This window comes from Leucopleurus acutus, assembly GCF_964270905.1.
Source record: "Leucopleurus acutus genome assembly, chromosome: 5".
NCBI lineage: Eukaryota > Metazoa > Chordata > Mammalia > Artiodactyla > Delphinidae > Leucopleurus > Leucopleurus acutus.
In genome coordinates this window covers 140,755,977-140,828,065 of record NC_139147.1, presented here as the reverse complement: position 1 = coordinate 140,828,065, position 72,089 = coordinate 140,755,977, and positions in this window count along the sequence as shown.

The window sequence follows — 72,089 nt, the reverse complement described above, 5'->3', positions numbered from 1 at the left end:
AACTCAATAAAAATATTTTTAAAATCCATGGACGTAGCCATTAAAAAATCCTGAGGAGGGAGTTGTGGGGGAAATAACAGAGAGGGAGGTCAGAGATGGTGCAGATACATTTAAGGTAGACCCAGCATGGACCCACCATCCGTGGACTCTGTGGGTGGGTGATAGAAGCCAGCATGAAGTTTCCCACTGTTTGGATGAACATATACACACTGCTATATATAAAATAGATAACTAACAAGGACCTACTGTATAGCACAGGGCACTCTACTCAATATTTTGTAAAAACCTATAAGGGGAAAGAATCTGAAAAAATAGATATATATGTATGTATATATATATGTATATATATATCATATGGATATATGAATCACTTTGCTGTACACCTGAAACTAACACAACACTGTAAATCAACTATACTTCAATAAAAAATAATTTAAAAAATTTTTAAAGGGAAGATATTTAAAAATTTTTTAAATTTTAAAAAATGGAAAAGGAAAAAAAAAGACTTCACCTACATATCCTCTAAAACCTAACCAGCCTAATTGTGAGGTCACAACTCTAGTGCCCAGAGAACTCAAGATATTCAACATTGTTCCAAAGTCAAGATTTTAGTAGCAAAATCAAGCATAGCAAATGCTGAATTCTGGAATTAAAAAGAAAACAACAACAGCATGAACAGTGACACACATCGCATGCAAAATTTACCTACATGACAACAAAAAATTGATGAGGCTGACGACCCTCTGATTTTTTTTTCTGTTTTTTTAAAACAAGACAGAGTAAATTTCTCAAGCACAGGAGTCACAGAAGCTTTGATGTTACAGACTAATCCAGGCAAAAGCCCACACCACCTCACCTCCTTCATGTACAAATCCATATTTTCCTCTAGGTTAAAATGCAGTGTCTTTCTCAAGTATTCTGCTCCTCTGAAGTCTATAGAATAGAAGGGAATGTAGTGGGTCAGCTGGCAGGAGACGTGACATTCTGAGGCTTTTAGAGCCATTTAATTAGATGAAATGACAGTCAACGCCACAGACCACTGCTTGGGTGATTTGCATTCTCCATAAATTATGGGGCAGATATTTATTCTTTGCAGAGAGCGGTTCCTTTTCTCCCTTTTGGCTCAAATTCCCTCTGATTTTTCAGAATGATCAAGTGCTTGGAAATACATTTCGTGTGGTTTGTTTTATTTTTAAAGATGGGGGGGGGGTGTATGTGTGGCTGAAAAGCCAACTCCAAACGTGAAGTTCTTTCCTGACATCTGTACATGAAGCTCGCATTTCCATGCATTTTCATGGCTGGCATTTCGAAGAGCATCATGCTTATGATTCTTTACAGAAGACCCGAGGTTGGCTTAAAGAGGGCTCGAAAAGCACAGCTTGTTTCCTTGTTTCAACAGAACAGAATAGCTCATCTAGTTTGCAGTCTACCGCCATCCAGAACTGGGTAGCATTGTGGTAAGTGGTACTTTAGCTCCTAGCTTTAGAGTCCCTGTAGGCTTCCTCTTTGGTAGCCCTGTTTTATCAGACCTTTCTTAAGTATAAGCCACGTTCCTACTACCCTTTGTCTGGGTTTCTCCAGCCTGTGCTTACAAGTGAAGCTATATTATTAAGAATCAGCTGGTTCCTCTGGCTTTTGCTCTTCCTGTTCACATAGGATCTTAGGTTCCTCAGGTGAGGTATCCCTCAAGTATTAGGTGTTCCCAACAGGTATCTCATATGTGCTTATAAACCAGCCAGGCTCAGCTGGGCAGCACTGCATCAACAGACAATTATGTGTCTGCCACCATGAGACCCAGAAGCCCTTGAGATAGCATGGCCAATGTGGTGAAGAATGAGTGATGCTTTTAAAATATGGCTCTAATAAAGAAGATGTGGTACATATATACAATGGAATATTAGTCAGAAAAAGGAATGAAATTGGGTCATTTGTAGAGACATGGATGGACCTAGAGACTGTCATACGGAGTGAAATAAGTCAGAAAGAGAAAGACAAATATTGCATATTAACGCATATATGTGGAATCTGAAAAATTGGTATAGACGATCTTATTTACAAAGCAGAAATAGAGACACAGAGGTAGAGAACAAACGTATGGATACCAAGGGGGAAAGGGGAGGGTGGGATGAATTGGGAGATTGGGATTGACATATATACGCTATTGATACTATGTATAAAATAGATACCAAATGAGAACCTACTGTACAGCACAAGGAACTCTTCTCAATGCTCTGTGGTGACCTAAATGAGAAGGAAATCCAAAAAAGAGGGATATATGCATACACATAGCTGATTCACTTTGCTGTACAGTAGAAACTAACACAATATTGTAAAGCAGCTATACTCCAATTAAAAAAATAAAATAAAATACCATATGGCTCCAAATTCTGTGATGTTCCTTCAGTCAAGGTCATGTCTGTGTCCCTTCCCTTAGAATCTGGGTGGGGCAGCCGTCCTTTGACCAGTAGAGTATGGCAGACACGATACTATGTGGCTTCCGAGGTCAGGTCTTAAAAGCCATGCCACTGCCACCTGGCTCTCCTGGAACATGTCCTCTCCAGGTGGTCTCTCTTGGGACACTGTCTCTCAGAACCCAGCTGTGAGAAGACCAAGCCTCATGGAGAAGCCACATGCGGGTGCTTGATCAGTAGTCCTGGCTAAGTGCACAGACGTGGAGTCATCCCAGCCCAACATGTGAGTGAAAAGCCTGCAGATAATCTCAATGCCCAACAGTTTGGATGCCCCCCATCCCTCCCACTCTTCCCAGCTGAGGCCCCAGACATTATGGACCACAGACAAGCCTTTCCCACTGCCAACCTGTCCAATCTCCAGACCTTCCAAATTGTGGGATATGATACAATGGTGGTTTTTATATCAGTTTGTGTTGGTTCCCCAGCAGCAGATAACTGGAGTAGAATGCTTTCCTTTCCTTTTGGAGTTTGTGCCCTGCTGTGTCAGAGTGGTCCTGAGGAGGGCTATTTGTCCTCTGAGCTCACTCAGGCTCAGAAGCACCCCTTACATCTTAGAGCTCATTTATATGAAGGCAGAAAGCCTCTCTACCTACAGAGACCCCTTGGGCCTGTCCCACATCTTCCTCAGATGTCTTTCTCCTAACGTTCTGCAGCACCTCTGTGTCAACAGGCCCCCAGCGGGCACCGTCCATCAGTTTTCCAAATGAGCCGAGACAAAAGTTAATCCTCATTATCCTCAATCTATTGATAACCATGATGCCATGTGCAGCAACATGGATGGACCTAGAGATTGTCATACTGAGTAAAGTAAGTCAGACAGAGAAAGACAAATATCATATGATACCGCTTATATGTGGAATCCATAAAAAAATGATACAAATGAACTTATTTACAAAACCGAAACAGACAGACTTAGAAAATGAACTTATGGTTACCAGGGGGGAAGGGTAGTGGGGAGGGATAGTTAGGGAGTTTGGGATTGACATGTACACACTCCTATATTTAAAAGGGATAACCAACAAGGACTTACTGTAGAGCACAGGGAACTCTGCTCAATATTCTGCAACAACCTATTGGGACTAGAATTTGAAAAAAAATAGATACATGTATATGTGTAACTGAATCACTTTGGCGTACACCCGAAACTAACACAGCATTGTTGATCAACTGTACTCCAATGTAAAATAAAAAGTTAAAAAAAATTTTAAGTGGCTGATGTTTATGAGTTGGAGTGACATGTGGAGGTACACGGACAGAGAATGAAACAGGATGCTTTAAAATATTTGAGTGTCTGAGATGTTACTGACACAGTCAGTGAGCAGAGACCTTAAGAAAGTGAGTGAGGAAGCCCTGTGGATTTCCAAGGGACGGCTTCCAGGCAGAGGAAAAGCAGTGACAGCAGCCCTGAGGCAGCAGCAGCTGGGGTGTGTGAGTGATGGGGTCGGAGAGGAGAGCAGTGATGAGATCAGGGAGGAGAGCAGTGATGAGGTCAGAGAGGAGAGCAGGGGCCAGACCATGGGGGGACCTGGTTGGACTGAGATTTTATTGGCAGTGGGAGGAGATTTTATTTGGAGGGATTCAGCTGAAGAAGGACAGGCTCTGGCTCACCAACATAGAAGATTCATCCTGGCTGCCTTGTGGAGAATAGATCGTAAACTGGGAGTCCAAGTGGGAGGCTATCACTTGGCAATATTTTCACCTACTCTAACTGGAGAAGCAGAGCATATTCTAATGAACTTTTAGTTCTACAAGAAAAGGCTGGAAAACAATATTTTCTGAAAACATGCTTCATGAAGAACTATGGATGAAGATGTTGGTCCATAAACTGTTGGGAAATCAGATAGAAAGACATCTACTACATTTCTGAGAAAATCGAAAAGGAAACCACGATATGGTAGAGGCTTGGTCAGCCCAGATGTTACCGGACCAAACTCCAAACAGGGAGTCTGGGTCTTTTAAGCACTAGGTGCCTGGACTCCTTGCTTGGTGCCCTGCAATAAATGCTGCACTTTTCTTAGCCACCACCCGGTGTCAGCAGATTGGCTTGACTGCCCTCAGGCAAGTGGACCCAAGTTTGGTGCAGTAACAGTTTGAGTTGAGTTCCTATCATGTATACCCAAAGGGTCCTGATTGATCTCCTGAACTACACTGGGATCACATTTACAACAGTCCATTCATGATACTATAGTTTCACCTCCCTTTTGAACTTTTATATCCTTTTGTACACCGTTATTCAGAGGATTCAAAATATCTTGTCTAGTCATCTGCAGTGATTTGTGTCTTAATTTCATATTTTCAGTACATTTAAATTACCATGCATTTCAGTGTCAACACCTTCATGTTAACTCAAGAATCTCTGTGTTCTCTGGTTTTATTTTTGTTGCAAATGTTTTCACATTTTATGAATGTGCTGTGTAAACCAACACTACAGAAAAGTGATTCCCAGTTTTTAGTGAGCTATTACTCTTTTGATAGAAACAACACAATGACTGAAATGTTCCCCATTTCATACATCATAAAGCAATATTGTATCATGAATTAGTAATCGGCATTCCCAATATTATAGATACTCATCTGTAAGAAATTGCAGGCACTTGTAAATTTCTTTCCGTTATTCCCACCCTCCTGGGTTCTGACCAGGAACAGAATTCTGTAGCGGTTTTTTGCCTTATTGCTATTTCAAAGCAGGTCTTTGTGGTTAAGTACAATTTTCTACGAGAATCACACCCACCGTGGTCCAATGGGCTGGTCCAATGGGCTTACAGCCACGTGTAAGGAGTGTGACATTAGTGGAAGTTTAACGTGGTTTTCTACCTTAAATAGTAACTGGCTGTCATTCATGCTCTGAGGACGTTTTTAGGCTTCAAAACAAGATCCATCAGAATATTCCTACCCGGGCTGGTGCCACTGCCATGATTACCTGCTGGCTGATTGGCCCCATAGAGCTCATGGCATTTTTCAGTACACGCCAGCCCAAGTGCCTCTACTTGGAAATTCTAAACACACTGGAAATACATTAGGAATAATAAGTAGAGCTAAGAAAAGAGATACGTAAAATTAAAGCGGTAAGGTGTTAACTCCAGCCTCAGGTAAGGCATCCCAGCTCTCCAGGGCTGAGTTGGTTCCCCTGCTTGCTCTGGTTCACATCTGCATGGGGTAGCTCATGGCACGAACATGTTCTCACATCAAAATGGGTTGAAAATGAGATTTTTTTGGAATGGATGTGCCTTCTGAGAGCAATTTTCCCAAGCTGTAATTCTTAGTAAGTAAGGGATACAATCGTTAGAAAGTCCCTAATGCCCAACTGGTTGGGATTCGCTCCGATTCAAGTTGTCAGTCATCAGCTGTATGTGTGTGGTGATGAATGGAGAAAACGATTACTTTTATCCACATCTTCCATAGTAGTTAAGTATGTCCCACTTCATTTTTTACTCTGGGGATGAAACATTATGATTTATTCCTTTTGCTCTGTTGCTTCAGATTTGTTAAAGACATTCTGTTGTTTGATGAAGTTATTTCTGAGGGGAGGCAAATACCTTATTTCTTACCAGATTTGATGTTATTTGTACCAGCTGTTGGCAAGAATGTTTTCGCAAACAACAGGGTTTGGTGAGAACGTAACCATGTGATACCATGTACCACGCAGTACATAGACAAGCACGAATGGGTAATAGCTGATTATAAACTTAGGCACTAATGACATATCAAACCTACATTTTAGACTTTGTACTTTTTTATTAACAGAGGTAGGTTTGAAAAAAAAGAAGATTGCCGGTCCCTAGTCCCTGTGTGCAAGTGGCGTTGCCAAGGGCGTCACAGTCAGACAGCCACAAGGAGGAGCCCAAGCGTCAAACTGAAAATTAACACACGCTCTTAAGTGTGGCTCCTGCTGCTTTTGCCAACCTATTAAGACACTGTTGATTCTTAAATGGAGGTGAGGTGATGTGTGGGCCTTTTGCCCAAATTAATATCACTCGGGGGTGTTTATATTGATTTGCTGGTACGTATCCGAATATTTCAATACCTGTGATAACATAGGCATCATCTATTCTTCACCCAGGAAGCAGAGGGATCTTTAAAAATTGCAAAGGAGATCATGTCACCCGCTGGCTTAAAGCCTTCCAACGGCTGCTCTTCACTTTGGGAATTAACTACGTGGTCTTTTCCTTGGCCTCAAGGCCCTGCTTTGTCCGGTTCCCATGTCCTCTTCTGGATCCATCTCACACCTCTCTCCCCACAGGCCTGATGCTCCCCACATTCGCTGGCCGACAGGTCCTAGAATGGCTCTTTTTCCGCCTTAGGGAATTCCGGTTTCCTCTGTTATTCCCCATCTTGGCATGCATACCTCCTTCTCGTCGTTGGAACTGGGCTTCAGGGTCACCTAGAGCCTTGTTTCCTGACACAGAGAGTAAGTTGGCCTGCCCACCCTCCTCCCATTCGGTGTCTCTTCATTCCTTCTTAGCATTTATCACAAGGTAATTCTCCTGGTCACTGATGTGTTCCCCATTTATCACCTGGCTTCTAGTTTCGAATATATATTAGGGCAGGAATGTTGTCTATTTTAACACTGCAGTATCCACAGTGCCTAGAACAATTCTTGGCACCCTGTAAGTGTGCAATAAATATTGTTTGAACGAATGAGGTTTTATAATTGGAACTTACAGAACGTGACTGGGCCAGTGTGTCCCTGAAATAACAGCTGTGGAAAACAGTTTTAAAAAATTAGTCTTTTATCTCAATGACGTTTATTCACGGTTTCAAAGCCCACTCATTTGTTCCCCAACTGTACACATGCTGTTCCTACTGACCCCCAAGAAGGGGTAGCAAATGCCACACAGTGAAATCTAAAGCCCCCCGCCCCCAGAATAAATCACTAGCAGCATTGCTGGACAAACAAAATTAAAATTAAACAAAACATACAGACATCTTCCACTGCCATCAGTATTATTTGAACCGTGATGACACAAGCTTGTTTCTAAGCAACAGCATCTTCGGCCCCATTCATGGTACTTCCCTCTGGTGGTGTCACCAGCATCACGGTTCAGAGGTAGTGATAGAAATGGCTTTCATTGACCACATCTGTCAAATGCAGGAGGCTATTTGGCCTGTTTGGAGCTTTTGTCCTTCCTTCGAGAAGGCCCTGGTGCCTTCCCTCCTCAAGGAGCTCGCCTTAGAGTCCGGGCAAGCAGGCTCCTTTAAGACAGATCTCGCGTTCTTGTGAATGCTCCCAGAAAATTCCTGGCTCTGCTAAAACTGTAACCTAAAACTCACTAAGCTTGAGTTTCTGCCAAGTGTATTATTTCACTACGTATAATATATTTCACCTTATACTTGGGTTTTAAAAATAGCTTGTGATTCTTCTAGTAATGACCAGTCATTACTCAACCTTGCTCATTTTCTCCATCTTCCCAAGAAACTTTTTCTAGGTAGTACATTTATTTACCTAGAAAAGAAACACTTCCTTTCTGGAAATGTACTCAGGGAAGATTCCCCAAAGAAATATATTTGATCCTTTCACAGGAAGAAAGTTGACACATTATCTGTTAGAATGACCATTCCAAAAACCATGCTTACATATTTTAAAATTTGCAGAATAGCAGAAGATGTCAATGCTGGCATATATTTTGTTTATTACTCTCTGCGGTCACTTCGTTAGGATATGGCATTAAAAATGCTCTTGTAATGTCTTAGAGAGTTGGGAAAAATAACTGCAATTGAAATAGAGTCGTGATTCCTTCTCACAGGTCACCACTTAATAGGGAGCACAGATACCCAAGCCTGCATGACTTGTTTGCAAGGAGAGAGGGGTCTTTCACTCAGGTGTCTTAATCTGTAATGTGATACACAGGATTATGTTGATAAGATGTATACTGTTTCTGGGTGACCTGTGACGGTGACATACTTGTGATGTTAATGGGTGTCGTGACTTTAGCTGTTGGTGTCACTTTTAGTTCTAAGTATATACAGTGCTATGTTCCAAGGTATCTGTGGTAGTTTGATTACAAAAATGGTCTTAATTCTCCAGGCATCCCTGAGCACGTATCCTTTGCAATGGAGCTTTGCAACAACTACCATCAGGAGGTGGAGTCTATTTCCCGCTCTTTGAATCTGGGCTCATCTTATCAGCAGAAAGTAGCTAAAATGACAGTATGTCAGTCTCACCCTAGACCTCCAGGCTACTTGTATATTTCTGCTCATGCTGGTATCCCTTTTCCTTCCACATGAACAAGCCTGGGAGAGCCTGCTGGAAAGTGACAGATCATTTGCAGCAGAGCTGAGTCATCCCAGCTGAGGACATCCTAGCCCAGCCAGCCCCTGGCTAACCTACCAAACCAATTGCAGCCAATGAACAAGTCTGGCTAAGGTCAGCCACACCTGGGCCAGACCAATGAACTCTCTGGTCAACCTGTAGAATCATGAGCAATAATAAATCGTTACTGTTTTAAAGTCACTTAATTTTTAAAAATTTTGATAACTTGGACATATTACGTTTTGTAAATTTAAGTTGTCCAGCATGTTACTTGGATACATTTATATAGTCATATGATTGCCATTGAAGCAATAGTTATCACATTACATCTTTATAGTACAACATAATTGTCTATATTCATTAGGCTGTGCATTAGATCTCTATGGCTTATTTGCATGTTGTTACAAGTTTGTACCATGAAACACCATTGTCCCTCTTATTCCCCCACCCCACATTCCCTGGTAACCACCATTTTACTCTTTTTTTTTTTTCAGGTTTAACTTTTTTAAGTTCCACATATAAGTGATATCATAAGTATTTGTCTTCCTCTGTCTGACTTATATCTTGCTTAGTGTAATGTGCTCATGGTCTATTCATGTTGTTACAAATGACAGGATATCCTCCTTTCTCATGGCTGAATAATATTCCATTGTGTATATATATCACATTTTTAAATCCATTCATCCATTGATGGGGATTTGGGTTGTTTCCATATCTTGGCTATTGTGAATAATGCTGCAATAAACATGGGTGTGTACCTATCTCATCAAAATCCTGTTTTCATTTCCTTTGGGTATATACCCAGAAGTAGAATTGCTGGATCGTGTGGTAGATCTATCTTTAATTTTTTGAGAGCACTCCATGTTGTTTTCCATAGTGGTTGGACTAATTTTTATTCCCCCCAACAATGTATACCACACCCTCACCAGCACCTGTTGTCTCTTGTCCTTCTGATGATAAACATTCTGACAGGTGTGAGGTGATAGCTCATTGTGGTTTTGAATTGCATCTCCCTGATGATTAGTGATGTTGAGCATTTTTTCATGTGCCTGTTGGCCATTTTCATATCCTTTTTGGAAAAATGTCTATGTAATTCTTATGCCTATTTTTATTTTTATTTATTTATTATTAACATCTTTATTGGAATATAATTGCTTTACAATGGTGTGTTATTTTCTGCTTTATAACAAAGGGAATCAGCTATACATACGCATATATCCTCATGTCTTCCCTCTTGTGTCTCCCTCCATCCCACCATCCCTATCCCACCCCTCTAGGTGGTCACAAAGCACCGAGCTGATCTCCCTGTGCTATGTGGCTGCTTCCCACTAGTTATCTATTTTACGTTTGGTAGTGTATATATGTCCATGCCACTCTCTCACTTTGTCCCAGCTTACTCTTCCCCTTCCCCATGTCCTCAAGTCCATTCTTTAGTAGGTCTGAGTCTTTATTCCCATCCTGCCCCTAGGTTCTTCATGAACTTTTTTATTTAGATTCCATTTATATGAGTTAGCATATGGTATTTGTTTTTCTCTTTCTGACTTACTTCACTCGGTATGACAAATGCTAGGTCCATCCACGTCACTACAAATAACTCAATTTCTTTTCATTTTTTTTTTAACATCTTTATTGGAGTATAATTGCTTTACAATCGTGTGTTAGTTTCTGCTTTATAACAAAGTGACAGTTATACATATACATACGTTCCCATATCTCTTCCCTCTTGTGTCTCCCTCCGTCCCACCATCCCTATCCCACCCCTCTAGGTGGTCACAAAGCACCGAGCTGATCTCCCTGTGCTATGTGGCTGCTTCCCACTAGCTATCTATTTTACGTTTGGTAGTGTATATATGTCCATGCCTCTCTCTCGCTTTGTCACAGCTTACCCTTCCCCCTCCCCATATCCTCAAGTCCATTCTCCGGTAGGTCTGTGTCTTTATTCCCATCTTACCCCTGGGTTCTTCATGACATTTTTTTTTCTTAGATTCCATATATATGTGTTAGCATACGGTATTTATCTTTATCTTTCTAACTTGCTTCACTCTGTATGACAGACTCTAGGTCCATCCACCTCACTACAAATAACTCAATTTCTTTTCATTTTATGGCTGAGTAATATTCCGTTGTATATATGTGCCACATCTTCTTTATTCATTCACCTGTCAATGGAAATTTAGGTGGCTTCCATGTCCTGGCTACTGTAAATAGGGCTGCAATGAACATTGTGGTACATGACTCTTTTTGAATTATGGTTTTCTTAGGGTATATGCCCAGTAGTGGGATTGCTGAGTCGTATGGTAGTTCTATTTTTAGTTTCTTAAGGAACCTCCATACTGTTCTCCATAGTGGCTGTATCAGTTTACATTCCTACCAACAGGGCAGGAGGGTTCCCTTTTCTCCACACCCTCTCCAGCATTTATTGTTCATAGATTTTTTGATGCTGGCCATTCTGACTGGTGTGAGATGATATCTCATTGTAGTTTTGATTTGCATTTCTCTAATGGTTAATGATGTTGAGCGTCCTTTCATGTGTTTGTTGACAATCTGTATATCTTCTTTGGAGAAATGTCTATTTAGGTCTTCTGCCCATTTTTGGATTGGGTTGTTTGTTTTTTTTTGATATTGAGCTGCATGAGCTGCTTGTAAATTTTAGAGATTAATCCTTTGTCAGTTGCCTCATTTGCAAATATTTTCTCCCATTCTGAGGGTGCTTTTCATCTTGTTTATGGTTTCCTTTGCTGTGCAAAAGCTTTGAAGTTTCATTAGGTCCCATTTGTTTATTTTTGCTTTTATTTCCATTTCTCTAGGAGGTGGGTCAAAAAAGATCTTGCTGTGATTAATGTCCAAGAGTGTTCTTCCTATGTTTTCCTCTAAGAGTTTTATAGCTTCCAGTCTTACATTTAGGCCTTTAATCTACTTTGAGTTTAATTTTGTGTATGGTGTTAGGGAGTGTTCTAATTTTATTCTTTTCCATGTAGCTGTCCAGTTTTCCCAGCACCACTTATTGAAGAGGCTGTTTTTTCTCCATTGTATATTCTTGCCTCCTTTATCAAAGTTAAGTTGACCATATGTGCGTGGGTTTATCTCTGGGCTTTCTGTCCTGTTCCATTGATCTATATTTCTGTTTTTGTGCCAGTACCATAGCATCTTGATTATTGTAGCTTTGTAGTATAGTCTGAAGTCAGAGAGCCTTATTCTTCCAGCTCCGTTTTTCTATCTCAAGATTGCTTTGGCGATTCGGTGTCTTTTGTGTTTCCATATAAATTGTGAAATATTTTGTTCTAGTTCTGTGAAAAATGCTAGTGGTATTTTTACAGGGATTGCATTGAATCTGTAGATTGCTTTGGGGAGTATAGTCATTTTCACAAGGTTGATTGTTCCAATCCAACAACATGGTATATCTCACCATCTATTTGTATCATCTTTAATTCTTTCATCAGTGTCGTATAGTTTTCTGCATACAGGTCTTTTGTCTCCTTAGGTAGGTTTATTCCTAGGTTTTTTCTTCTTTTTGTTGCAGTGGTAAATGGGAGTGTTTCCTTAATTTCACTTTCAGATTTTTCATCATTAGTGTATAGGAATGCAAGAGATTTCTGTGAATTAATTTTGTATCCTGCTATTTTACCAAATTCATTGATTAGCTCTAGTAGTTTTCTGGTAGCATCGTTAGGATTCTCTATGCATAGTATCATGTCATCTGCAAACAGTGACAGCTTTACTTTTTCTTTTCCAATTTGGATTCCTTTTGTTTCTTTTTTTTTCTCTAATTGCTGTGGCTAAAACTTCCAAAACAATGTTGAATACTAGTGGTGGGAGTGGGCAACCTTGTCTTGTTCCTGATCTTAGTGGAAATAGTTTCAGTTTTTCATCATTGAGGATGATGTTGGCTGTGGGTTTGTCATATATGGCCTTTATTATGTTGAGGTAAGTTCCCTCTGTGCCTACTTTCTGGAGGTTTTTTTTTTTTTATCATAAATGGGTGTCGAATTTTATCAAAAGCTTTTTCTGCATCTATTGAAATGATCATATGGTTTTTATCCTTCAATTTGTTAATATGGTGTATCACATTGATTGATTTGCATATATTGAAGAATCCTTGCATTCCTGGGATAAACCCCATTTGATCGTGGCGTATGATCCTTTTAATGTGCTGTTGGATTCTGTTTGCTAGTATTTTGTTGAGCATTTTTGCATCTATGTTCATCACTGATATTGGCCTGTAGTTTTCTTTATTTGTGACATCTTTGTCTGGTTTTGGTATCAGGGTGATGGTGGCCTCGTAGAATGAGTTTGGGAGTGTTCCTCCCTCTGCTATATTTTGGAAGAGTTTGAGAAGGATAGGTGTTAGCTCTTCTCTAAATGTTTGACGGAATTCACCTGTGAAGCCATCTGGTCCTGGGCTTTTGTTTGTCGGAAGATTTTAAATCACAGTTTCAATTTCAGTGCTTGTGATTGGTCTGTTTATATTTTCTATTTCTTCCTGGTTCAGCTCAGAAGGTTGTGCTTTTCTAAGAATTTGTCCATTTCTTCCAGGTTGTCCATTTTATTGGCATAGGATTGCTTATAGTACTCTCTCATGATCCTTTGTATTTCTGCAGTGTCAGTGTTACTTCTCCTTTTTCATTTCTAATTCTATCCATTTGAATCTTCTCCCTTTTTTTCTTGATGAGTCTGGGTAATGGTTTATCAATTTTGTTTATCTTCTCAAAGAACCAGCTTTTAATTTTATTGATCTTTGTTATTGTTTCCTTCATTTCTTTTCATTTATTTCTGATCTGATCTTTATGATTTCTTTCCTTCTGCTAACTTTGGGTTTTTTTTGCTCTTGTTTCTCTAATTGCTTTAGGTGTGAGCTTAGGTTTTTTATTTGAGATATTTCTTGTTTCTTAAGGTAGGATTGTACTGTTATGACTTCCTTCTTAGAACTGCTTTGGCTACATCCTATAGGTTTTGGGTTGTCGTGTTTTCATTGTCATTTGTTTCTAGGTATTTTTTGATTTCCTCTTTGATTTCTTCAATGATCTCTTGGTTATTAAGTAGTGTATTGTTTAGCCTCCATGTGTTTGTATTTTTTACAGATTTTTTTCCTGTAATTGATATCTAGTTTCATAGCATTGTAGTCGGAAAATAAGCTTGATATCAATTTTCTTAAATTTACCAAGGCTTGATTTGTGACCCAAGATGTGATCTATCCTGGAGAATGGTCCATGAGCACTTGAGAAGAATGTGTATTCTCTTGTTTTTGGATGGAATGTTCTATAAGTATCAATTAAGTCCATCTTGTTTAATGTGTCATTTAAAGCTTGTGTTTCCTTATTTATTTTCATTTTGGATGATCTGTCCATTGGTGAAAGTAGGGTGTTAAAGTCCCCTACTATGATTGTGTTACTGTTCATTTCCCTTTTTATGGCTGTTAGTATTTGCCTTATGTATTGAGGTGCTTCTATGTTGGGTGCATAAATATTTACAATTGTTATATCTTCTTCTTGGAGTGATCCATTGATCATTATGTAGTATCTTTCTTTATCTCTTGTAAAAGTCTTTGTTTTAAACTCTATTTTGTCTGATATGAGAATTGCTACTCCAGCTTTCTTTTGATTTCCATTTGCATGGAATATATTTTTCTATCCCCTCACTTTCATTCTGTGTGTGTCTCTAAGTCTGAAGTAGGTCTCTTGTAGACAGCATATATACAGGTCTTCTTTTTGCATCCATTTAGCCAGTCTATGTCTTTTGGTTGGAGCATTTAATCCATTTACATTTAAGGTAATTATTGATATGTATGTTCCTATTACCATTTTCTTAATTGTTTTGGGTTTGCCCCGCATTCCATACCCCTCCCTCCCCCCAGCCTGAGTGAACCAGAGCCCCCTAATCAGCTGCTCCTTTAACCCCATCCTGTCTGGGCAAAGAACAGACACCCTCAGGCGACCTACACGCAGAGGCGGGGCCATATCCAAAGCTGAACCCCAGGAGCTGTGCGAACAAAGAAGAGAAAGGGAAACTTCTCCCTGCAGCCTCAGGAGAAGCGGATTACATCTCCACAATCAACTTGATGTACCTGCATCTCTGGAATACCTGAATAGATAGCGAATCATCCCAAATTGAGACAGTGGATTTGGGAGCAACAATATTTATATTTTTTTCCTTTTTCTCTTTTTGTGAGTGTGTATCTGTACGCTTCTGTGTGTGATTTTGTCTATACCTTTGCTTTTACCATTTGTCCTAGGGCTCTGACTGTCAGTTTTCTGTTTTAGTATAGTTTTTAGCACTTGCTATCATTGGTGGATTTGTTTTTTGGTTTGGTTGCTCTCTTCTTTCTTTCTTTCTTTTTTTTAATACTTTTTAAATTTTTAAAAATTTTTAATAATTATTTTTTATTTTAATAACTTTATTCTATTTTATTTTATTTGAATTTTTCCTTTCTCTCTTTTTTTTCTCCCTTTTATTCTGAGCCATGTGGATAACAGAGTCTTGGTGCTCTGGCCGGGCAACAGGCCTGTGCCTCTGCAGAGGGACAGCCGAGTTCAGGACATTGGTCCACCAGAGACCTCCCAGCTCCACGTAATATCAAACAGCAAAAATCTCCCAGAGATCTCCATCTCAATGCAAAGACCCAGCTCCATTCAACAACCAGCAAGCTACAGTGCTGGACACCCTATGCCAAACAGCTAGCAAGACAGGAACACAACCCCACCCATTAGCAGAGAGTGAGTTTGGGGGTGATTCATCACGCAAGAGGTGTTTGCCAGGAGATTAAGTGGCAGGATGCCTGTTTCCTTGGGGGTCCCAGACTATGGTACTAGCACATTGACAGAAGTGTTGTCTAGGTAACTTGCCTAAATGCAAGACCCCTACTCTGACTAAGACAGAGGACATGGAGAAGGGTTTTTTGGGAGGGAGGCTAAAGACCTCGGGGGGATGATTATGTTGCTGGTAGTAATGGCCAAAGATGGCTATTCCTGGTTAAAACCAAAGGGCGCTCACAACATAGGGCTATCAGGAATCACATGGCTGGTCACAGGAAAGGCTGTGAACCCCCATCTGAGGCATGCCTCTAACCAGAGCAGGGCCTTCTTTAGGGGGGCCCTAGGCAAGTCCTGGCCACACTGCCATGCCTGCCCCTTGTCTAGAGAGAGCAGGCAGGTCTGCGTAGGATGAGTCAAGTGCGCAAGCAGCAGCCTCTGGAACCTTCCTCCATCTCAAGGCTCTATTCCACTCTGTGTTGGCTTCATCTTCAGTTGGCTTTTTCCTAGAAAGAGACAGCGGTTGCCACTGGCAGCTCCAGGCTTCCATTTTGCCGCCTTAGCAACCATAGAGGGAAGAGCGTCTTTCTTTCCTTCCCTCCAGCAAGTACGCTGTGGCTGACGCTGCCAGGGCTTGGAACCCATGAGCTTCCTGATCACAGAGGCCGGGGTGATGGGGGCTCTCATGGGACTGCCTAGGATCTGGCTGTTCAGGACATTTGAAACACGTAGCCTGTGATTGGATCAAAGTGGTTTCCCAAAGGAAAACTGGAGGGCTGGGATGCAAGGGAGTGGGGAAGGAACACTAGGAAGCCTAAACAATAGTGGTTCCCAACAGTATCCCTGAGCATCTAGGAAGAGTATGGAAAAGTGATGATTTGCATTCATTTAATATTGTCTTGATCACCTACAAGCCCCTGAAAGGTACAAAGTCAAAGACAAGGGCAAATACTGGGGCTTAGACACGGAAGTACCTTAATATATGATGGAGTGTGGGTGAGACAGCTGTGTGAAAAGTGATACTCAGGGAGAAAAGTGATAAATGCCATGACGCAGACATCAATCCAGAGTTTATAGAAACTGGCAATGATCATGACAGCTCAGAAAATACTGGAGAAGAATTCTGGCATTCTCGACTTCCAGCCAGTAGAAACTCCTCAAACTTCAGTGTGCTACGTTGTCACCTGGGGATGTGCTTAAACGCAGGTTCGATGCAGCCGGTCTGGGGAGGGGGTCCAAGATTGTGTGTTTCTAATGAGCTCCCAGGTGTCTCTGATGCTGCGGTCCAGGGACTGCGCGCTGACAGAGCAGGAGAGGGTTTGGTCACCGCACAGCTGGTACTGATGCTATTCCTAAAGAAAGAGGTGTTAGCAGCTGCCTCTGAGACGTTTGGGGAGCATTAGGATAGCATCCCAGGTACAGCAGGGAGCGTGAGAAGGCTTGTTGAGGGATCTCTTCTCAACGACTAGGCCTAGTGGGGCAGTTTGCATGACCCTGCAATGCTAATGTTGGCAGTCTTTCTTCGTGCTGTGGCAGCACTTATGAAAGTACATTATGCTGTGAAATGAATTATATACAGTGAGATAATCACAGGGGTCTCCTGCCAATGGATAGCTCCCACTGGAATGAATCTGGAGATGGAGGGTGTTAAAAAAAAAAAATAGCCACATGGCAGGATACTGTGTAACCAGAACTGTTTTCCAAATGAGCCATAAAAGGATGTTTGGAGAAAGTTAATCTTTCAAAGTCTGCTCCCACACTGTTGTCTGGATTCCTTAGAAGACAAGGAATACCATTCCTTTGCCTTACACGCTTCTCTCCCAGGGTTGTATTCAGAAAACATCGATTTATCTCCTTGAATTGTTAAGCAGCAAATCCAACAACAGGTTTTAACTTGCTGACTCGAATTTCATAGATCAGACCCAGCTTGCTTATACCAGGGAAACTAGTTGTATTCTAAATTGGATCCTTCTTTTCTGTTAGAAGAATAAATGGTGGTACTCCTCAAAATATTTAAGGACCAAACGTTTAAGCCTAGAACTAAAAAGATAAATAAAACAAGCAAAAAAATTATAGAGGAATTGAACTCTGGGAATTCAGGACATACTGCAATTTAGGACCTAGCATTTTTTCTGCAAGTCATTAATTATTTTGACTTTGAAGTCATTGGTCAAAGGCAGAAATTAGATAGACCAGTATGTGTAAAAAGGAATTGTTTAGTAGTATTTTGGATAGTTTCCTCTAGCATCTGTTTTTCTCTTTTCATCTCATTCAACTTAAATGACAAATACAATGCAGTTGGCACAAAGGACATTAGATTGTTCCAACAAACAGATGCTCAGTTGTAACTCACCTGACCTGTCCTTGAATCTGTCTTTGGAGTGGGGTGGGGAGCAGAAGGGGTTATTCCATAGTAGGGTCAATACCCATATATGCCTGTTGGTTCCTGACACTGGAGCAGAGTGAGAAGGGAGAGAGTCTTTGAGAAAAGAATAGCGGTTCTGTAACTCAAGGGCTCCAGTGCCAAGCCCTGAGCTTTGTTTATGATGGGTTGATATTAATGGGTTCCTCTCTTTTCCACTTGATTTTTCTCATCCAATAAAAATGCAAAGCTATCTCAGTGTTTATGTCTCACACATACAAACTACAAATACTTTGCAAATAAGGTTAAGAAAATGACATGGCATCTGGTCTTCGTAACTAGACAAGATGCGCTTCTCCAGGCAGCCTCCCCTGACCACCTTATGTAATATATCCATTGTGGCTCCGTCTCCGGCCCCTCCCCTCCCACTGAAGCCCTGATCTCATGACTCTCATAGCATTTCTCATCACATAATTCATCATTTATTTCTTTGTTTTGTTCACTGACTGTCTCCCTCCTCTAGAATATCAGATCTACAAGAGCTGGAATCTTTGTATTGTTCATGGATATATCCTGCATCCCTGGAACAGTGCCTGTCTGGCCCTTGCTAGGTTTTCAATGAAGCCATGAATAAAATTATATATATATATATATTCTTATTCTAAATGCGAATGTATGTATATATATGTGTGTCTATATGTATAAATATATGTGTATATATGTATATATATACATATATGTGTAAATATATGTATATATGTATAAATAAGTAGATACATATATTAGCATTTAGAATGTTAACTCCCATATTCATAGGGCAGGTTGAATTTAAAACAGCAATACAGCCATCTACTTATACCATGTCTCAAACACAATAAGGATACCATGGAATATTATCTCATACTTTTTTTCCAGTGGAAAAAAAACCATTTTTTCCTGTCATGGAACAAAAGAGATCACTTGATACAGCATTGATGAGAGTTCATTGGGTAATAATAAAAATTTCATTTCTATGTAGATGAATGAACTTTTCCCAAAGTGTTCAGGTAAGCTAAGGTTTCTCCATCTTGGCACTATTGACATTTGGGGCTGGTTAATTCTTTGTTGTGGAGGGTTGCCCTGTGCTTTGTTAGATGTTTAGCAGTGACCCTGACCTTGACCTACTAGGGACCAGTTTCACTCCCCTTCCTATGGCTATGACAACCAAAAATGTCGCCAGACGTTGCAAAATGTCCCCTGGTTGGAACCATTTAGTCAAACCAATCAATCCAACATTATTGTAAATCATCTCATTGGCTTGCAAAGGTTTTTCTTTAATCATTAAAGAGATAATAGCTGTCTTTCATCCAGCACTTACGTGGCAGGCAGAATAATGTCCTCGCAAAGGGTCCACACCCTAATCCTGGGAACCTGTGAATATGTTACCTTGTATGACAAAAGGACTTTGCAGATGGGATTCAGGTTGAAGACCTTGAGATGAGGGGATTATCTTGGATTATTCAAGTGAGACCAATCTAATCACACACTCCTTTACAAGAAGAGCACTTTAGGCCGTGGTCAGAGAGGAATGCCATCACAGAATAAGGGCCGGAGAGACGTGATATGACAAGGACTCCGTCCTCTGTTGCTGGTTTTGAAGATGAAGGAAGGAGGCCACAAGCCAAGGGATGGAATGACCCCTAATGCTGAGAATGACCTTCAAATGATGGCTAGATGGGAACATTGGTCCTACATCTGCAGGGAACCTGAGTGATCAAGGAACAGAGAGAGCTTCCCCTTGAGCCTAGGGAAAGGAATGCAGCCCTACTGACATCTTAATTTCAGCCTAGTAAGATCCATGTGGGACACGAGACCTGCAGAACTGCAAAATAATAAATTTGTATTAAGTCGCTAAGTTTGTGGTCATTTGTTACAGCAATAGTAGAAAACGGATACAATTTATCGTGCTCAGACCTTCATATATTAACTCTTTCCATCTTCTTATGTTATAGATGTTATTGGCTTAATTGTATCCTTGCCAATTTATACGTTAAAATCCTATCCCCCCAGTTCCCAGAATGTGACTGTATTTGGAGATAGGGTTTTGATAGAGGTAATTAACGTTAAATGAGCTCGCTAGGATGGGGCCCTCATCCAATGACTGGTGTCCTTGGACACCACAGGGAGAAGACACACACAGGGAGAAGACCATGTGAAAATACCCAAAAAAGGTGGCCATCTATAAGCCAAGGAGAAAGGCCTTTAGAAGAAACCGGCAGCCAACCCCTTGATCTTGGACTCCTAGCCCATAGAACTGGGAAAAAATATTTCTGTTGTTTAAGCCACCCGGTCTGTGGTACTAGCAAACTAATATAATGCATGAGGAAACAAAGTCAGAGAATACAGATAAATTTCCCTAGGACACACAGCTCACACAGAGGGATTAGAGTCTCCCAAATCCGTGACATGTACACACTGCTATATTTAAAATAGGTAACCAACAAGGACATACTGTAAGAAAAAAATTAAAAATTAAAAAAATGAAATAAAACAAAATTCCTGTAATACCAAAACCAAAACAAACAAACAAAAAAAAAAACAAATTCAATATAAAGTAAAAAAAAAAAAAAATCCGTACACTAAGTGATTCCTTTAGGTGGTCAAGATCATGGATGACCCAGAGGATTCCAACTAGTGCCAGTTTGTAGAGGAAAAGCCTGAATCATGCATTCAAATTCGGAATGACTTACCAGCAGTTGTGTCTTGAGTATCATGTTGACCTCAGAAACTCATATGTAAAAGTGTTATTTGCTCATATGTAAAAGTGTTATTATTTTCTTCCCAAGATAACTTCAGTAATTAAACTGGACAAACTTCAGTAATTAAGCTGGACAATGAATGGAAAAGGACTTGGTCAAGTGCAGGACGCTGCAAACATGAGGTGGTATTTTTAAAGCGTTACCTCTACTGGAAAAAGTGAGTGTTGTTCTGACAGTACCCTCCAGACCTTCTTTTAGGTGTGTTTGGTGAATGCCCATTTTGGAACCTGAGAAGCAACATATGAAGGATTCTTCAACTGAAGGGGAGCAAGAATGTACAAGACTCAGTATTTTCTTTCTATAATTCCTTCTAAAAGGCAATTCACGTTGCTTTTTTTGTTTGAAATTCCCAGCGGAAGTCTTATCAAGTACGGTGTTCAGAAAACCAGTGGGAAGAAAAACAGCTGTTTGAAAAAGAAGGGGAACGGTCCACTTTGGTTAGCTTGTCGGGTTTATGATGGGATAAGAGTAAAAACCGAAGAGAAGAGGACTATTTACCTGTGGTAAAGTTAACAAGACAGCTTTCCCACAGGACGGCAACGGGTTCCACAGGTCTGTGGGTCCATGTAATGCTCTGCCAGTGGGGAAAGCATTTGTTTTGATTTGAAACTCCACAAGCTTCTCTTTCATAATATCTACTCTCAGAAAGGATAGTCCTTTTTGTATAAGAGGTAACAGAAGCTTCAAGTGCTCAGAAGGTTCTACCAGCCCCATGAAGCTTGCTTCAACCGTGCCCTTTAGGAAGGGACAGTACAGCCACTTCCATCCAACTTTCAGATTCCAGATGAGGACAAATTTGGTGCCGACACGGGCAGCTGACATGCTTTCTTGCAGATGCTACCAAAATAACATGACCTACTCATTCTGGCGTCAGTAGGATATACCTATGCCATTCGTTTAAGGTACTTCTCGTCAAACTTCAAGTCCTAGCTCAAATTTCATCTCTTTTGTGAAACCTTTTTCTTCTTTTTATAGATACTGTAAATCCCTCACTCATCTGTGTGTCACTAATACCTTATTCAGATCTCACATATGCTATTTATTCTCTTATATAATGATGATTTGCTTACCATTTGGTATAATAATGATCTGTGAGGTTTTCAGATGAAAGCTCTACTGTGTTCCCAGCGGTGGTGAAACATAGCAGGTGTGTGTGATGTATTAATGAATTTCAGGTCAGAGGAGGGGTTTTGAATAGCTTTTACAATTTGTTTATTCATTTTTAATTTTTAAATTTTATTTTTTCTTCCAGTTTTATTGAGATATAAGTGACATACGGCACTGTATAAGTTTAAGGTGTTCAGCATAATGATTTGATGTACATACATCATGAAATTATGATAACAATAAAGTTAGCGAACATCCATCATCTCATAATCTATATAAGATCTAACAAGATCTGTGTGTATCTAACAAAATGAAAGAAACAGAAAATATTCTTTTCCTTGTGATGAGAACTCTTAGGATTTCCTCTCTTAACCATTTCATATATAACACAGAGCAGGGTTAGTTGTATTTATCATGTTGTACATGGCATCCCTAGAACTTATTTATTTCATAACTGGAAGTTTGAACTTTTGACCGCCTTCATCCAATTCCCCCTCCTCCCACCGCCCAACTTGGATAACCACAAATCGGATCTCTTTTCCTATGAGTTTGCTTGTTCATTTTTTAAGTATAATTGACCTACAACGCTATGTTAGTTCCTGTTATACAACATAGTGATTCAACATTTCTGTACATTTTGAAATGACCACCGTGATAAATCTAGTTACCATCTGTCACCACACAAAGATATTACATAATTATTGATTCTATTCCTCTACACTGTGCATTTCACACCCGTGACTCATTTATTTTGCAACGAAAGCTTGTATCTCTTCATCTCCCTCAGCTACTTCTTTCCTCCTAGCACCCTCTTCCCTCTGGCAACCACCTGTTTGTTCTCTATATCTATGACTCTGTTTCTGTTTTGTTATGTGAAAACTGGACAGAGACATGCAAGACAATCAAATTGGACTACTTTCTTACACAGTGCACAAAAATACATTCAAAATGAAGTAAAGATTTAAATGTAAGCCCTGAAACTATAAAACTTCTAGAAGAAAATATAGGCAGTCAGCTCTCCCCTGGAGAGAGGTTGGAAGTGTGGGAGAGATTCAGTACCAGGAAGATTCTAGGCCACTAGCTTTGAAGACGGGGGTGGTGAGGGGAGAGGCATATGACAAGCATCTGAGGGTGGCCCGCTGGAGCTGAGAGCGACGCCGACAGGTGCCTGCAACCACAAGGACCTGAATCCTTCCATCAGTCTGAATGGGCATGGAAGCAGTCTTTCCCAGAGCCTCCAGAAAGGCAAGCAGCGTGGCTGACACCCACATTTTACCCTGAGAAACCCTGAGCAAAGAACCCAGCGCACCATGCCTGGATTTCTGACCCTCAGAAGTGTGAGCTAATAGGTGGGTTTGTTTTAGCCACTAAAATACAATTCCTTATGCAGCAATAGAAAACAAATACAAGTCATAAGAGACTGAATTTTATCAGTGGCCTGAATGGGCTTGGAAGAGGCCTCTCATTCTTAGCCGACACCTTGATTCAGCCTGGGAGACCCTGAGCAGAGAACCCAATTACTCTGTGCCCAGACTTCTGGCCTACAGAAACTTGGAGCTGAGAAACTGTGAGATGCTTTACATTACTAAGATTGTGGTAACTGCTATGACTGCTATAGCTAACACCCCCCCTCACCCTCATTGGCTAGCATGGATTTATTCTCACTGCTGTGTGCCCAGTGGGATCCCAGCTATGAACTCACTTCCATGGTCCAGATGGGAGATGTGGGTGGCTTGGGTGAAGAGAAGAAGAGGGGATTCCCTCAAGATCTTAACAATCACCAAGGCAAGGAGCGCTTTGAAATGGGAGTGTACCAGTCCAAAAATCATTAGAAAGCAAATTAAATAAGCTTAAGTCAAGTGGGACATGAGTTCACATCTTTCATTATTTCTTCCTTGGGTCTGCAAGCCTGTGACATAGAAAAAGGCAGTGTTGATCGTATCAGCGAAAGAAGTTGCAGGCAGTAATCCAAGCAGGGTGTAAATCACCACTGATGTCAACAAGTGAAAAAAGGTAAGTAACACTAGCTTCTCCAAGTTCTAGTGGCTTTTGATAGTAAAAGTTTCTCCTTCCAGTTCGCATGTATGGACTTTCATGCTTTGCCTCTATCATCTCAGAGTTCTAAGCATCCTCAGAGGGAGATGCTGGGGAAGGTCATGTGCTTGTGGCTCATCTCAGGTCTGTTCCACATTTCACTAGTAAGGACCCAGCCGCATAAACACACCTCACTGCAAGGGACTGGGAGAACTAGGGTATGGTGAGTGCTAATCATCTCAGTTCCAGAGATCGGGCTCCTGCCACACCCTGTTGGCTTATGACTGGATTGTTCAAGAGGAAGCTGGGGTGTTTCCTCTGTTCTCTTAAGCAAATGAAATAAGAGAATCTCTCTCTGTGACATCAGTTTGCCTCAATGGTGGGCAGTTTCTTTTTTCTGTTTGTTTTTGTTTTGTTGGTTGTTTGTTGAACTGCAGCCTTCCTGCATCAAAACAGTATTCTCCAGTTTTTAGAAGTAGAATCCTTATCTATTTTCTTTTTTAAAGACCATGCTTCCTTTTGGCCTCTTCACTAATTGGGTACCTGTTTGGGGTTTCCCTGTACCCAATCATACCTGTGAAATGCACAGTCATATTTTGTGTCCTGAGATCAGCTTTGTAAAACCAAAGTAGTTTATAAGATAGAAGAGTTAATTGCTGGATTGAGGGTCTATTATCAAAAATCAAAACTTGTGTTGTCTATTTACAATAGCCAAGACATGGAAACAATCTAAAAGTCCATCAATAGATGAATAGATAAAGAAGATGTGGTACATATATTCAATGGAATACTACTCAGCCATAAAAAAGAATGAAATAATGCCATCTGCAGCAACATGGATGGACCTAGAGATTATCATAGTAAGTGAAGTAAGTCAGAGAAAGACAAATATCATATGATATCACTTATATGTGGAATCTAAAACAAATGATACAAATGAACTTATTTACAAAACAGAAACAGACTCACAGACATAGAAAACAAACTTATGGTTACCAAAGGGGAAAGTGGGGGGAAGGATAAATTAGGAGTTTGGGATCAACAGATACACACTACTATATATAAAATAGATAACCAACAAGGATCAACTCTATGACACAGGGGACTATTCCCAATGTCTTGTAATAATGTATAGTGGGAAAGAATTTGAAAAAGAATATATTTATATATATATGTGTATATGTAACTGAATCACTTTGCTGTACACCTGAAACTAACACAACATTGTAAATCAACTATATTTCAAAAAAAAACCCACAAAAACTTGTCCGCAAGTAGAGTGTGAACATTTAGGACCTACAAAGAGTCTATAGCCGTAGGTTCTAGCCCATATATTTGTGTAACCTCTGACTGCTCTACTTTGTCTAGTCTCCCTATTGTTCTGTATTTAATTATAAATATGATAGCTGGTATTTATTGAATGCTTTCTCTGTACCAGGCCTTCTTCTAAGCACTTTACCCTAGTTATTGGGATCTTCACAAGAAATCTACAAAGTAGGTATTATTATTCTTGTTATAGATGGCAAAATTGAGTCATGGAGAGGTTCCATAGTTTTAGAAAAATTATGGATTTCAGGGCCATCAGATTAGATACCTTTCAGGGTATTGGGTGAGGATCTCTGATATGATTTTCACTTATAAATTTTTGGAGAACTTTTTTGCTTATTTGTCTATATTAATGACTCAGCAACATATCTGGCTTGCCTTACCTTGTTTCCAAGTTAGTTTCACAGGAAGAATATTGTTAATGCTTTCTAGCTACAGGGGCATATATCTTTACAAGTACTCAAGATACTTCCTGTGAGTTTCTCCAGTGATGCTCATCATATCAATGATACTGTTTTCAAGGAAGTGATGGGTTGACTAAGCATGATTCTTGGCTGTAGACCCATTGTACTCTTTGCATAACATTAAAAAAAAAAATTTATTTATTTTTGGCTGCATTGGGTCTTCATTGCTGTGCACAGGCTTTCTCTAGTTGCGGTGAGCGGGGGTTACTCTTTGTTGAGGTGCGCGGGCTTCTCATTGCCGTGGCTTCTCTTGTTGTGGAGCACAGGCTCTAGGTGTGTGGGCTTCAGTAGTTGTGGTGCGAGGGCTCAGTAGTTGTGGCTCGCGGGCTCTAGAGTGCGGGCTCAGTAGTTGTTGTGCATGGGCTTAGGTGTTCCGCTGCATGTGGGATCTTCCCGGACCAGGGCCTGAACCCGTGTCCCCTGCATTGGCAGGCACATTCTTATCCACTGCACCACCAGGGAAATCCTGCATGACATTTTTGAATCCTTATCTGAAGTCATTTCTTTTTTTTTTTCTGTACGCGGGCCTCTCACTGTTGTGACCTCTCCCGTTGCGGAGCACAGGCTCCGGACGCGCAGGCTCAGCGGCCATGGCTCACGGGCCAGCCGCTCCGCGGCATGTGGGATCCTCCCGGACTGGGGCACGAACCCGTGTCCCCTGCATCGGAAGGCGGACTCTCAACCACTGCGCCACCAGGGAAGCCCTGAAGTCATTTCTTCATGAGAACATTTTGTTTGTGTTACCAAAATTATAAGCTGCTGAAGAGGCAGCTCAGGACTCACGTGGAATAGGGTCGTTTGTAAGTCTTCTGGGCAAAGTACTCGTCTTCAACTTGCATTTATTGGCACTGTTCAATTTAGGTGAGAATACTGTGCGAAGTAAGCTCTCTTAAAAATATGATCTTTGAGTTTGTTTAGTCAGTAACACAATCCAACCATTGTCAAATCCATTTACTACTATTTACCCATGAGGTATCTTAAGGAGGGCTGATTCATTTCTCAGATGGTTCAAACATGAAGTGCTAAAGCAGAAATTGGTTCTTATGCAGGTTTTTTTTTTTTAATTTCCTCTTAAATCTTGGCCGATGTTCTCTGCTTTTGTATACTGTGGGAACTTTTCTTCTAGGTGGTAATGAGCTATCAGGGATCGTAAATAGGAGACTCAACCCTCAGGCCTTATAAGACCCAGGAATTTACACAGTGTGAAACGGATTTTCAGTGTGAAGCCCTTTAGATGGCCGTTCCTGTGCCAGCTTCCTCTTGTCCCTATCACTTTGCTTTGTTTGACCCAACTTGTACATTTCTATGATGGAGTTGGTCCCCTGGAGAGCATCCTGGGCTGCTCTCCAGTTTCTAGAAGGTGGCTGTCTAATTTTCTCTTTTTCAAAATATGAGTGCCTTTTGGGCCAGCTCATCAACTGGACTCCTTTTGGGAGTTCTCAAAACTCAGTCACATCTGGCTAAGACCCAGTCTTATTTTCTCTCCTGGGCACAACTTGTATAACAAAGCATTCGACAGGATTGAGGAATTAGATGCTCCATTTACAGCCTATTAACAAGAACCAAGATTTGGACTGCAAGTGTGGGCTAGGGGTTTCGGACCTGTAGTATGCTTGGCCATGGATACTATTCGAAATAGTTACATAACTATTCAACATATTTATGTAAATTCTGGTTTGCATGCATTTTAAATCACTGTGGGTCTGGGGGAAGGATTAGGGGTTAAGATATGTCCAGTTTATAATACTTATAATGCTTTATAATACTCAGCACACTTTCTTATCATTCTAATTTTTATATAAGCCCCAAATCCTGAAAAAAAAAAACTCTAAGAGATGCTAAACCTGTATTGACCAATATGGTAACTACATTTGAACCATAGCTTGTCCAAATTAGTGCAAATATGCACTGTGAATGTAAAATATACACCAGATTTTAAAGTATGACAAGTAAAATCTAAAACATCTTCTTAATAATTTTTTATATTGGCTACATGTTAAAATAATAATATTTTGGATAGATTGGGTTGAATAAAATATATTGTTAAAATTAATCACTTGTTTCTTTTTCCTTTTTTAAATGTGACTCAGAAAATTTCAAACTACACATGTGGCTTATATTACTGACTTACATTATATTAGTATTGGACAACATTGTGCTAAACAATTAATAAAGACTGTTACAATCTTAATATATATTAATGTTTAGCACAGATCACAGTTGAGAAATATTGACATTTGCTGGTCTTGATATTTGCCATACCGAAGTTGTAATTAAAATGCCAATAAATCCGCATTGCGTCAGGACACTTATTTCTTACTTGAGTTCACCCATTCACCTTCCAACGCCTAAGCTTAAAAAAAAGTCTGCCTAAAATAGGCTTTGATGTGCATGTTCTGGTGTCTGAAATACTCTCATTGCTTTTGATGGATTATAGTTGAGAAGCAGGAGGCACGTGGTTTGTTTTGACAGTGAGGAATGCAAGAGGCTTTCTAGTTTAGATTTAACATTCCATCTGCTGTGTTTTACAAGTAGAAGAGCTCAGTGAAGAGGGACCTGCTGGAATGGGGTGGTGGTAGTTCTGTTTTATCCCATGGCTTCCTTTTTCTTTAAACTTATGAGCTAAAGAAGAGACATAACAAACAACATCACTGTGCATTAACAACCTTGCCAAGTGTAACAGATGAACATAGTTCTACTGAGTATCACTCAGTCTTAGCCAGTCAGATTGCTCACTGCTCTGCCTCAACTGCCAGGGAAAGGCATCTCTTTAGAGCTATACATTCCATTTATGATTCAAAGAGAACTGCTTCCTATGGATGGCTATAATAAATCAAAAGCAGGAAGCCTGTTTCCTTGGATCAAACTGAGTAAATTTCTGACTGCCAGGTCTCTGTGGAGTTCATTGGTGGAAGGGATTTATAAGTAGGGACTCAAAGGATATATCTCTCCAGCTCATATGTAAGCAATTTGGGGTCAAGCCTTTAAGCTGGTGAATGTGTTTTCTACACATGTTCTTTCTCTTTTCCTGTGGGCTGGAAAGGCAATGACTGGATTTACCTTGAAATTTGATGAGTAGCCTCTATTAGCCTGGGTCCCTGAATGACCATGTGGAAGACAGACATGCGCTGCCTGGGCTGTTCTGTGAGAGAGAATTAAACTTTCATGTGTTTGAGCTGTTGTGTTTTGGGGGTTATTTGTTACAGATGTTTGGCCCACCCTAGCTAATGTAAACCCTATTAGTTATCCTTTTTACTGAAGTGTGTTTGATTTACCATATTACATTAGTTGCAGGTGTACAATATAGTGATTCAATCTTTTTATAGATTATACTCCATTTAAAGTTATTAATAAATATTGGCTATATCTCCCTGTGCTGCACAATATATCTTTGTTGCTTATCTATTTTGTATACAGTAGTTTGTACCTCTTAAACTCCTACCCCTATCTTGCCCCTCCCCGCTTCCCTCTCCTCACTGGTACCCACTAGATTGTTCTCTATATCTGTGAGTCTGTTTCTGTTTTGTTACATACATTCATTTGCTTTATTTTTTAGATTCTACATGTAAGTGATAGTATAGAGTATTTGTCTTTCCCTGTCTGAATTATTTCTCTAAGCATGATACCCTCCAGGACAATCCAAGTTGTTGCAAATTACTCAATTTCATTGTATTATATGGCTGAGTAGTATCCAATTGCATATATATATATATACCACATCTACTTTATTCATTCATCTCTTGATGGACACTTAGGTTGCTTCCATGTCTTGACTATTTAAAATAATGCTGCTATACACTGGGGTGCTGTATCTTTTCAAATTAGTGGTTTTGGTTTTTTTAGATATATACCCAGGAGTGGAATTTCTGGGTCATATAGCAGCTCTATTTTTAGTTTTTTTTGTTTTTTTTTTAGATTCCTCCATACTTATTTTCCATAGTGGCTACACCAATTTACACTCCCACCAAAAGAGTACAAGGGTTCCCTCTTCTCCACATTCTCTCCAACATTTGTTATTTGTAGACTTTTTGATGATAGCCATTCTGATAGGTGTGAGGTGATATCTTTTTTTTTAAACATCTTTATTGGAGTATAATTGCTTTAAAAGGTTGTGTTAGTTTCTGCTGTATAACAAAGTGAATCAGCTATATGTATACATATATCCCCATATCCCCTCCCTCTTGCGTCTCCTTCCCACCCTCCCTATCCCACCCTTCTAGGTGGACAGAAAGCACAGAGCTGATCTCCCTGTGCTATGCGGTTGCTTCCCACTAGCTATCTATTTTACATTTGGTAGTGTATATATGTCCATGCCACTCTCTCACTTGGTCCCAGCTTACCAGTCCCCCTCCCCATGTCCTCAAGTCCATTCTCTACATGTGTGTCTTAATTCCTGTCCTGCCCCTAGGTTCTTCAGGTTTTCTTAAAGATTCCATATATATGTGTTAGCCTACAGTATTTGTTTTTCTCTTTCTGACTTACTACATTCTGTATGACAGACTCTAGGTCCATCCACCTCACTACAAATAACTCAATTTCGTTTCTTTTTATGGCTGAGTAATATTCCATTGTATATATGTGCCACATCTTCTTTATCCATTCATCCGATGATGGGCACTTAGGTGGTTTCCATCTCCGGGCTATTGTAAATAGAGCTGCAATGAACATTTTGGTACATGACTCTTTTTGAATTATGGTTTTCTCCGGGTATATGCCCAGTAGTGGGATTGCTGGGTCATATGGAAGTTCTACTTTTACTTCTTTAAGGAACCTCCATACTGTTCTCCATAGTGGCTGTATCAATTTACATTCCCACCAACAGTGCAAGAGGGTTCCATTTTCTGCACATCCTCTCCAGCATTTATTGTTTGTAGATTTTTTGAGTATGGCCATTCTGACTGGTGTGAGGTGATACCTCATTGTAGTTTTGATTTATATTTCTCTAATGATTAGTGATGTTGAGCATCCTTTCATGTGTTTGTTGGCAGTCTGTATATTGTCTTTGGAGAAGTGTCTATTTAGGTCTTCTGCCCATTTTTTGGATTGGGTTGTTTGTTGTTTTGATATTGAGCTGCATGAGCTGCTTATAAATTTTGGAGATTAATCCTTTGTCAATTGCTTCGTTTGCAAATATTTTCTCCCATTTTGAGGGTTGTCTGTTCGCTCTGTTTATGGTGTCCTTTCCTGTGCAAAAGCTTTTAAGTTTCATTAGGTCCCATTTATTTTTGTTTTCTTTTACATTTCTCTAGGAGGTGGGTCAAAAAGCATCTTGCTTTGATTTATGTCATAGAGTGTTCTTCCTATGTTTTCCTCTAAGAGTTTTATAGTGCCTGGCCTTACATTTAGGCCTTTAATCCATTTTGAGTTATTTTTGTGTATGGTGTTAGGGAGTGTTCTAATTTCATTCTTTTACATGTAGCTGTCCAAGTTTTCCCAGCACCACTTATTGAAGAGGCTGTCTTTTCTCCATTGTATATTCTTGCCTCCTTTATCAAAGATAAGGTGACCATATGTGTGTGGGTTTATCTCTGGGCTTTCTGTCCTGTTCCATTGATCTATATTTCTGTTTTTGTGCCAGTACCATAGCATCTTGATTATTGTAGCTTTGTAGTATAGTCTGAAGTCAGAGAACCTGATTCTTCCAGCTCCGTTTTTCTATCTCAAGATTGCTTTGGCGATGCGGTGTCTTTTGTGTTTCCATATAAATTGTGAAATATTTTGTTCTAGTTCTGTGAAAAATGCTAGTGGTATTTTTACAGGGATTGCATTGAATCTGTAGATTGCTTTGGGGAGTATAGTCATTTTCATATGGTTGATTCTTCCAATCCAACAACATGGTATATTTCTCCATCTATTTGTATCATCTTTAATTCTTTCATCAGTGTCGTATAGTTTTCTGCATACAGGTCTTTTGTCTCCTTAGGTAGGTTTATTCCTAGGTTTTTTCTTCTTTTTGTTGCAGTGGTAAATGGGAGTGTTTTCTTGATTTCACTTTCAGATTTTTCATCATTAGTGTATAGGAATGCAAGAGATTTCTGTGAATTAATTTTGTATCCTGCTACTTTACCAAATTCATTGATTAGCTCTAGTAGATTTCTGGTAGCATCTTTAGGATTTGCTATGTATAGTATCATGTCGTCTGCAAACAGTGACAGCTCTACTTCTTCTTTTCCAATTCGGATTCCTTTTATTTCTTTTTATTCTCTGATGGCTGTGGCTAAAACTTACAAAACTGTGTTGAATAATAGTGGTAAGAGTGGGCAACCTTGTCTTGTTCCTGATCTTAGTGGAAATGGTTTCAGTTTTTCATCATTGAGGATGATGTTGGCTGTGGGTTTGTCATATATGGCCTTTATTATGTTGAGGTAGATTCCCTCTGTGCCTACTTTCTGGAGGGTTTTTATCATAAATTGGTGTTGTATTTTGTCAAAAAATTTTTCTGCAACTCTTGAGATGATCATATGGTTTTTATCCTTCAATTTGTTAATGTGGTGTATCACATTGATTGATTTGCATATATTGAAGAATCCTTGCATTCCTGGGATAAACCCCACTTGACCATGGTGTATGATCCTTTTAATGTGCTGTTAGATTCTGTTTGCTAGTATTTTGTTGAGGATTTTTGCATCTATGTTCATCAGTGATATTGGCCTGTAGTTTTCTTTTTGTGTGATATCTTTGTCTGGTTTTGGTATCAGGGTGGCCTCGTAGAATGAGTTTGGGAGTGTTCCTTCCTCTGCTATTTTTTGGAAGAGTTTGAGAAGGATGGGTGTTAGCTCTTCTCTTAGTGTTTGATAGAATTCGCCTGTGAAGCCATCTGGTCCTGGACTTTTGTTTTTTGGAATATTTTTAATCACAGTTTCAATTTCATTACTTGTGATTGGTCTGTTCATATTTTCTATTTTTTCCTGGTTCAGTCTTGGAAGGTTATACCTTTCTAATAATTTGTCTATTTCTTCCAGGTTGTCCATTTTATTGGCATAGAGTTGCTTGTAGTAGTCTCTTATGATGCTTTGTATTTCTGCAGTGTCAGCTGTTACTTCTTTTTCATTTCTAATCTGTTGATTTGAGTCTTTTCCCTTTTTTCTTGATAAGTCTGGCTAATGGTTTATTAATTTTTTTTATCTTCTCAAAGAACCAGCCTTTGGTTTTATTGATTATTCTTATTGTTTCCTTCATTTCTTTTTCATTTATTTCTGATCTGATCTTTATGATTTCTTTCCTTCTGCTAACTTTGGGGGGTTTTTTGTTCTTCTTTCTTTCTCTAATTGCTTCAGGTGTAAGGTTAGGTTGTTTATTTGAGATTTTTCTTGTTCTTGAGGTAGGATTGTATTGGTATAAACTTCCCTCTTAGAACTGCTTTTGCTGCATCCTATAGGTTTTGGGTCATCGTGTTTTCATTGTCATTTGTTTCTAGGTATTTTTTGATTTCTTCAGTGCTCTCTTGGTTATTTAGTAGTGTATTGTTTAGCCTCCATGTGTTTGTATTTTTTACAGTTTTTTTCCTGTAATTAATATCTAGTCTCATAGCACTGTGGTTGGAAAAGATACTTGATGTGATTTCAATTTCTTAAATTTACCAAGGCTTGATTTATTATCCAAGATATGATCTATCCTGGAGAATGTTCCATGAGCACTTGAGAAGAAAGTGTATTCTCTTGTTTTTGGATGGAATGTCCTATAAATATCAATTAAGTCCATCTTGTTTAATGTATCATTTGAAGCTTGTGTTTATTTATTTATTTTCATTTTGGATGATCTGTCCATTGGTGAAAGTGGGGTGTTAAAGTTCCCTACTATTGTTGTGTTACTGTCGATTTCCCCTTTTATGGCTCTTAGCAATTGCCTTATATGAGGTCCTCCTATGTTGGGTACATAACTATTTACAATTGTTTTATCTTCTTCTTGGATTGATCCCTTGATCATTATGTAGTGTCCTTCTTTTTTTTTTTTTTGTGGTACGCGGGCCTCTCACTGTTGTGGCCTCTCCCATTGCAGAGCACAGGCTCCGGACGTACAGGCTCAGTGGCCATGGCTCACAGGCGCAGCTGCTCCGCATCATGTGGGATCCTCCAGGACCGGGGCATGAACCTGTGTCCCCTGCATCAGCAGGTGGACTCTCAACCACTGTGTCACCAGGGAAGCCCTGTAGTGTCCTTCTTTGTCTATTGTAATAGTCTTTATTTTAAAGTGTATTTTATCTGACAGAATTGCTACTCCAGCTTTCTTTTGATTTCCATTTGCGTGGAATATCTTTTTCCATCCCCTCACTATCAGTCTGTATGTGTCCTTAGCGCTGAGGTAGGTCTCTTGTAGACAGCATATATACAGGTCTTGTTTTTGTATCCATCAGCCAGTCTATGTCTTTTGGTTGGAGTATTTAATCCATTTACATTTAAGGTAATTATCAATATATATGTTCCTATTACTGTTTTCTTAATTGTTTTGGGTTTGTTACTGTAGGTGTTTTCCTTCTCTTGTGTTTCGTGCCTAGAAAGTTCCTTTAGCTTTTTTTGTAGAGCTGGTTTGGTGGTTCTGAATTCTCTTAGCTTTTGCTTGTCTGTAAAGGTTTTAATTTCTCCGTCAAGTCTGAATGAGATCCTCGCCGGGTAGAGTAATCTTGGTTGTAGGTTTTTCCCTTTCTTCTCTTTAAATATGTCCTGCCACTCCCTTCTGGCTTGTAGAGTTTCTGCTGAACGATCAGCTGTTAACCTTATGTGGATTCCCTTATATGTTATTTGTTGCTTTTCCCTTGCTGCTTTTAATTTTTTTCTTTGTATTTAATTTTTGATGGTTTGATTACTATGTGTCTTGGCGTGTTTCTCCTTGGATTTATCCTGTATGGGACTCCCTGTGCTTCCTGTACTTGATTAACTATTTCCTTTCCCATATTAGGGAAGTTTTCAACTATAATCTCTTCAAATATTTTCTCAGTCCCTTTCTTTTTCTCTTCTTCTTCTGGGACCCCTATAATTCGAATGTTGGTGCATTTAATGTTGTTGCAGAGGTCTCTGAGACTGTCCTCAAGTCTTTTCATTCTTTTTTCTTTATTCTGCTCTGCAGTAGTTATTTCCACTATTTTATCTTCCAGGTCACTTATCCGTTCTTCTGCCTCAGTTATTCTCCTACTGATTCCTTCTAGAGGCTTTTTAATTCATTTATTGTGTTGTTCATCATTGTTTGTTTGCTCTTTAGTTCTTCTAGGTCCTTGTTAAATGTTTCTTGTATTTTCTCCATTGTATTTCCAAGATTTTGGATCATCTTTACTATCATTACTCTGAATTCTTTTTCAGGTAGACTGCCTCTTTCCTCTTCATTTGTTTGGTCTGGTGGGTTTTGGCGTTGCTCCTTTTCTGCTGTGTATTTCTCTGTCTTCCCATTTTGGCTAACGTACTGTGTTTGGGGTGTCCTTTTTGTAGGCTGCAGGTTTGTAGTTCCCATTGTTTTTGGTGTCTGTCCCCAGTAGCTAAGGTTGGTTCAGTGGGTTGTGTAGGCTCCCTGGTGGAGGGGACTGGTGCCTGTGTTCTGGTGGGTGTGTCTGGATCTTTTCTTTCTGGTGGGAAGGACTGCCTCAGGTGGTGTGTTTTGGGGTGTCTGTGACCTTATTATTATTTTAGGCATCTTCTCTGCTAATTGGTGGGGTTGTGTTCCTGTGTTGTTAGTTGTTTGGCGTGGGGTGTCCAGAACCTTAGCTTGCTCATCATTTAGTGTGTCTGGGTCTTAGCATTGAGGCGGAGATCTCTAGGACACCTCTTGCCGATTGTTATTGCATGGGGCCGGGAGGTCTCTGGTGTTCCAGCGTGCTGAACTTGGCTCTCCCACCTCAGAAGTTCAGGCCTGACACCTGGTCGGAGCAACAAGACCCTGTCAGCCACACGGCTAAGAAGAAAAGAGAGAAAAAAAGGATAGAAAAGAAAAGAAAGTTATTAAAATAAAAAAATATATTAAAATTAAAAAATTTAAAAAGTAATTAAGAAAAAAAGAGCAACCAAACCAATAAACAAATCCACCAATGATAACAAGCGCTGATAACTAAACTAAGATAGACGTAAAAATCTGAAAATGGTCAGTCACATACAGCAAACCCCAAGTCTCAGTTGCTCCCGAAGTCCACTGCCTCAATTTTGGGATGATTCATTGTCTCTTCAAGTATTCCACAGATGCAGGGTACATCAAGTTGACTTTGGGGATTTAATCCACTGCTCCTGAGGCTGCATGGAGAAATTTCCCTTTCTCTGCTTTGTTTGCACAGCTCCTGGGTTCAGCTTTGGTTTGTCCCCGCCTCTGCATGTAGGTTGCCCTCTGGTGTTTGTTCTTCGCCCAGACAGGAGAGGGTTAAAGGAGGAGCTGATTAGGGGGCTCTGGCTCACTCAGGCGCGGGGGATGGAGGGGTACGGAATGCAGGGCGAACCTGCGGTGGCAGAAGCTAGCGTGACATCACAACAGCCTGAGGCGTGCTGTGTGTTGTCCTGAGAAAGTTGTCCCTGGATCATGGGACCCTGGCAGTGGTGGGCTGCACAGGCTCCCAGAAGGGGAGGTGTGGACAGTGACCTGTAATTGCACACAGGCTTCTTGGTGGCTGCGGTAGCAGCCTTAGCATTTAATGCCTGTCTCTGGGTTCCACGCTGATAGCCGCAGCTTGCACTAGTCTCTGAACCTCGTTTAGGTGGTGTTCTGAATCTCCTGTCCTTGCGCACCCCAAAGCCATGGTCTCTTGACTCTTAAGCAGTTTCAGACCTTTTTCCGGCCTCCCTCCCAGGCAGCTGTGGCGCACTGGTCCCCTTCAGGCTGTATTTGGGCAGCCAACCCCAGTCATCTCCCTGGGATCTGCCCTCCGAGGCCCAAGCCTCAGCCCCCAGCCCCCGCCCGCCCCGGCAGGTGAGCAGACAAGCCTCTCGGGCTGGTGAGTGCTGGTCAGCACTGATCCTCTGCGGGATTCTCTGCGCTTTGCCCTCTGCACTCCTGTTGCTGTGCTTTCCTCCGTGGCTCCGAAGCTCCCCGCTCCGCCACCCGCAGTCTCCGCCCGCGAAGGGGCTTCCTAGTGTTTGGAAACCTTTCCTCCTTCACAGCTCCTTCCCACTGGTGCAGGTCCCGTCCCTATTCTTTCTTTAAAAATTTTTTAAACATCTTTATTGGGGTATAATTGCTTTACAATGGTGTGTTAGTTTCTGCTTTATAACAAAGTGAATCAGTTATACATATACATATGTTCCCATATCTCTTCCCTCTTGCGTCTCCCTCCCTCCCACCCTCCCTATCCCACCCCTCCAGGCAGTAACAAAGCACCGAGCTGATCTCCCTGTGCTGTGCGGCTGCTTCCCACTAGCTATCTACCTTATGTTTGGTAGTGTATATATGTCCATGCCTCTCTCTCATTTTGTCACAGCTCACCCTTCCCCCTCCCCATATTCTCAAGTCCGTTCTCTAGCAGGTCTGTGTCTTTATTCCCGTCTTACCCCTAGATTCTTCATGACATTTTTTCCCCTTAAATTCCATATATATGTGTTAGCATACGGTATTTGTCTTTCTCTTTCTGACTTACTTCACTCTGTATGACAGACTCTAGGTCTATCCACCTCATTACAAATAGCTCAATTTTGTTTCTTTTTATGGCTGAGTAATATTCCATTGTATATATGTGCCACATCTTCTTTATCCATTCATCCGATGATGGGCACTTAGGTGGTTTCCATCTCCGGGCTATTGTAAATAGGGCTGCAATGAACATTTTGGTATATGACTCTTTTTGAATTATGGTTTTCTCAGGGTATATGCCCAATAGTGGGATTGCTGGGTCATATGGTAGTTCTATTTGTAGTTTTTTAAGGAACCTCCGTACTGTTCTCCATAGTGGCTGTATCAATTTACATTCCCACCAGCAGTACAAGAGGGTTCCCTTTTCTCCACACCCTCTCCGGCATTTATTGTTTCTAGATTTTTTGATGATGGCCATTCTGACTGGTGTGAGATGATATCTCATTGTAGTTTTGATTTGCATTTCTCTAATGATTAATGATGTTGAGCATTCTTTCATGTGTTTGTTGGCAGTCTGTATATCTTCTTTGGAGAAATGTCTATTTAGGTCTTCTGCCCAGTTTTGGATTGGGTTGTTTGTTTTTTGGTTATTGAGCTGCATGAGCTGCTTGTAAATTTTGGAAATTAATCTTTTGTCAGTTGCTTCATTTGCAAATATTTTCTTCCATTCTGAGGGTTGTCTTTTGGTCTTATTTATGGTTTCCTTTCCTGTGCAAAAGCTTTGAAGTTTCATTAGGTCCCATTTGTTTATTTTTGTTTTTATTTCCATTTCTCTAGGAGGTGAGTCAAAAAGGATCTTGCTGTGATTTATGTCATAGAATGTTCTTCCTATGTTTTCCTCTAAGAGTTTGATAGTTTCTGGCCTTACATTTAGGTCTTTAATCCATTTTGAGCTTATTTTTGTGTATGGTGTTAGGGAGTGATCTAATCTCATACTTTTATATGTATGTGTCCAGTTTTCCCAACACCCCTTATTGAAGAGGCTGTCCTTACCATTGCAACAAAAAGAATAAAATATCTAGGAATAAACCTACCTAAGGAGACAAAAGGCCTGTATGCAGAAAATTATAAGACACTGATGAAAGAAATTAAAGATGATACAAATAGATGGAGCGATATACCATGTTCTTGGTTTGGAAGAATCAACATTATGAAAATGACTCTACTACCCAAAGCAATCTACAGATTCAGTGCAATCCCTATCAAACTACCACTGGCATTTTTCACAGAACTAGAACAAAAAATTTCACAATTTGTATGGAAACACAAAAGACCCCAAATAGCCAAAGCAATCTTGAGAACAAATAACGGAGCAGAGGAATCAGGCTCCCTGACTTCAGACTATGCTACAAAGCTACAGTAATCAAGACAGTATGGTGCTGGCACAAAAACAGAAAGACAGATCAATGGAACAGGATAGAAATCCCAGAGATAAACCCACACACATATGGTCACCTTATCTTTGATAAAGGAAGCAGGAATGTACAGTGGAGAAAGGACAGCCTCTTCAATAAGTGGTGCTGGGAAAACCATCCCTATTCTTTTGTCTCTGTTTTTTCTTTTTCTTTTGCCCTACCCAGGTACGTGGGGACTTTCTTCCCTTTTGGGAAATCTGAAGTCTTCTGCCAGCGTTCAGTAGGTGTTCTGTAGGTGTTGTTCCACATGTAGATGTCTTTTTGATGAATTTGTGGGGAGGAACGTGATCTCCATATCTTAATCCTCTGCCATCTTTGTGAGGTTGTATCTAATTGTTGTTTTGGTTTGCATTTATCTAATAATAGAGATGATGAGCATCTTTTCACGTACATGTTATCCATCTGTATATCTTCTTGGAAAAATGTCTATTCAGGTCTTCTGCCCATTTTTTTTTTTTTGATTGGGTTGTTTGTTTTTTTGATGTTGAGTTGTATGAGCTGTTTATATATTTTGGATATTAATCTGTAGCTGGTCATATCATTTGCAAATATATTCTCCTGTTCTGTAGGTTGTCTTTTTGCTTTGTCAATGGTTTCCTTTGCTGTGAAAACTTAATTTTAATTAGGTCCCATTTGTTTATTTTTGCATTTATTTCTTTTGCCTTAGGAGACAGATCCAAAAAAATATTGCTATGATTTCTGTCAAAGGGTGTTGTGCCTATGTTCTCTTCCAGTAGTTTTATGGTTTCCAATCTTACATTTATGTCTCTAAACCATCTGAGTTTATTTTTGAATATGGTGTGAGGAAATGTTCTAATCTCATTGTTTTACATGTAGCTGTCCAGTTTCCGAGCACCACTTAATGAAGAGACTGTCTTTTCTCCATTGTATATTCTTTGTCTTAGGTTAATTGACTGTAGCTGGGTAGATTTATTTCTGGGGTCTCTATTCTGTTCCATTGATGTATGTGTCTTTTTTTGGTGCCAGTCCACGCTGTGTTTTTTTTGTTGTTGTTTTTTGCGGAACATGGACATCTCACTGTTGTGGCCTCTCCTGTTGCAGAGCACAGGCTCAGGACGCGCAGGCTCAGCGACCATGGCTTACGGGCCCAGCCGCTCCGCGGTATGTGAGATCGGCATGAACCTGTATCCCCTGCATCAGCAGGCGGACTCTCAACCACTGTGCCACCAGGGAAGCTCCAGCCCATGCTGTTTTGATTAAACCCTATAAGCTATTATACTGGAAATTATCTGATTTGAAAATAAGAAGAGGTCATAAATCACAAAGGAGATAACTTTCTTTTCTCTTAGCATACAGTTTTATCTGCAGCAGTCATGATTTATTTTTCTTGCATTTAACTTAAGCTGGCTTAGGCATTAGTCCTGGAGGTGGAGTATATTGGAACTGGGAAGGAGTCTTGTAATCCAAATGCCTTATTTTGCAGATAAGGAAATACCCATATCTTGCCTGCCTGATATGACATGGCTTGGGAGTTTCAGGAATTGGAGTTTCCTGTTTCTCGTTTCAATATCTTTCCAGTATGTCTAAGAGGTGTAAATAATTCTTATGTAATGTGGCAAACCTGACGGATTGGTAGTGCCTGTCTGGCCTATTATTTTCAACAGGAAGAAGCTGCTTTTTGGCCCGTGAGAGAGGAAAGAGAGTGGAGAAAATTATGCCTTGTATTCACCAATTCTGCATTACCTAATGCAGCTTCATAGTGAGGTAAGCTTCCTGATGTCTCTTGGCAGTATTGAGAACGTGCTAGTTTTATTTATCTTTCAAGTTGTGGCAGTCTGAATGAAAAACCCTGATAGTGTCATCACTAACAGCATTAGCATTCCAGTGGTGTGGACAGAACATAGGCTGGGTGTCTGAAAATCTAGGTTTTAGCCTTAGTCTGTTACTCACGATCATGGGCAGGTCATTAAACACACCTAAACTTTAGTTTGCTCATTTTTAAGACCGTGCTGTGAAACAAGATTCTATTCTATGTTCAAATTCTTATGATTCTACAAGAATATGTTTTGATAGCATTCTGTAAACATAGTTTGTTGCTTTCATAAACATATCTGTATCTGTCATCTCTCTATATCCTATCATTGATCTATCTATCCATCTATCTACCTATTTCACATAACCTTTAAGAGGCATGAAGCAAATTCATTAAACTGAATCAAATTCACTAAAAATATCCAAGCATTTATAGTATTAGGATTAATAATTACAAGAAAACATATTTGTATGGAGCTTTTATTTATGTCTTCACATTTGATCTCCATAACAAATTTATGAGGTTGGCAGAGATCTTTTTTGTGACATGGCGTGGCTTGAAAAAAGGGCTCCATTTACAGGTAGTAAAATTGTGACCTGGGAAGCATGCGTGACAAAACACTAAAACACAGAACAAGTAAGTGAAGAAACTGGAGCTTGATTTCAGACCGGATGCACATTTTCTGTAGATTACATTTCCTTCATAATCCTTTACAATTAAAACCAGTTATAGTTTGCTTAGAACAATTTTTTTTTTTTTTTATGGAGACGACTGTTGCATGTCTAGGGTAATTCAGATTCCAGACACTTTGAGTTTTACTTAGTGAGTTTGTGTTGTTTTTGTTGAGGCATATAATAGATCTCCTGTGTCCTCTCTGTTCTCCTTTTGCACGAGAAGTCATATGCTCCGCCACTCCTCATGATAGGTTTCTCTTGATCCTTGTTCATTCTTGGCTCGAATTAACCCCTCCCATTGAGTCATGGTGGGTCTTTGCCACCACTTCTCAGCCTAGCTTCAGTGTGAACCTTGGATAGAAAACAACTCAGAGTGTCCCATCAGTGAGATTGAGATGCCGCAAAGAAGGGCATGGGGGATGTAACATCTGTACTGAATCAAAGTAATTGGTTGCCAAATGTACTCCACATGCCTTGTCCTTTTCTTTCTGGATAATGTGCTCATCAGGCAGCATTTAACAGCCGTTAAGTGACCTGGATTGTGTGGTATCTTTACTGTTGCAAAATTTTCCCATTGTTTAACAAGGCAAACACATGAGTAAACTGTTAGGGCAAATGGTTTATGTAATGTTTTGTTAAATTACATCTGTTTCGGGTGTATGGCATTATAATTTAACATCTGTATAGACTACAGAGTGATCACCACCACAAGACCAGTTACCATCCATCACCATACTGTTGACCCCCTTCGTCCACTTCACCCTTCACCCCTCATAACCACTAACCTGTTATCTGTATCTATGAGTTTTTTTGTTTTTTTGTTTGTTCATTTGTTTTTTTAGATTCCACATATGAAAGAAATCATATGATATCATCTTTCTCCATTTGACTTATTTCACTAAACATAATACCTTCAAGGTCAATCCATATTGTCACAAATGGCAGGATTTCACCCATTTCTATAGCTGACTGATATTCCATTGTACATATATACCACATCTTCTTTATCTGTTCATCCACTGGTGGATACTTAGGTTGTTTCCATATCTTGACTATAGTGAATAATGCTGCAGTGGAAAAAAAGGTGTATATATTGTATATTTTGGATTCATGTTTTTCTGTTTTTTGGATGGTATACCCAGATGTGGGATAGCTGGGTCATATGGTAGTTCTGTTTTAGTTTTTTGTTTCCATAGTGGCTGCACCAATTTACATTTCTAACAGTACACAAGAGTTCCCTTTTGTCTACCTACTCCCCAACAATTTGTTATTTTTTTCTTTTCATCTGTTATTTCTTGGCTTTTTGATAATAGCCATTCTAACAGGTGTGAGGTAGTATCCCATGTGGTTTGGATTTGCATTTCTCTAATTATTAGTGATGCTGAACATATTTTCATGTGCCTGCCCACCATCTGTATGTCTTCTCTGGAAAATGTCTACTCAGATCCTCTGCCCATTTATTAATTGAGTTGTTTGTTTTTTAGTTGTTGAGTTATATGAGTTCTTTATATATTTTGGATATTAACCCCTTATTGGATATATGATTTGCAAATATCTTCTCCTGTTCTGTAGGTTCCTTTGATGATGGTTTCCTTTGCTGTGAAGAAGCTTTTTAGTTTGATATAGTCCCATTTGTTTAGTTTTATTTTTGTTTCCTTTGCCTTTGGAGTCAGATTCTCAAAAACATTGCTAAGACTGATGTCAATGAAATTACCACCCATGTTTTTTCCTAGGAATTTTATGGTTTCAAGACTTACATTCAAGGCTTTAATCCATTTTGAGTTAATTTTTTTGTGTATGTTGTGGTCTAGTTTCATTCTTTTGCATGTGGTTGTCCAGTTTCCCAAAACCATTTATTGAGGACTGTCCTTTCTCCATTGTATGTTTTTGTTCCTTTGTTGTAAATTAATCATACATATATATGTGTATATATATATATATGTGTCGATTTATGTGGTTTATTTCGAGGCTTGCAATTCTGTTCCATTGATCTGTGTATCTGTTTTTGTGCCAGTAACATACTATTTTGATTACTATAGCTTTGTAGTATAGTTTGAAATTATGTAACTTGATACCTCCAGCTTTGTTCTTCTTTCTCAAGATTGTTTTGGTTATTCAGGGTCTTTTGTGTTTCCATACAAATATTAGAATTATTTGTTCCGGTTCTGTGAAATATGCCATTGGAATTTTGATAGGGATTGTATTAAATTTGTAGATTGCTTGGGGTAGTAGGAACTCTTTCTGATAGTTTGCTAATAGTGTATAAAAATGCCACAGATTTCTGTATATTGATTTTGTATCCTGCAACTTTACTGAATTCATATATTAGTTCTAATAGTTTTTTGGTGGAGTCTTTAGGTTTTTCTCTATATAGTATCATGTCATCTGTAAATAGTGACAATTTTGCTTCTTCCTTTCTGATTTGGATGCCTTTTATTTCTTTTGCTTGCCTAATTGCTGTAGCTAGGACTTCTAATACTATGTTGAATAAAAGTGGTGAGAGTGGGCATCTTTGTCTTGTTCCTGATCTCAGAGGAAAAGTTGAGTATGTTAGCTCTGGGTTTGTGGTATATGGCCTTTGTTGTGCTGAGGTACGTTCCCTCCATTCCCACTTTGTTGAGATTTTTTTGTCATACACGGATGTTGAATTTTGTCAAATGCTTTTTTTGCATCAGTTGAGATGATGATACAATTTTTATCCTTCATTCTGTTAATGTTATGTATGTGTTAATGTATGTGATGTTAATGTGATGTGATGTGTATATATAAGGATATTGGCCTATAATGTTCTATTTTTGTGGGGTCCTTGTCTGGTTTTGATATCAGAGTAATGCTAGTTTTATAAAATGAGTTTGGAATGTTTCTCTCCTCTTCAATTTTTTGAAAGATTTTGAGAAGGGTAGCTATTAAATCTTTTTTGAAAAGAATTTGAAAATTTTGAAATAGAATTTGAAAATTTTGAAATAGAATTTGCTAGTGAAGCCATCTGGCCTGGGCTTTTGTTCTTGGAACATTTTTGATTACAGTTGCAATCTCCTTAGTAGTAATTCATCTATTCAGATTTTCTATTTCTTCATGATTTGTTTCTTAGATTATGTTTCTAAAGAATTTATCAATTTCTTCTAGGTTGTCCAATTTATTGGTATATAATTGTTTGTAGTAGTCTCTTATGATCCTTTGTATTTCTTTGATATTAGTTGTAAATTCTCTTCTTTCATTTATGATTTTATTTATTTGAGTCTTCTCTTTTTTTCTTGTTAGTCTAGCTAAAGATTTGTTGATTTTTTTTATCTTTTCAGAGAGCCAGTTCTTAGTTTCATTGATTTTTACTGTTTTATTTAATGTCTCTATTTTTTAAATTTCTGCTCCAATCTTTACTATTTCCTTCCTTCTACTAATTTGAACGTTTTTGTTGTCTTCTTCTGGTTCCTTTAGGTGTAAAGTTAGATTGTTTATTTGGCATTTTTCTTATTTCTTGATGTAGGTCTGTATTGCTATGAACTTTCCCCTTAGAACTGCTTTTGCTTTATCCCATAGCCCCTGGTATAACATATTTCTGTTTTAATTTGTCTCCAGGTGTTTTATTTTTCCTTTGATTTCTTTGATGAACCATTGGTTGTTCAGTAGCATATTTTTAATCTCCATGTTTGGTGGGGTTTTTTTTCCAGTTTTCTTCTTGTAATTGATTTCTGGTTTCATCCATTGTTGTCAGAAAAGATGCTTGATGTGATTTCAGTCTTCTTGAATTCACTGATACTTTTTTGTAACCTAACATGTGATCTATCCTGAAGAATGTTTCATGTGTACTTGAGAGGAATGTATAGTCTACTGCTTTTGGATTGAATGTTTTGTATGTATCTATTAAGTTCATCTGGTCTGATGTGTCATTGAAGACCCATGTTACCGTATTGATTTTCTGTCTGGATGATCTATCCATTGATGTAAGTCTGGTGTTAAAGTCCTCTGCTCTTATTGTACTGCTTTCAGTTTCTCCCTTCAAGTCTTTTAGTGCTTGCTTTATATATTTAGGTTCTTCTTTGTTGGATGCATGTACATTTATAAATGTTATATCTTCTTTTACATTTTTTATTTTATGCATCCCTTAACTAATTATTATAATTTTAGTTAATTTGACTATTTTTGTCTTTTAACCTTCATGCTTGCTTTATAAGTGATCAGTACACTACCTTTATTATGTATTTACCTTTTCCAGAGTTTTGTGTGTTTTCTTATTATTTATTAGTGCCATTTCTTTTCAGCTTAAAAAAGTCCCTTAAGCATTTCTTATAGGGCCAATTTAGTGGTGATGAACTACTTTAGCTTTTGCTTCTCAGGGAAATTCTTAATCTCTCCTTCAATTCTGAATGATAACCTCGCTGGGTAGAGAATTCTTATTTGGAAAGTTTTTTCTTTTCAGCACTTTGAATATGTCATGCCACTCCCTTCTGGTTCATAAGGTTTCTGCTGAAAATTTCTTTGATAGCCTTTTGGGTCAAGTGAGTCTGTGAATGTGTACTTTGAGAGTGGATTTTCTGTTCCCTGCAGTTCTATAGTTTTGTGTGTATTCCCAGTTGGTTTTTAAAGCAAAGTGTTTTGGAGTCTTGTCTCTCCTGTGCAGGATCTAGGAGTTGTGGTGCCTGATGTGAAAATTGAATTACTTGCTCCTCATGGAAAAGATTCATACCTTTGTGGTCCCTCCTAATTATGGAATGCTGCAGCTAGAGTGTGGTGAATTGTTCTATATGTGGTTGTGTATTTGATGTGTTCACGGGAGGAGGTGAGTTCAGGATCTTCCTACACTGCCAACATGAACCCTCTCCCCTCATGTAAAATGTAAACAATTACTTTGAGGATTCTATCATCTTCTGGCCTATTTGATACCACTCATGATGTTCTTTTGGATTAAATGGAAAAATATGGACCTAATGTCAGAAGAGTTAGGTGGATTCTTACCTGGCTGAAAAATGTTAACTAATTGGGCTAACCAGATTAGTTTGGGCCCTGTTCTGTCAAACATTTTAATTACAATTTGGATTAAAAACACATAGAATTTGCTTAACAAACTTCGGATGTCACAAAATATTGGAAGAACAGACAATATATTTGATGACAAGCGGTTCAGCAAAAGCTATATTAATAGTCTATCATGATGGCCTGAAACTAACAGGATATAATTCCAGAATTTAGGCATGAAAAAGAAAATCCTTTATGAATGTTTATAAAGAGGAAAACCAAGTTTAGTAGGGCTTTATGTGCATAAAATTTCAGTTGATTACAAGCTGAATAGGAGCCAACAATGCAGTTGCAGCTGCTTGGCAGGCTAATGCAATCTGAGGGAAGTTTTAGGAGAATATACTGTTTGGATTAATGGCAGTGATGGCTTCATTGTAATGGACACTGGTCAGAACTCATCAGGATGATTGTGTTATTTTTGGTACCATATTTTAAGTGGATATTGTCAGATGAAAGAGATTGGATACTGAAGAAACCCAGAGTTCAAAGACTCAGGGATGTTCAACCTGAACAAGGGAAATGATGATGAGACATGGTAACTAGGGTGAACATATGGTTCAGTTCACCTGGGTCATTCCCTGTTCATGCATGTTTCTCAGCGTCCCATCTGGTTTAGCATCTGTCCCAAATATGTTATTTTTACATTCTGGAAAGCAATTTATTTTTGAAAATGCTTTCTGATTAGAACTTTTTAATAGATCTCCCGCTCTATTAAAGCCTAATATTCAATTAATAAATACAAATTTTAACAATTATAATATCTTTATTATATAGTTTTTAATTTTTATAATTTATTTAACTCAATATGCCTAAAATATTATCATTTCAACATATAAACAGTATGCAAATTAGAAATGAGATATTTTACATTCTTTTGTTCTTAAGCACTAAGTTTTCAGGTATCCAGGGTTTATTTAGCCGTATGGGGCTAGTGGCTACCATATGGACAGCACAGGTTTTACCCTCTTTCTCTCTCTTTAAGCTTTCCAGTGTGATTACAAGTAACTACCCCGCCCTATAGTCTTGAAACCCGCATTGCCAGATTTTCACCTGTCGTTAAGAACAGGAGATTTGTATTCCCCTTCAGCACTGTTTAGGCAATATCAAACCCAAGAATCCTCCTTTCTCTGAGCATCTGCTGTCTACAATCTATTCACAAATACCAATTTCTTCACCAGCGTGTTTATTGTAAGCAACAACACCAACTCTGGAAACTTAAGGAGAAATTATTTTCCTGGATGAATAATGATCAGTTAAAACACTTCAGTTCAAAAGCTGGAGAATGAGTCTCGGTTAGAAATCAGGGAATACAGTCTAGTTCATGCTAAGGATACCACTCCTGGCACCTTTGCAAGCCTCACAGTACTACTATGCTAATGTCTTCAAATGTACCTGCATCTTTGCAGATTCAAGGTCAAAGCTGAAGAATTTCACTGATTCAGTATCATGAGCTGGCTCTTTAGGGGGTCAGGGAGAGGTGATATCTGGATCCTTCAGTTTCTGTAGTAGAAGATAGAATTCTCTTATCACTTGAATCAGGAGAATTCTTCCCAAGTAAGATGGGCAGTAGGCTGATGCATGGTAGGATAATGGGCAGTAGGATAAAGAAGTCAACTGTCCCCTACAAAAACACTGGGGAAATAAATACAGTGGAATAAGTGCATTTTCTTATTTATGGCAAGTGAGTTTATGGACTGTCATAAATGCCCTCAATAAAAACTAAGGGCTTATTTGAAGTGAGAGTTATTATTTTTTGATCATATTTATGTTGTTAAATATTTTAAATTAAAAAATAGTTCTGATTTTAATAAATCAAATTTTAAAAATCTGGCTTCATAACTTAGCCAGTGTTAAAAGTTTGGTAGGTTGTTTTTTCTGTGCCAGGAGTAAAATTTTAGAGGCTCTCTGACTGAATTATTTTGAAGTGATAAGTAAAAGCCATCATAAACTCTTTATCACTGTAATTTTGATGCTTTCAGAGTTTTAAAGTCCTTAAGAAAAAAATAATTTAGTTCCAAAAACAGCTTTAAAAGAGCATAAAATTTTTTTGTTATGGTATCAAGGCAGTAGCATTCAGTATTTGTTTGAAACTTTTCTTCCCTTTTATTGAGTTTTTTTGTAAAGTATATTAATTGTTAAAAAAAAGTAAAGACTATATCTAAATAATTCCCCAAATGCACAGCCACCTTAGACTTTAATTACAGTATGTTCTCTTTCCCCCTTGCTCTCCACTTACTAAATTGTACTACTAATAGTCATAATTCCTTCTATGTGTTCTAGACTTTACAGTTTGTAAGGGGTTGTATTTATATCTCCACCTTTGGCCCTCACAGCAAGTCCATGCAGCATTTTGGGTTTTTTTTTTAAGCTTTTGAGGGGTTATGTTTCTTTTCTTTCTTTCTCCTTTTTTTTTTGCATTTTTTAACATCTTTATTGGAGTATAATTGCTTTACAATGGTATGTTAGTTTCTGCTGTATAACAAAGTGAATCAGCTATACGCATACATATATCCCCATAGCCCCTTCCTCTTGCGTCTCCCTCCCTCCCACCCTCCCTATCCCACCCCTCTAGGTGGTCACAAAGCACCGAGCTGATCTCCCTGTGCTATGCGGCTGCTTCCCACTAGCTATCTATTTTACATTTGGTAGTGTATATGTGTCCATGCCACTCTCTCACTTTGTCCCAGCTTTTGCTTCCCCCTTCCTGCATCCTCAAGTCCATTCCCTACATCTGCGTCTTTATTCCTGTCCTGCCCCTGGGTTCTTCAGAACCTTTTTTTTTTTTTTTTAGATTCCATATATATGTGTTAGCATACGGTATTTGTTTTTCTCTTTCTGACTTACTTCACTCGGTATGGCAGACATCCACATCACTACAAATAACTCAATTTTGTTTCTTTTTATAGCTGAGTAATATTCCATTGTATATATATATATATATATCTACTCTCTTAACATCTTTCAAATATACAACACGGTATTGTTAACCATAGTCACCTTGCTGGACATGATGTTCCCAGGGCTTACTTATTTTTAACTGGTATACATTCCCACCAATAGTGCAAGAAGGTTCCCTTTTCTCCACACCCTCTCCAGGATTTATTGTTTGTAGACTTTTTTGTTGATGGCAATTCTGACTGGTGTGAGGTGATACCTCATTGTAGTTTTGATTTGCATTTCTCTAACGATTAGTGATGTTGAGCATCCTTTCGTGCGTTTGTTGGCAATCTGTATACCTGAGTAATATTCCATTGTATATATATATATATATATATATATATATAAAGAATGTAAAGAATATATATGCGATATATTCTTTATCCATTCATCTGTCGATGGACACTTAGGTTGCTTCCATGTCCTGGCTATTGTAAATAGAGCTGCAATGAACATTGTGGTACATGACTCTTTTTGAATTATGGTTTTCTCAGGGTATATGCCCAGTAGTGGGATTGCTGGCTCATATGGTAGTTCTATTTTTGGTTTTTTAAGGAACCTCCATGCTGTTCTCCATAGTGGCTGTATCAATTTACATTCCCACCAATAGTGCAAGAGGGTTCCCTTTTCTCCACACCCTCTCCAGCATTTATTGTTTGTAGACTTTTTTGTTGATGGCCATTCTGACTGGTGTGAGGTGATACCTCATTGTAGTTTTGATTTGCATTTCTCTAACGATTAGTGATGTTGAGCATCCTTTCGTGCATTTGTTGGCAATCTGTATACCTTCCTTGTAGAATATATTTATTATTTTAGTACCACTTTTTACCTTCAAAATTTGTCCCCATTTTGGATAGTAAATTATACACCTAATAACCATCCCGTTATTTGGAGGATTCTCTTGTTGAGAGATTTACTTTTGTGTAAAGAACTACTTTTATGTAGTTCACAGGAGAGAACTTTGGTCAACTGGTGGACGTGATAGGAAGTCAAGTTTCAGCTGAATATAAACTTTATGGAGTGGTAGGATCTCACTTCTGGAAAAGCTCAAGTGAAGCCTGATGACCCTTTGTATGCCAGGGATTTAAAAATACTTTATTATGGAAACGTTTCAAATATACACCAAAGTAGAGAAAACAATATAACGTCAGGAATGCTTTGAAGATGGAATCCAAATTCCCAAGTGACTGTATTAACCCAAGTGCCTGGCAGCTGTATGAAGTGTCATCTCCATTAGTGGTTGCAGGAGTGGTGACAGGGCTGAGGGTAAATGCTTGGTAGGTCACACCACAGTCCACATGATGCTAATGGCAGGGCTTCCATTGCCAAGTTTTACTGCTAGAATTGCAGGCCTCTGGGAATCAGGAGTCTGTTCCTTTCTTATGTTTTGTTTCCTTGATAAGAAGTTCTCATGTGTAAAGGAGAGTAACTTTTTCCTTCTGGTCTTTCCAGTTTTTCCCTAGGGGGTGGTCTTGGTGGAGGCGTGGCCTATCATTGCCTCATCTTGACCCCAACTTAGATGACCCCCTGAGCCCCTAACCCACAGTGTCTAATTCATTAACAGGTGCTTAATTCACTTTGTTGACCGAATGGACGAACAACTGAAAGACTGCCATCTACCATCCCTAGCACAATGGAAGCCTAGGGTAGTTCTCTCTCCACTGGAAAATGGGGTTTGGAAGTAATTTTAAGTTGTTCTACCCATGGAGGATTGAAGAAGCTGGAATATAAGAGAAGTCTTGGCATTGAGGCCCTTCTTGGGTGGTAGCTTCTGGATTCTCAGTTATTAAACAAACTCTAATTAGGAACTAGATACAGTATATTCCCACAACCTTTTGTGTAAACCTAAGGAAGTCTCAGCTCTCTCTGTGTGTAGATATTACAACCATCACCTTGCATGTAAAATTTACTCAGGGCAGATATGACAATATGCCAGAGAAGGAATTCTGTAGCCTTATATTTATATTTGGAACTAGACAATGAGAAATCTTTTTTTTTTTTTTTTTTTTTGGCGGTACGCGGGCCTCTCACCGCTGCGGCCTCTCCCGTTGCGGAGCACAGGCTCCGGACGCGCAGGCTCAGCGGCCATGGCTCACGGGCCCAGCCGTTCCGCGGCATGTGGGATCTTCCCGGACCGGGACACGAACCCGTGTCCCCTGCATCGGCAGGCGGACTCTCAACCACTGCGCCACCAGGGAAGCCCCATCCCCTCATTTTTAAAATCATCACCAGTGGTGGCAAAGCTTTATCCTTTGCAGACAGGTTTATCTTTTGGCAAGAGCCTGGTACTAACCGAGACCAACCTCACCAGCTCATAAGCCCTTTGAGGGCCCATATCTCATTTTCTGGTGACTTCTCTTTTACATTTTGGTATCCTTGGAGTGGCGACTGGGAAACCATGGGCCGTCCACACGAGCTTGCAGAACTATCACAGTGTGCAAAGTCGTGAATTTGACTGACTTCATGATGTGACCTGTGTGACTGCACAGTGACATGATTTGGAAGGAGAAAGACGGGTCAGATGCTAGCTTCTTTCCTTGCCAGCCCCGTGACCTGGGACCAACTTGGCATTTTAAGTTTTGTAATCTCCGGGAGCCATCTGGAACGCCTCAGGCTGCTGCTGTGAAGGATTTTGTGAGACGAAATGTGTAAGAAGATTTGTAAGTTCATGGAATCTTATAAGAGCTCAGCGATTGGCAGTTACTGTTACTTGCTCTGAGGGCAGTCACAAAAAGGAGTTCTAAAATGTTCTGGGCCAAAGCTGTATCGCAGGTATCCCTGCCCTAAAGAAGAATACAAAGGGGAGACTCATTCTTTTTTATTGAGGTAAAATTGACATATACGTCAAAGCATATATTAGTTTCAGGTATACAGTATAATGATTCCGTATATGTATATATTGAGAAATGATCACCACAATAAGTTTAATTAACATCCATCACCATACACAGTTATAATTCGTTCTCTTGTGATAAGAACTTTTAAGATGTATTCTCTCTCTCTTTTTTTTTTTTTGGTACGCGGGCCTCTTACTGTTGTGGCCTCTCCTGTTGCGGAGCACGGGCTCCAGACGCGCAGGCTCAGCAGCCATGGCTCACGGGCCCAGCCGCTCTGTGGCATGTGGGATCTTCCCGGACCAGGACACGAACCCGCGTCCCCTGCATCGTTAGGCGGACTCTCAACCACTGCGCCACCAGGGAAGCCCGAGATCTACTCTCTTAACATCTTTCAAATATACAACATGGTATTGTTAACCATAGTCACCATGCTGGACATGATGTTCCCGGGACTTACTTATTTTTAACTGGTAGTCTGTAGCTTTTGACCACCGTTACCTATTTCACCCGCCCCTTCCCCCTGCTTCTGGCAAACCACCAATCTGTTCTCTGCAACTCTGAGTTCATTTTTGGGTTTTTTTTTGGTTGTTGTTTATGTTTTTAGATTTCACATATATGTGAGATCATACAGTATTTCTCTCCCTCTGTCTGACATTTCACTTACATAAAGCCCTCAAGGTCCTTCCGTGTTGTCACAAATGGCGGGATTTCCTTCTTTTTATGACTGAATAATATTCGGTTGTATATCTCTGTGGCTTATATTAATATATATCATATTTTCTTTATCCATTTACCCATAGGGAAATTCATTTTTATGTGTAGCTTTTGAAATAAGTTTCACTAAGTTAGAGTCATCCATTGTATAGCCTTCTAGGTGACTCCTCTAATTCATTTCATTATATTTTGGAATCATCTTGTTAAAAAATCAGCTTCGTTCTCTTCTAGCAACATTGTGTGTCCTATATGATTTATTTTCAGTCTTATCTAAGCAAGATGTGTGTGTCCCCTGCTGAAAGAAGGATGTTTAGAAAGATCTGAGAACTTCTCTTTACCCTAAAATATACTGTAAGTTCCGTAGTTTATTGTGACTAATTGAAATTTGTTGGCTAGACATTGATTTTCTTCTATCATCTTATTGTTCCTTAAAAGCCCTACTGTGTGCAAACTATGGCCAATGTATTTTTAGTAATGGTGCAATGCCCTTGGTGGGGTGGTGACTGCTCTGCCAGTCTTCCTTGGTTCCTGGTCATCTGTCATGTAGTTGAAATGCTGGGTGCAGTTCTGCAATTGCTAATAGGTAAATATTCTCATTGTTGTTCTGAGTTTAGTCCCCTACGCTTCATAAACTCCTTCCTGATGACATGTTTTCATGCTGAAGAATTAGGTACGAAAGAAGAAAAGCAACTAGGCATGGTAGATGGCGGAGAGGACAGGAGAGCCTGGGTTTGACTAACTTTGATTAGGAAAAACCTATAAGCAGCTAGTTAGTTGTTTTAGGGAATTAATATGTGGTTAACTCTATTTTGAAAAAGAGTTCTAGAGGTGAAGCCAAAATTCAGGAGCTGTCTGGAGAGGCAAATATAAAGGGGGAGACATGGTCATAGATCACAGAGGCAGGGTGATGCAGTACACTTGCCACCAAGACTCACCTGATAAATAACATTCATATGCAAGACACACTCCCTTAGGCTTATCAAAGCCCTAAACTTTCTTCTTCCCCCGGGAGCCATTTCCTTTTACTAGAGAAAGCATTTCTGAACACAAATGAGCACGAGATAGATTTTTTATGCAAACAACCCCTCCTTATAAATAAAAGTCCATCATTTGCAAGCTTCACATGTTGCCAGTAACAGATGACTTGTGAGGGTCCCACAGTGGATGGCTGTGTCATAGTTGACAGCTGCTGCTGTGATATTAGACCTGTCTGTGTACTTAGAATAGCGGGACTAAGGATTCACTCTTCTCCTTGCTTTGCTGTGTGATGCAGAGAAAGATCACTCAAGCTCTCTGGGTTATACTTTGTACCTTTAAATTTAGAAAAAGTTATCATCTTAGGCTATTTTGCAGAATCATTGATAAAATGACAAAATAATGTATGTGAAAGCACTTGGTAAACTCTAAAAGCAACGACATCAAAACTAGTAGTTAGTCCCAAGGGACAAATAAATCCATGTAGGACCCTGAATTATCGTGTTTGTCCAAATTTGCCAGATATTTGCTGACTCCTCAGAATGCTTTATGCTGTAAACTATTGCCTTAGATACATCCCTAAGTATAATAAAAAGAAGTTTCTGCAGTATGACAGTAGGACATACTTCACTTTCTTTCTCATTACTTTCTTTTTAAAGCTGGAGTGTGAAGCTTTTAATAATAAGAATTACAATAATAAACAGCAATTGATTACATTCTAAGTGTGTCGAGACCTTGCTCTGAATACTTTATGTGTTTTTTATTTCTCACAGCAGTTCTATAAGATAATACTATGATTAATTTCCCATTTATATTTGAGAAAACGAAGACAAATTGATTAAGTGAAATATGCAAGACCACACAGCACATAATTGGTGGAGCTTGAATTTGAACCCAGGCAGTCTGACTCCAGGATCCATGCTCTTAAACCCTACATTCCATTCCTCTTCACAGTCTTGTTTAATCCCAAATCTACGCTCTTAGCCTCTTATGCATTGTCTCTCCGGAAGTCGTCCAAGGAGAGACCTCACAAAGAGGCACCATCTCCTGGCTGCAGAGTAAGCCTAAGGTTAATCAGTTACAATAAGATCATCTTCATAACGCAAATTTGTATACAAATGTATATAAACAGTGCAGCTGTAAATATTTAGGAGTAAATACACTAAATATCTGTATGTTCGAAGAAACAAACTTGATAGATAAACCAGTGGTTAATTTTATGGAAGTATTAAAGAATAAAAAACAATGATAGATCTCGTTACTTTCTAAATATGCCTTTCTATTTATCATTCTTGTTGCAATAGGACAATTAGCTCAAAGGAAGAGATACAAACACACATTTCATTTGTTTTGAGAATCAAAATTGCTGAGGTTAGGGAAAAGCGCTGTGATACATGTTTCAGACTTGTATCAGGAATTCAGACAGGAATAATATACAAGAAACACAAATAAAGGAGCATAAACAGAATTACACCTTAAGAATTAAAGTGTGTTCAACAAACAAAACCAAACTCTAGTGCTTAATGAAAAGGACTTTAGATGTATTGGTATTTAGAGTTAGTTGTGGATACTGGACTTCACTGGCCCAAATCTCTCCTTCAGGACTGAAGGATTTATTCCCTCCTCTCTGGAGGTTGTCCACTGAGAGGTCTCCTCAGCAGTCTTGGAGAATTGTCTCCATTGAGGAGCTCCACCTTGCCCTAGGGTGTCTGCCCCTGGGGCCAGCCCACTTCCAGTGATCCATCAATTCAGGGGTATAAAGGTCTGGGTCCCCCCTGGCGTGAACAGGGCGATCCCAGCCGCAGAGCTCCCCATGGAATGAGGAATTAGTCATGACTGCACTGCAGCCCAACTGCTCCCACTGCCCAGCCCTCCTCCTGCCCTGCGCTCCCAGTAAACACCCTGCACAAAAATCTTGAACCCAGCCTGCACCAGAGGCTCTGACCTCAGAGTTTTCTGAAGGTTCTTTAGGCAATTGCAATTAACTTTTGATTAAAACTGTTAAACAGTTGTCTTGGAAGGGAGAGTTGGTGTCCTATCGATTCAGTACCACATTTTCAGAGGGTCATGCTCAGGTCAAACCAAGAGGTTGGTTTGAATTAACTAGAATTTTATAGGCTTGTCAACCTTCTGGTCAACTTGATTCATTAAAAGATGTTTGTATTGTCTGATTATGGGGAGAAAACAGAAAAATTGTCAAATGATCACCCCAACACAAAAATTGTCAAATGATTCAATTCTAAATATTGATTCCATAAAAGCAGCATAGAACATCATTACCATTTCTTTGTAGTTCTTTCACTTAGCAAGTAATTATTGAGGGTCTATTATGCTATGGGAGAGTTGGCCAAAAGTTTCGCTTGGGTTTTTCCCTAAGATGTTACGGAAAAACCCCAATGAACTTTTCGGCCAACCCAGTATAAGATATGGGTTGCTGTTCTTCTCATCGTGTAAGGGAGAAAAATACATGTGCCTATTATATGATTAATGAAACAAAATAATACAAAATAAAAAGATATAGGAATTTAGAAAAAGAAAAACTTTGAGTTGTGGTGACTGGGAAAGGTTTCAAGGATGATGTGGTATTTGAGTAGAACCTAGAAGAAGAAGCAGAGATGGTTGACAACAGATGTGCCGTGCAGGGAAAAGAACAGGAACAAGATACAGATGTGAAGAAATAGAAGTAATATTGTAGCATAAGAAATAGAAGTAATATTGTAGCATATCATATAGACGTCCCACACCGTAGGACAGGTAGTTTGGGATCAGATGGTGAAGATCTTGAATGGCAGGATGAGAAACTGGAATTTTCTTTGGGAACCAGTGAGTAGCTATTAAAGGCTTCTGAGAGTGACATAATCAGGTGGTGGTCCAGGCAGATGGAGTGGGTGGGCATGAGAGAACAGAGCCTTGGAGATGAGAGGGTAAGCCACGCAAACTTCCTGGTTCATGAAGCCTGATTTTAATATTGCTTTTCATCTACCCATAAGCCCAGCCATCCAGGAATTCTCAGAATGAGAAACTTGGTTAAAGGGCTAGCAGTAAGGACATCTTCTTTCTTTCTAGCTTAACTGAAAAAATGTAGAATTTCAGCCTCTTTCAATTTTATTTTGGGTAGTGTCTTTAAATCATATTCCCAGCTGAAACAACTAGCTCATAATAAAAAGAATTTTTAAGGAAAACATCGTTGAAGCTCAGAATTGAATCTTCCCATTGTTTTGTGCCCAAGTATAGCTGTCCTAGTATTTAGGTGTCCCACCCCTGGGAACTTCTTCGTGTCTTTCTTTTTAAGATGACAGTGATTTTGGTGCTACATAAATTTACAAGTGATTCTCTGAAAGTGGATTTCTCACAAAAGGCTGACTCCACAGCTGTGTCTGGCACCTTTTTTCTATCTACCTGTGCTCATTCTTTTCCACTTTGCAAAGCCTTTATTCATTTAGAGCATTTCCCAGATCTTGTCTAAGCTGGCCTAGGAAAGTCATAAAAGTGTTAATTAATGTATTTTTGATGTTGAATGTCTCCTTGTTCAACATTTTCCTCTTTTATAAAAAAACTCTGTAATATTCTACGAGATACCGAGGTAACAATTATTGTCTTTCAAAAGTCCTAGAAACTGCAACATGACTGTCATTTTTTGTGTATATAAATATCAGTGTTTAACCTACTTTAAGTTCATTTTGTTATGATTAAAATTCAGTAGCAACAGTCAAGAAAACAAAATAAACATTGAAAAATAAATGAAATCACAAAGAAGCAAAAGTAAGCCAGGCTATAAATGCCTGATCAGTTTAAAGGAAGATAAGATCCTTGCTAGGAAATGGAACTAGAACAAAAACTTGAAGGAGAGGTAGGAAGGACTCTGATAAGCTTGGACAACTGGCTGACATTTCTGATAGGAACGGAACGAAGCATAAGCAATGCAAGGAAGAATGAGAAAAGGTTTCACAAAGAGATAAATGTTAAAGCACACGCTACGAAAAGTTAAAAACACAGCTGTTTTACAAATCTAAAATGAACACACATCAAAGATATTATTCATCTCATTAAATAATGAGGAAACCAGTATAATGGTGTGGCTGGTTCCAAGGGCATTTGAGGAGCTAGATATCCTTACAAATCTAATAAAGGAAAGTTAACGACATGACTTCAGGGTTAGAGGCCAAACTAGATGATGTTCTATAAGTCAGTAAACTGTAACGTTGGGTTATCTTTTCTACTAGACAAAAATCTGCATGTCAACTTGTGATTCATTACATCTAGGTCTTTATTTAATGATAAACAGTGGGCTGAACAAAGTATATGCCTTTCAATAATCCTTGGGTGGACCTTTTGAGCAATGCCTCCAAATGACATTGAAAGGACGTGGTACTCATCCTTTTGCTTTATTTCCAAGCTTGGATGAAGTTTTGTTAACAGTGGGAAGGTTAGTGCACTTGGATGATTTTGTTTTCTTCGAGTGGAGTGGATGGAGGGAACAACAAAAAGAAAGCAGAGGAGAGTTTGGAGGTCTCTGAACAGCAGGCTAATGGATTGGGACCTGTAGGAAATGGTGGGGAGGAATTCACTAAACGTTTGGATGTGGACTTGAGTAAGGGCTATTAAAAAGTATTAGGCTAAGTGATATAGGAATTATGACACCTTCTGGGGCATTCTTTCAATAATTGATGATTAAGGTTAAATGTCAAGGACAGGAAGGAGTATATGTGAGGGGCCAAGGTCAGTGCCTATAGAAAGTATACTTGAAAGGAGATATTAACCAGAGTGAGTCATTGCTCAGTTATAGGAATCAAGCATTAATCTATTGATCCTGAGCTGGAGACTGACAGCTTTGAAAATGACATGCATGATAGGAGAAGGAGTTGATTTGAAGTGAGAGATAATGAGCTCAGAGAATATTTGGGATCACAGAAAACTTCATAAATCATTCAGCCTGTTTGCTCCATACCCACCTGGGACTCAAAGAGGTTCTGCCCTCGCTCAAATAGAGAGTGGGTGAATGAGACAGAATCCAGGATTTCTATCTCCTAATGTAGTTCTCTTTTCTGTTTACCTTGGTGACTGTGGAAGACTGAGTTTTTTGTACCGCTTTTTCACCCCTCTGTAGTATAGTTTTATATATCCATATTCTCGCCATCACTTCTTGATGGGTAGAGCGTACTTCCCTGATCCTTGGCTTTGGGCTTGGCTGCGTAACTTGCTCTGATCAAAGGACTGCCTTGCATGGTTGGGCTTGCCTTCTTGAACTTCTTCCATTGCTATGAAAAGGACCAGGTGGCCCTACAGCTTAGGCTACAGAAGGAGACAGGTAGTCATGCCACCAGGACATTCACCCTGAAATATGTAGTGACCAGTTGGCTATTTGGAGCTGTGGTTTTACTGAAATGTGTGATTACTGTCACCAGAATAAATGTGATCATCACAAGAGACAGTGTATGCCTTATGAGAAATTCCATAATGAAATTTATATGTAGGTTTTCGCTTTCTTTAAATTACTGTGTGATCATTGCACTGAATGAAAATACTAGATTCAGAATGAGACAGCTCATGGATGAACGAAACAAGGTTTATTTACCTAAAGGATAGAGAAGGATGTTCATGTAGTCAGGATACTCAGCAGGGAGATCAGCTATATTCTCTAAAAGTTACAAGCTTCTGGACACCAAGAGCCTTACGGGAAGAGCACAGTTGTGAATGCTAATGCTTGAATGAGAGTCACATCAGAACTTCTGGGAGCTTAAGCGTCTGCCTCTAAGTGACCTAGAGTGGGAGCAATTCTCCATGTAAGCTGCTCTGGATCTGTACCACATCGCGGAAAGAGGAGCATCTTAACTATCTTGGTGATTTAAAAAAATGTACAATTGCAGATTTGGTGCAGTGCATTTAGGAAATACCAGTTATTCTTCTATTTCTGCTAATTATCTCACATAGACTCTCAAAAACTTGGTGGATTTTCTTTCAGGAGATGCTAGGTTCTGCTCTTGGGTAGTTACCGATACAGCTATTTCCATATTCATTTTCCCGCACATGTACACACTTGCGTGAATGTATCTTCACATGTTCTTCTGTGCTCTATAGTCTATGTTTGTCAATAAACGTGGTAGAAGGAACTGATGAAGGGCCTATTGTCTTCTTGAAGGCATAGCTCAGTGGGACTCAGCACTGAAAGTAGAACTGTAATCGGGTTCCTACGGGAAAGTACGTGCAAGTCTATATACTTTCAAGTTTGCATTCAACTTACAGAGAGTTATTCCTTGCTTGCTTTTAAGACGTGCCACAGGTGTTATTTTATTTTATCTCAGGATACAGTCATCATAATCTGAAATTAACACCCAATTGTTGGAGCTCCTTGGGGACTACGATTCATCACTTTATTAAAATATCTGACTGCCATCCAGTGCTCAGAAACTTTCCAGATCTCTTATCTTGTAGGCACAACAGCAGGTCTTTGGAATTCTCATGGATGGAATGGATGGGTAAGTGAGAGAATCACACCTGCAATATTGTCCCTACAGATAGTTATAGTGCTAGAGGGCTATTTTATTTTATTTTTTTATTGAAGTATAGTTGATTTACAATGTAGTTCAACAAAGTGATTCAGCTATAATGTGTATATATATATATACACATTCAGCTATATATGTGTATATATATATATACACATATATATATTTAATGCTCCAGTAATTGCATTAGGGAAATATATACACCTGTGAGCTATCAGAAAGCATCCTATATTAGTTGTCCTCTATCTCTGTGAGGAGACAGGGTGAGGTCCACACTCTTATTTTTTCCAGCAGTTATTCACATATATCCAATAGCCTCAAGTTCCTCTCCATGTACGCCCCGCCCCTCCTTCCACCCACAGTTTGAGTCACAGTATTTTCTGGATCAAAATTGGGTCAATTGATCTAATAAAAGATTCAACACATTGTGGGAATTGGAGGGATTATTTAAAACAGAAATAGCAAGAAAATTTGGAGTATATTATTGTTAAATACCCCTGGACACAACCAATTTACAAGAATAGCCCTGGGTTTTATTATAATTACTTGGGCTATCTATTGAAACTACATCCTAATTGTGGCCATGAAAATGCAAAAGCACTGTTCTTTAAATTATATGTTCTAATTCAGACTTCTCAATAATTCAGATTGATTTGTTCATTAATGTCCAGTAATAGTGCTTTTTCTTTATTTTTTCTTATTTTGCATAACAAACTCCTCTAGAATCAACTTCATGTGCTCCAGAGTACTTCCTCTTATTTTCTAGGCTAATCAAAGAATTGTGTCTTCCTTAACATCCAAAGCCTAACTCTGTACCACATACCTCTTAAGTCATACTCTTTACATTGTTCAGCAGCAACTTTCCTATATATGGGTCCATCACTTTTGAGATTATTCAATATGATAAGAAGAGACAGGAAATTTAATCTGAATGACCTTGGAACTCATTGTCTATCAAGGAGAATGATTTTCGGATGTGCCATAAGTGTTACTTGATTTCAGCTCAGACTAGAACTGGGTTCCTTTAGGGACTGTTTGCTCACAAAGCTCATGTACCAACTGGCCACCTGGTAATCCTCAGTTTCAATAGACTCTGTAATACCAGTACTATCGAGAATATCCATTGGAGGACACTAGAACACAACAAATAGATGAGAATGTAGGAATACATAAGTCACTTAAAAGTAAATCCTCTGGACAAAATCAGGCAATTTTCTCTCCAAAATTAAATCGAATGGCCCCCTAACTACAAAAATATGACTAATTATCAATATTTTTATTGAAAAACAAATTCTGTCACTGGTGCTCGTCTTTCAAAGTTGTAATTTTAGAAATGGCCAATGAATGGCTTCTCCAGGAGATAGATAGATAAATTATTTTAATAACCTGAACATTTATGTAAGAATCTGCTTCAGAAGTTCTGCTTAATAGCCTAAACTTAATTAAATCTTCCTTGACAGACAACTGGAGTCTCCTTTGCAGTTTGATGAGCTGGGTTTGCTCACAAGCCCTCTGAACATGGAGAACTTGTTCACGGAAAAAAAAAAAACAAACCAACCAGGGGTTCTCTTTGCTGCCAAAGGGAGTTATCCCAAGCAAATTATTTAGGTAAAAGCCCTGCTGCGAGAAAAATCTTTGACATCCATGGTGAGGGTTTGTCAATTTCGTCATAATATGTCTTCAAATGTTTGAACAGTCTGTTAACAATTTTTAATCTCAAATGACAACTGTTTTCAAGATGTGAATATCATTTACATATTTGGGCCTTTAATTTTTTTAAATAAATTTATTTAATTTTTATTTATTTTTGGCTGCGTTGGGTCTTCGTTGCTGCGCGTAGGCTTTCTCTAGTTGTGGCAAGCGGGGCCTGCACTTCGTTGTGGTGTGTGGGCTTCTCATTGTGGTGGCTTCTCTTGTTGCGGAGCACGGGCTCCAGGCGCGCGGGCTTCAGTAGTTGTGGCACGTGGGCTGAGTAGTTGTGGCACGCAGGCTCAGTAGTTATGGCACGCGGGCTCTAGAGCACAGGCTCAGTAGTTGCAGTGCATGGGCTTAGTTGCTCTGCGGCATGTGGGATCTTCCTGGACCAGGGCTCGAACCCGTGTCCCCTGCATTGGCAGGCGGATTCTTAACCACTGCACCACCAGGGAAGCCTGGGGCCTTTAATTTTAATTAGTAAAATGAGGCTTGTCCCCATTCCTGAGATTCTGAGATTCCCCAGACTCCACCTATAAACAGTACATAGCTTGGGTTGTAAATAATGATGCCAACGGTATGACAATTTGTTAAACATATTCGTGCTTGAAAACTATCAGCACAATTACGTATTTTTGTCAGATGAATAAGCACTCATACATCAGCTTATCTTGGTAATAATAGCAACATTAGGGATTTCCACTTTATACACAGTGGGGCACTCCGGGTTTGATTTGCAAAGGAGAAGATGAAAAATTCTGGGAGTAACTTTGTTCTAGAAATAGATCTCCCTTGACCCAGAATACTTAGCTGGGAGTGACAGGGCAGCCAGCTTTACCCACGTAGGGTCTTATTAATTTCAATTCACCTCTCCTTTTGTAACACAGGTTGTCAGGTGGTGAAAGCCATTATTTATGGTAGTGAGCTAACAAGGGTGTTAAATCAGGCATATTAAGGCTTGTAGGCAGCAAGTAAGATGGAAATGTCATTGAAACCACTTAGAATCCGAGCAGTGATTTACATCCTCCAAACGGGGGTTCCAGCCTCCATGGAAGACACTTGTATTCCAAATCACTTAGTTGTTTTGGGCCGTGGCTCTGTTTCTTCATTTCTTTTAAGAGGGACTTAAGCTGCTTACATGTTTTTGGGAGTCGAGGTGTAAACGACTAAAACGATTTGAAGTGTTCCGAAAATACAAACTTGTTTCAGAAGCATGGAATAATTACACTTATGGTGTTCCTAATAATCCAGTATGTTTAACTGCATAACATTTAGTTAATTCTTTTTCACTAAAAGAGCGACACGGACAGTGGTCGGGGGAGGGCTGCATGGCTGAGTCGCCCGTGGGGCTCTCATTTTGATAGTGGCCTTTCCTCTCTTCCTCCATGGCACCTTCCAACTGAGTGGTCTGAGAAGAGCCTAGTCACGGTGTGAGCAGGATTTGGGGAAGCCGTGCAGCACCCCGAGGTGAGCAATTCCGGGGAGCCCGTGTCCACCTCTGCACAAGAAGAGCAGGGCGGGGAGCTCTTCGGAGAGGGCTGTCCAGGGAGCCTCAGGTTGGGGAGTCAAGTGTCCACTGCAAACTGGGGGTGGGAGCCCGGGGCAGAAATACCTGACCTCACGGCCGCCCCTTTTCCAGTCTCCTGCCACTGTTCCCACTTGGCTACAAGCATCTGGACGCCAGGGACAGCAAGGAAGCCCTCTGACACGCTGTGCGCAGGTCAGCCCGGAGCACAGAGCCCCAGCAGGGGGAGGGCGTGGCACGGTCAGACAGAACACACCTGGGCTCTCGCGCCAACTCCCACACGCTGGAAGCCAAATCTCGCGAGGGGTGCATGTTGCCGACGGGATCCTGGCTGCTGAGACCCGTGGCTCTGGTTGGCCAGGTGGTGCTTCCCGCTCGCAGCGGCAGACGTGTGACCCGTGATATTAAGGTTCCAGACGTTCTCCCTACTTGCATTTGCTGAAGAATAGTGAATTAAAAAAACCTGAAAATGGGGCTTCCCTGGTGGCGCAGTAGTTGGGAGTCCGCCTGCCGATGCAGGGTCCGGTCGTGCCCCGGTCCGGGAAGATCCCACATGCCGCGGAGCGGCTGGGCCCGTGAGCCATGGCCGCTGAGCCTGCGCGTCCGGAGCCTGTGCTCCGCAACGGGAGAGGCCACAGCAGTGAGAGGCCCGCGTACCGCAACAAAAAAACCCCGAAGATGGCAGGTAATGTACCCAACCTTGCCGTTTCTTCTAGTCAAGCAGTCTTACCTTTGTTGTTCTCTCACAAATCTTGACACTGATGAGGGTTCCTAAGTCTTCAGACGATAATGTTGCTGTTTTAAAAAATATATATTTTAAAAAATTACGAAGTGGTAGACATGCAGAAAAATCGTGAGTCTCGATTTCCCTTTCGTGCTAGAAAAGGGGAAAGTTCAAAAACAAGCACAGATACAGGTAAATGTATTTTCCGAAGTTTGCGGGGGGAGAATATTTGTAATTTATTTTGGTTCATCCCCCTTTACACTTTATATTACGATAATGTATTTTCCCACTTTCTTGGTTTGTATGCTGTGTTTTCTTTGTTTGTGAACCACTCGTATTTTTCAATGATACGGTTATGATAATAGTATCATATACTATTTTAGAATAGTAAATTCTAAGACTGTATTAAACGATTAACATGTATTCTTTGAATCTTACTATAATGCTAAAAATAGACCAAATTATTATTAATGTCATTTAAATGTTGGGTAAGTTAAAGCTTAGGGACAAACACTAATCTCCAAGGTGGGTTTTTTTTTGTGTGTGTGTGGTAAAAAACACATAACATAGATCTAACCTCTTAACAAATGTGCAAGTGTACAGTTCAATTTGGTTGACTCTAAGCAGTGTTCTAAAGCTGATCTCTGGAACTTTTTCATCTCCCCGTGACTGAAACTTTATACCCATTGATCAGCAGCTCCCCGTTTCCCCTCCCCCAGTCACTGGCAGCCACCCTTCTACTTTCTGTTTTAACTCTTCCTAACTTGTTTTCCTTCATTTGTAGTCTGCTTTCAAAATCCATCTTAAGGTTCTTGGGCTCTAAAAACCATCCTAAAGAATTTTGAATACTGTCTTATCATTTAATTGTAAACCATTCTCTGCATGCATCATATTACTGTAATCATCAGTTTTTAAAAATTGGAATAGTTCAAGCATTCAGAAAATATGACAGACATCTATATATCCATCACCTATAGCTTTATCAAATCTTAATGTTTCTCCATCTTTGGCTCAGATTTTTTTTTTTTCTTCTTTGAACAAAATTAAAGATCCTAGATACGGTTCTCTTTGCTAGTCTAATTCTCCCTCTCTAGGAGTCAAATACTGTTCTGAATTCAGTGTTTCTGAGTCACATGTGTTTCAGAGTTTTAACCAGTACCAGCTTTACGGCTTTAGGTCCTGTGTTTAGAAGGGTCCTGTGCTTGGTTTGATGCTCTTAGTTTTGAACAAGGCAAGTCACCCCTGTCTTGTAGGTTTTAAAGTTTCTTTTGATGGGATGCAACACACTGACACTGATAGATGAAAGGCAGAACTCTTTCTTAGAGCTGCAAATGGGAGAAGAATGCCACTCAGGGCAACACAAAGGGTGCCCCCATAGGGTAACAGCAAACTGCAGCTGTTAAATGTAACAGCTTATATAAGGCAGGCAGGCGATGGGGTGAACTCTGTTTCCTGGAGAACCCTGTGGATTGGCTAATTTGAATAATTTCACAGGCTACAGGGAGAAGTTGGCTCTCCTCAGTGGTCTGGTACTTGGCTGTGGAGTGCGGGATCCCTGATAAGGGAGGTGGTTGGTGCGTGTACAGAGGCCCCGGAGAGTGAGAGTCTGACAAGGGAAGTGGTTGGAGTCGGGGTATAGCAAACTGCTGCTGAAGGGAAGTTGAGGTTTTCTGCCAGGATTTCAAAACTAAGTCGAGACAGCCCTTGTGAAATATTATGTTACAGCCCAGCATTGTCATTTTGCACTAAACCCTGCAAGTTCTGTAGCCAGTCCTGATTTTAACTGTATATTTATCCATAAACATTGTATAGTACTGTTTTGCGTGCATGTAGATTTTCATGAACAGTTACGTTGTTTCAATGTTTTTTTGCTTCAATTTTTTTAAAGAATAAATTATGCTGCAGTAAAATTCTCGAAGACAACTTCTTGGATACATGTGCTTCTTTAGAGAATATAACTATGAAGGCAGTTGCCTGGCACAGAGTATGTACCTGTTTGTTATTTATAATCTGATGTTCCCATAATCCTCACAGTTCTTTAAATCTTAGTTCTACAGTTAAATTCGTTTCATGTACACTGTCAGTCGCTTTGCCACGGTTTCCCCAGTCATTCATCTGTCAGTTGGCTAGAATTTGTTGTCTAGATGTTTCCTCAAGAAGGGCTCATGAGAAAGACATTCCCTGAGTTACATGTGCAACACTGTTTTTCAGTAGTCTTTATTCAGAAAGACAGCTTGGCTGGCTATGAAATCCTTTGCTCACACTTTTCTCCTTGAGGGTCTTCTAGAAATTGCTCTGCTGTCTTTGGCTTTGAATGATGTGGAAAAATCTGATCTGAGCCTAGTTCTCTCTCTTATAAGTGTCTTGGTCAATTTGCCTGACAAATGAAATGATTTCTTTTAATCTTTAAATTCCAGTAATTTTGCTAGGACTTGTCTTAGTCCTGACTGTTCTAGGTAAGTTTTCTCAGGCACATGGTATGCCATTTCAACATGTAAATTCAACTCTTCTTTCTTTCCAGAAATTTTCTGGACATAATTTCAAAAATTTGTTCTGATTTACTGTTCTTTTAGGACAAAAATTGTAGTCATCCCTCAGTATCCACTGGGGGATTGGTTCCGGGTTTCCCACAGATACCAAAATCCACAGATGCTCGTCTGTTATATACAATCGTGTAGTATTTGCATATAACCTACACATCCTCCCGTATACTTGAAATCACCTCCAGATTACTTATAATACCTAATACAATGTAAATGCTATGTAGATAGTTGCCAGGGTGTGGCAAACTCAAGTTTTGCTTTTTGAAACTTTCTTGATTTTTTTCCACTAATATTTTCAACCCACAGTTGGTTGAAGCTGTGGATACGGTATCCAAGGATATGGAAGGCTGATTGTATATTATGGTGGAAACGTTCGCCTGTTTTTTTCGTTCATCTCCCAATTTCTCTTTCTTCCTTTTAAACTCTTGTCTGTCTTATTTCAATTGCTTTTCTAATGTCTATAATTGATATTAATTACTGATTTCTCTCCACAATATTTATTCTCTCTTGCTTTCACTTTTAGTTCTCACTTATATAATAGCCCTTTTCCTTTAACTTTTTCCTTGAGCTCTCACAACATTTAATTCATTTCATTCCTTTTTCTTACCACTTCTTGCTTTCTCACAATCTGTTCTCTGAGTTTCTGCATTTCTGCTTTATGGGCTTACTTTTTAGAGATAAATAACTTCAAAATATTTGTGGTAAAATGCTTGGTCACTATTTTCCTCTATTCTGTGGCAACCTTTCCCTGGTGAATGTTTTTGTCTGGCAAGTTTTGCTACTCTTTCCCATCAGTTTTCTTGTAGTATTATTGCATTGAGGCTGTACCAGTTTTTTACTACTTTTTTGAGAAAGATTGAGTTGCACTTTCCTGGCCTAGCTATTTATAGGCATTCCCTTTCGGGAGACCATTTTTCCTGGTGTTTTTTTTTTAAAGTTATTTAATTCATATTTTGGCTGCTTTGGGTCTTCGTTGCTGCGCGTGGGCTTTCTCTAGTTGTGGAGAGCGGGGGCTACACTTCGTTGCCGTACACACGCTTCTCGTTGCAGTGGCCTGTCGTTGCGGAGCATGGGCTCTAGGCACTCGGGCTTCAGTAGATGTGGCATGTGGGCTCAGTAGTTGTGGCTCGCGGGCTCTAGAGAGCAGGTTCAATAGCTGTGGCTCATGGGCTGAGTTGCTCCGTGGCATGTGGGATCTTCCTGGACCAGGGATCGAACCCGTGTCCCCTGCATTGGCAGGCAGATTCTTAACCATTGCACCAGCAGGGGAGCCCTCCTGGTGTATTTTGAGATATTTTGGCTTCTATTTCACTGCTCTTTTTGAATCTTCTTTGTATTTATCTGCCTCCTTCATCTCCTACCTGTCTTCCCTACATCCTTGGCAATTCAGAAGATACAGGTTTCACTTTGGGGTAAAACCCCTCCTTCAGGAAGTGTGTGTGTGTGTGTGTGTGTGTGTGTGTGTGTGTGTGTGTGTGTGATTTTCTGAGATCTCCTGCCATGAAGCTGACTCTGTGTACTGCTCCTGTGCATGGCAATTGCTATACTTCCTGACACACCTCTAGGATTTTTTTTTCTTAAACATTTTTTGCCTACATTGTTTCCTGTCACTGTTTCAAAGAGAATAGAAAGATACATTAGTATTTCCTTTATAATAGATTATCAGTGTTTCTTTTTTATTTAATTTTATTGTTTTTAAATTAATTTTTTATTTTATTAATTTTTCATTGGAAGTTTCTTTCAACTTCCAACTTGTTATTATTAGTAAAATGTGCATTTTGAGTGTTGTCAGTTTTGGCAAAACTTTTATTAAGTTTCTTTCAAATATGAGAGGTAAGATGTGGAAGAGATTTCCAGGACTGGCTTCTGGCTCCTTATAGAAAAATACTTGCTTTTCCTCCGTAACCATCATCCATCTGGTGCTGGGCACTGTAGGAAGCATTGACATCGTGATGCAACTTTTGGTCCTGCAACTTTATGTCATGATGCTAAGTGAGTTAGCACAGTGGGCATTAGAATTCCCTGAAGCCATTCTTCCACTGGTGGATTAACTTTACTACCTCACAGTTGACTGTGAATAACACAAATAGATTCCACTAAATCCAAACCAAATATATTCCCTACTCAACTCTTCCATGGCTGGCAGGGTTGCCTGAGGCTACTCCCACACCACCAAGGCAAATACCATGGAGGGAAGTCAAAGTGGAAATATATAGTTAGCCTATCTTACTTTTGTAAGTTTTCCAAATGTATGTCCATCTGATCACACTGTGAGGGCTTTGAAGGTGAAGCACTGAAATTCTGTGTTTGCCCTTGGGGATGAGGGAAGGAAGGGTGCTTTCTCTGGTGTGGTTGCTAACACCAAGAGAAAATTTTGAGGCATAAGCTGATGGGTCCTCCTGGGACAGTGTCAGAGGGGGAGCGATAAAGCTTTTAGGCACATGAGTAATTCCCAGCCCTAGTTTTTTGTTTTTTTTGTTTTTTTTTTTTAATTTAAGTATAGTTGATTTACAATGTTGTGCTAGTTTCTGGGGTACAGCAAAGGGATTCAGATGTATATGTGTGTGTGTGTGTGTGTGTGTGTGTGTGTGTGTGTATATATATATAATTTTCCAGATTCTTTTCCATTATAGGTTATTATAAAATACTGAATATAGTTCCCTACCTATACAGTAGGTCCTTATTGTTCATATATTTTTTTATATAGAAGTGTGTATATGTTAATCGCATAGTCCTAGTTTTTCCCTCCTCTCACCCTTTCCCCTTTGATAACCATAAGTTTGTTTTGTATGTCTGTGAGTCTGTTTCTGTTTTGTAAATAAGTTTCATTTGTATCATTTTTTTTTTTAGATTCCACATATAAGCAATATCGTATAATATTTGTCTTTCTCCATCTGGCTTATTTCACTTAGTATGATAATCTCTAGGTCCATTCATGTTGCTGCAAATGGCATTATTTAAGTTTTTTTATGGCTGAGTAGTATTTCATTGTGTGTGTGTGTATATATATATATATATATATGTATACACACACACACACACCACATCTTCTATATCCATTCATCTGGACATTTAGATTGCTTCCATGTCTTAGCTATTGTAAATAGTGCTGCTATGAACATAGGGGTGCATGTATTCTTTCAAATATAATTCCTTTTAAAATGTAATAAAGTGATATGAAATATTGGGACAGGTTTCTTTCCTTCCCAATACCTGTATATCATCTGATGAAAAACATATAAGCTATCTTATTATTACAAAGACACTTGACTTACATACACTAATTTGGGGAGGTGGTAAGCAGCATGTGGAATGTCAGTGCCCTTAGACAGAGCTAATACCATCCAGGATAGAACTAAACTTGTATCAAAGAAACATCCAGCGTGTGTTTTTATAATAATATGATTTGATTTAAGAATATTCACATCATTGGCACATACTTTCCAGGTAATACCAGGAAACAACTATTATTTTTATTGAAGTATAGTTGGTTTACAATGTTGTGTTAGTTTCTGGTGTACAGCAAAGTGATTTGGTTTTTTATATATATATATATATACACACACATACATACATATATATACATACACACACACACACACACACACATATATATATACACACACACATTTATACTCTTTTTCAGATTCTTTTCCATTATGGTTTATTACAGGATATTGAATATAGTTCCCTGTGCTATACAGTTAGTCCTTGTTGATTATCTATTTTGTATGTAGTAGTGTGTATCTGTTAATCCCAAACTCCTAATTTATCCTTCCCCCTTTTTCCCCTTTGGTAACCATAAGTTTGTTTTCTGTGTCTGTGAGTCTGTTTCTGTTTAGGAAACAACTATTTTTAAATTCCCACAGGCACTGAATATTTTGGCACAAATTTATTAACAAAGCCCAAAGTAGCAGCATAAAAAGGTATCAAATATATCTTGGCCTTCAAGGTCAATCATCAAGGGTTTATTTGATTACTGCAAGTCCAGCGTTGGGTTAGGAGACATGAGAAGAGAGATGTACTTCTGCTCTGAAGGAGTTTATAGTCCAGTCCACTGTTTCTTAAAGCAGAGTTACTACCCACTGGGGGTTGTGAAATTAATTTGGTAGGTCACCACCAGAATGAAAATAACAGAATAGAGAATATCAGAGTGCATTTTTGGTAATAACAACCAATATCATTTTATATTACTTGTGATTATGAAATACTTTGCTCACTGAGTTTGCTGTCAAAAACATTCGAAAAACATTGACTTCTAGGTGGAAAAAATATTACAAGCGTACCAGGAACAATTAGCCTCTCAGAATCATGTCTTAGTTTCCTAGGGCTGCTGTAACAAAGTACCACAAACTGAGTGGCTTAAACAACAGACGTTTGTTGTCTCACAGTTCTGGAGGCCGGAAGTCCAAGATCAAGGTGTTGGCGAGGTTGATTCCTTCTGAGGGCCATGAGGGAGAATCTGCTCTATGCCTCTCGCCGAGCTTCTGGGGCTTGGCTGGCAGTCTGTGGTGTTGCTTGGCTTGTAGATACATCACCTTAATCGCTGCTTTCATTTCACATGACATCCTCCCTGTGTACATGTTTATCTCTGTGTCCAAGTTTTCTCTTTTTATGTCATGATTTTTTGTAAGTGACGTTGGGTTAGGGCCCACCCTGATGATCTCATTTTAACGTGATTACCTCTGAAAAGACCCTATCTGCAAATAAGGTCACGTTCTGAGGTATTTAGGGTTAGGGCTTCAATGTTTTTTTGGGGGGGGAACACAATTCAACCCACAATAATCAAAATGGGCACCATTTAAAATACGTACGTGCTAGTCCTGGTACCAAGGTCTTATTAGTTTTTACAACCACCATTATCTTTACAACCACCATGAGAAGTAAATTTATTATGTCAGTTTTACAGAGTAATTGAGGATCAGAGAGATTCACTGTTACAATTTAAGTCTGTTTTACTTCAAAGCTGGTGTTCTTTCCATTCTGCTTGTTGATTCCTGGGAAGCTAGATCTGGCAGGGGTCTTGGAGGCCATCTGGTACAATCGCCTCTTTTAATGTGTAGCAGGCCAAAAGATAAAAATGTTTCTGTTTGTAAAAATCTGGTATGTTTTCTACATTCCAGAGAAGCAATGAAATTCATCTATGGAGAATGACCACCTTTTTACTTTGGGAAACTCTGGAAAGATCCACAAATATTTTTTCGTCCACCACCATCCCCCCCAAAGTGGGAAAAGTTGGGAGCCCTTGGGGTGTATGTAGAGGGATAAAATAAAGCACAGAGATGCCAAGTCTCTTGTCCATGTTTCCCCAGCTTATGTTCCCCAGATGACATTTATGATATAAACTCCCAGAGCAATATTCATGAGAAAGAAGGAGGGGGGAGGGGAAGGGGAGGAGGGAGAGAGGGGAGGGGAGAAGAGATGGAGAAAGGGAGTGAATCCAGTCTGCCTATTTGCAAGCTTCAGCCAAAGGACAATTTAACCCAAAGAGCTGAGTATATATTTTGTCTCTTTTCAAAAGACAAATATGAAATACATTTTTATTATTAAACTTTATTACTATGCAAATCTCTTTTCTCCTTGAATAGTATAAAGAACAGAGAATTGGTGTTAATTGCATAAAATATAAGTGGAATCTGAGAAATTTTGCTAATGTAGGATAAGGAA